At 40.2% G+C, this 72,089-nt stretch overlaps 1 protein-coding gene across 5 annotated transcripts; it reads left to right on the plus strand.

The window, feature by feature from the left end:
- The first annotated feature begins 27,466 nt into the window (after nt 1-27,466).
- On the plus strand, nt 27,467-57,026 carry LOC131253114 (uncharacterized). Of its 5 annotated transcripts, XM_058253942.1 has the most exons (6): nt 27,467-27,980; nt 28,092-29,804; nt 29,898-32,569; nt 41,482-41,926; nt 47,027-47,247; nt 56,782-57,026. In XM_058253942.1, exons 2-3 carry the CDS (start codon nt 28,181-28,183, stop codon nt 32,516-32,518), a joined length of 4,245 nt encoding a protein of 1,414 aa, XP_058109925.1. In that variant the 5' UTR covers nt 27,467-27,980; nt 28,092-28,180; the 3' UTR covers nt 32,519-32,569; nt 41,482-41,926; nt 47,027-47,247; nt 56,782-57,026. The 5 variants fall into 5 exon arrangements, with proteins under 5 accessions (XP_058109925.1, XP_058109927.1, XP_058109926.1 ...); XM_058253944.1 differs by lacking the exon at nt 47,027-47,247; XM_058253943.1 differs by lacking the exon at nt 41,482-41,926.
- Nucleotides 57,027-72,089: the final 15,063 nt, after the last annotated feature.

Below are 72,089 nucleotides of genomic sequence, written 5' to 3' on the forward strand. Positions count from 1 at the left end.
TGGATTGAATTGATCCGGTTTGGATTGAGCCTAGTTGGAGTGATCGAGCTCGGGTTCGGATCAAGTCTGACTCAAGAGATTTTGATTCTATGAGAGCTCTCTTCCTAGCGATAATATAGATGGTTCAAAAGATAAGGTGATGACTTTTCCCCTTAAGCTTTCCATTTCCAAATTAGTTCAAGTAATAGTTTTTATTGGAACTACAAATGCAAACTCATAGTATGTGATTTCTCATATTAGTTATAAATTCTTAAGACATAACTTACGTCCGATTTATAGTTGATAGATGTGAACCATGATTGCATGCGATAGTTATTTACATGATAGCTGCCATTTAAAACTCAATTGATAGTTCATACCATAACCTATTCTAACTATTATAAATCAAATGCTTTACATATGTCTGTCATGTTATAATTTCCCATGAATTATTATAAGTCACTTACGGATTTCTATTCACTACACTTACTAGTGGGCAACTCCCTCTTATGTACGTGAACTCATACTTAGGATGTAATAAGATGGAGTGTGGTAAGGAATGGACCCTCGATTTGGAGGTTATATGGGACATGGAACATTAATGTAGAAGTTACCATCCATAGGTCATACGGCTTGAGTGGCTTAGAAATGACCTCTTTAACCGCTCTGATTTTACTTTGTCTGACCTCTTCGCCATCTCGATTTAATGTAACAAGTACCCTTTTACCACTGCGATTTAACTTTTGTCACATGTTTTGATGTTTGCCCTGCGTGGCTTCAATGGCCTATACCCATGCAATGGTAATCCCCACTTATTGAATTTGATTGGCTACTAGTCGATGGGCATCGATTAAACATCTTAAGATGGGAAAACCTCATGAGCCAGGGATGGTGGAATGGGACACTATGCCCGAGCTGTCAGCCTACGCTGAGTGAGGAGTCTCCCATAGTGACCCTTGAGTTACTTAAATTGGCTGATTGTAATTGGAATAATAATGGTTTGGCTAGTGATGCATTCATAGCATACTGGCAATGACGGGTGGCTAATTCTGGATATTGTAACACGTGCCCTTAGGCTTAGTGGGGTACCATTTCGCTAGCTCACAGACCATCGACTATCGACCTACGTACGTGATGTATGATGGCTTGGTCATTATACTGTACGTGATGTACACACGTAATGTTCTATGCTGGTGACCAGTCTTGTGCATGGGTGACGAGCCCAAGTCCAACTGGATGAGCATCCCCAGGTCGATGTACATTCACGCATTTATGCATTTAAATAAAACTACATCATGTATTATTTTGAATGACTTGTTGTTTTTAAGTATGCTTAGCTAAGGCGGCGATGGGTAATCTTAGGGCGTGTTTGGGCAGTGGGATTAGAAGGGATTAGGTGGGATGGGATTCATCTGGTCCTGTGCCAATTCCACTTCATGTTTGGGAAGAATGGAAAAGCTTGGAATTAGATCAGATGGAATTGCATTGGGTCCTGTGCCAATTTCACTCAATGTTAGCAAGTTGTGTAGGTCCCACCATGATGTGTGGGCTATATCCACACCGTCCACCCATTTTTCGAGATTATTTTATAGCATGGGCCAAAAAATCAGGTAAATCTAAAGCTCAAGTGGACCCCACCATAGAGAGCAACGAGGATTGAATACTTACCATTGAAAACTTCTCTGGGGCCACATAAGTTTTAGATCTACCTCATTTTTAGGTCCATGCCATAAAATGAGGCTACAAAACAATTGAACGATTTAGATATAACACATGTGTGTTATTCTTAGTAATTTCAAATGATGGTGGGTATATCCATTCAATGTACCACCATATTACTAACAAAGCATGCCATTAATCTTATCCCATGGTAACAGGGGACAATCCCTGCCATGGGTAATAATTATGTTTTTTGAATCCCATCCCACCTAATCCCTTCTGATCCCACCGCCCAAACACGCCCTTAAGGGGAATTCACACTGAGTTGGCCACTCATTCATTGAATATATAACCGTATAAGAAATGCAGATGGCCTAAAAGATACTCATGTCCAGATTGATAAAGAGCATGGTACAACTAATAGGGATGTATGGCTGTATCTGCCAGGAGAAGCTGCGCGATCTTGCGGCTCAAGTTTATATGCATTTTATTATTTCTCATGTGTGAATTATGTAATTCTTGTATTTGTCAATATCGAGGCATTGGTTTGTATAAGTCATTATGGGTAGCTGCTCGTATATTCTGAATGTAAGTGCGAATTTTCCTTTATGTTTCATTTGTCCATCTTCCACTAAACTACTAACTCTGAAAGAAAAAGAAAAAAAACATGAATTTGACATCTTTAAAGTTAACACTCAGATTTTTGGAGAATGAGTCATATACTCGGGTTCTGAAAACTCGGGGCATTATAGTTGGTATCAGATCATAGTTTGGACAAATCAGGCCTTGGGGAAATGATCTCATACAAACCTTAAATGTCTCAAGTTAGATTGTTTGAAATTAGAAATTTGAACTTAGGTGAATCTCCCTTAAACTTAGAAGAATGATTAAGAATGTAGAAACTCAAACTTAGGTCCCCTTAGAAAATATTAGAATAGTCATTCAAGGAAAAAAAATCCCTTTGAATTAATGAAAATTTTGAAACATATATACTCCAAACTCTATGCACCCTTAATATTTTTAGGTTAGACCTTTAAAACTTTAATCTTATGTAGAAATCCCTTACAATTAGGAGGATGTGAGGATACAGAGACTCAAAATATTAGGCTCCTTAGAAATTTGTTTGGATAACCATGGGACTTAGAAATGAACATAGGTTCCTTTGAAAATTTCTGGGTCAGCCATTTGAATTTAGAAGTTAAACTTAGGTACCATGAGAGGACAAATTCTCACTATAAAGTACACAAGACCAAACAAGAACATTCCTTAAACTTAGCTCTCAATGAACGAGTTTAAGAAAGTACAGAATTTCTTAATTAGAGTAAAACGTATGTACGCATCGTAGGAAATTCCTTACCCACTATAATGTATGTTAGATCGATCGTGAATGCTCTCTAAACTCAAAGAACAATACTAGGAATTATAATTTAAATTTTCGAATATATCCCCTTACTTAGAAATAATATTTCCCACAAATCTTAGCACGTAAAATTAATTAAAAGTGAAGTTATAGAATTTTGGTAAATTTACAACCCTAGATTGAGTGTATCAGGATTATATTGGGATCCTGGATGAATTTAGTAAAATTTAAAGCTTAGATTTCATGTTAAAATCTTAGTCCTGAAATCTTGGGTAGTGCACTAGATAATTAGAGTGCACAGTGAGAGCGTAATGGGCCACAAAGACTTATTATTTACGAGAATATAAGATTACATGATATTTCCCAAGAGTCTAGAATAATCGGGAGCATGGGTTGATGGAACCATATTTAAGCGCAGTTGTGCTGTTTGATCCAAATTGCATATCCTAACAAATTCTAATGATCTCAATGCCCTGATCAGGCAGAAGATCGAGATTTACAAGGATTAGGAAATGATACAATAAGTCTTTTGTTCTGCATAGGCATAGGATCAATGTATCGTGCTCAAACTAACTACAACCATCTATTCGTGTTAGCTTGAATGCCGAAAATAGAAAAATTCTATCGTACTTTAGACAACAAGGAACTATAAAAAAATAAATCATAATAATAATAATAATATTATTATTATTAAAGAGAATGACGTAAAATTTTTAGTTGTCACCTAAATAGGCTTGCAACCTTAGGAAGTATTATAGGGAATTGTGATGTCATTAGGCATTGAAATAAATTCCAAATTTTGGTAGATACTAGAAAGATTTCAAATCTTTAAGGAAAATGCATATACACTGTCCAATTTGTTAGAATATAGGTATGAGAGTTTTACAAAATTAACTACAGCCTGTTTAAATCTAAGTTGTGATAGCGCGCTTGCACAGATGTGATGTAGGATATACCATTTGAATAATGTTAATAATTGAGATGTACGTTATTGAAATCTCAAGGGTGAGATTTTCTTTAAGGGGGTAGATTGTAACACCCCGTACTTTTCAGTACTCAGGTGTTACCATGAAAATCTAAATTAGTTTACACATGTGTGGAAACACACGTGACTTAGCTTACACGTCACCATCCAGCGACCCTCAATCTATCCATCTTAACCATTTAATTTTGACTATGACAACAAGACCTTTAATAGTTGAGTTCAATCTACCTTGGATCCCTAATGACCTTTCAACCATTTGATTTTGGACTATGAAAACTCACAACACAAATGTGAGATCGATTTGTCCATTTAACTACCACAACATGATTAAATTAACCCTGTACTTAAAGAAATAAATAAATAAAAATCCTATTTTTAGAATCTTGATCATGATGATATTTTAGAATACACCTATTTATTACAATTAAATCATATAAAGTAAATTTAGGGATCAAAGTCACAAGATCCACCATTCATCAGGTTACAACGTCCCATTGGATTATCCATCCTTTAGAAACACAAACTGGATCATCTACCCCCATATTTGACTACCAGATCACACCTAAAAGCTTCTTAGGGTCCCTAGGACTATTAATAACTAAAGATGAGTCAATTCAACTGTTGAATTAATTGAACCATTAGGACATCGAGAGTTGATAAGTGGACGTTCACTCGGCGTGACTCACTTAACTGTTAGAATTAGTCGAAGAATGAGGTACATAACTCGAAGTGGTCGACACACCTGGAGAAATACTTCTGATTAGAGGTAGGCCGTGCAATTTTAATTTAAAATAATAATAATAATAATAACTATTGAAATTTATTCTAATAATAACATCTAATATTTTAAATTCATAGAATAGGTGGTCCCGATCATCTGAATAAATTCTTGGGAACCTTTTCTACCGTTAAAAATCATATTAGAATCAACCCAACAACGAGATCAATATGAAACAACAAAATAAGATAAATTTTACTACGTATGGCCCACCTAAGCTTTGGATCTGCTGCCTTGATGGGGACCCCCAAATTGAATGGATGGAGTGGATTTCATCCAGAATCATTGTGGACCCCACTATTGGTTGTGTGTGTACCATAGTGAGTGTGCACCTATGGTGCACTAGACCACAGGCATGGTTAAATCGGGTTTGACTCGATGCCTCCCGCCCAAAAGAGGAAACTCTCCTCTTTTCTTTTTCTCTTTCCTACGCTGCAACAGCATTAGCAGACAACATCCATTGTCCTCGATTGATGGCCCATCTGCACCATCGATTCGGGAAATCTAGATCGTTCATCACGATCGGATGACGATCCCGAGTGAACCCTGGGTGGTTTCACCTATTGGCATGCACTCATATGCACACAAACACTAGCGCAAGTAGGAGGTGCACTCAGATGGTTTCTAAAAATAGAAACACTGTTTTCGCCTTAGCTGGAAATCCGCATACACACGTCCCCTTCAATCTCAGCCGTCCAACTATTGGAAAATCTCAGCCCTCCATCTAAGCAACGCAGTTTAGGGCTTTCGAGCAAAACCACGACCGATTTCGGCCCAACCCACCGTTTTGGAGGTGGTTTCTACCAGACCAAATCTGGAACACTCGTTGTCAATCCGAAGGCCTAGGAAAGGTAGGTTTTCCTATAAAAACGGAGAGAAAATGCCTCTCCACCTGTCTTTTACAAAAACTCTAGAAAACCATCTGCCACCTTTAATGTCCGAACCCACCACCTAAACCGACTCCAAGCTTCTTTCCTCCCATCCTCCGAGCTTCCCTGGGCTTACCCACACCATCCACAACAATCGTATCAAAAGATGCAATGGGTGTGAATCCGCCATTGCCACCACTTCATCTTCCGCGATGAAACCAAACCCAGCTACAGCCCTTTTGCTGGTTGTTTTTGGGTATGCTTGGGATGAAAGGAATGGAGGAGAAGCATGGAAAAAGAAAGAGGAGTAGAAGAAAGAAAAGAGAAACTAGAGAGGAAGATGAAGATGAAGGTGTGTTCACTGGGCTGTGCTAAAGGCGGGTCATGGCCATGTGAACTCGCCGAGTTTCTGAGCCTTATTAGAGCAGGAGGATCTGCCGGATCCCCAAAGAAGCAAGGTAGAAGAAAAAAATGGATAAGAGGATAAGGGGGTAGGTTGCTACCTTAACTCACCATCTGCTCACGCCCATTGGGTCGTGTCTAAGCTTCTGAGCTGACTCAGTTTGACCATTGAGTTGCAAACTCGTTAGTGAGTCATGATCACTAAGAGTCTAGAAGTTGCTGGACTTTTGAGAGAGAGAGAGAGAGAGAGAGAGAGAGAGAGAGAGAGAGAAGAAGAAGAAGAAGAAGAAGAAGAAGAAGAGCAAGAGTGAGAGAAATATTAGAGAAGAAGGAGGAGGATGGTGGCAACCATAAGGATATGAGTTGACTCGACAAATTTTTGCCAGGTTGTCGAGTTCTGGTGAACATAGTCGAATCTAGTTATATCAACTTGGTGGTGGGGTTTGACTCCTCACTTGAACCGCGTTGTTTCAGTCGAGTTGCATCTTAGCAAGTTAAAACTGAGTTGAATGACTCAATTGGGTAGGTGAGTTGACCCAACTTACTATGATGCTTATTTGAGTTCAATTAGAAGTTATTTCTATTAAAAGGGCATGAAAAATCTTAAAATTTCCATGTGCAAGATCTATATAAGATTGACTATGATGGTTCAAATTTGAGTTCAAATCAGGTTGGTTAAGGAATTCGAATTCCTCAAATCACCTTGATAGTGACCATCTGCTAGGCTTAGTATGGTGTATTTGGGGATTGAATTGGATTGAATCGATCCGGTTTGGATTGAGCCTAGTTGGAGTGATCGGGCTCGGGTTCGGATCAAGTCCAACTCAAGAGAATTTGATTTTATGAGCGCTCTCTTCCTAGCGATAATATAGACGGTTCAAAAGATAAGGTGATGACTTTTCCCCTTAAGCTTTCCATTTCCAAATTAGTTCAAGTAATAGTTTTTATTGGAACTACAAATGTAAACTCATAGTATGCGATTTCTTACATTAGTTATAAATTCTTAAGACATGACTTACGTCCAATTTATAATTAATAGTTGTGAAACATGATTGCATGTGATAGTTACTTACATGATAACTCCCATTTAAAACTCAATTGATAGTTCATACCATGACCTATTGTAACTATTATAAATCAAATGCTTTACATATGTCTGTCATGTCATAATTTCACATGAATTATTGTAAGTTACGTATGGATCTCTATTCACTACACTTAGTAATGGGCAATTCCCTCTTGTGTATGTGAACCTATACTTAGGATGTAACAAGATGGAGTGGGGTAAGGAATGGACCCTCGATTTGGAGGTTATATGGGACCCCTTTGCATCTCGATTTAATGTTCTGAGTATCCTTTTACCACTGTGATTTAACATCTATCTCATGTTTTGATGTTTACCCTGCGTGGCTTCGATGGCCTATACCCATGCGAAGGTAATCCCCACTTATTGAATTTGATTGACCACTGGTCGATGGGCATCCATTAAACATCCTAAGATGGGGAAACATCATGACCCAGAGATGGTGGAATGTGACACTATGCCCGAGCTATCAACCTACGCTGGGTGATGAGCCTCCTGTAGTGACCCTTGAGTTATTTAAATTGGCTAATTGTAATTGGAATAATAATGGTTTGGCTAATCATGCATTCATAGCATGCTGACGATGACAGGTGGCTAATTCTGGATGTTGTAGCACGTGTCCTTAGGATTAGTGGGGTATCGTTTCGCTAGCTCCTCGACCATCGACTATCGACCTATGTACATGATGTTGATGGCTTGGTCATTATGTTGTACGTGATGTACGCATATGATGTGCTATGCTGGTGACCAGTCTTATGCATGGGTGACGAGCCCAAGTCCGACTAGATGAGCATCCCCAGGTCGATATGCATTCACGCATCCATGCATTTAAATAAGACTGCATCATGTATTATTTTGAATGACTTGTTTTTTTAACTATGCTTAGCTAAGGCGGCGATGTGTAATCTTGAGGGAAATTCACACTGAGTTGGTCACTTATTCATTGAATATATAATCATACAAGAAATACAGGTGGCTTAATAGATACTCATGCCCAGAGTGATAAAGAGCAAGGTACAACTAATAAGGATGTATGGCTGTATCTGCCAGGAGAAGTTGCGCGATCTTGCGGCTCAAGTTTATATGCATTTTATTGTTTATCATGTGTGAATTATGTAATTCTTGTATTTGTTAATATTGAGACATTAGTTTGTATAAGTCATTATGGGCAGCCGCTCGTATATTCTGAATGTAAGTGTGAATTTTCCTTTATGTTTCATTTGTCCATCTTCCACTGAACTACTAACTCTGAAAGAAAAAGAAAAGAAAAGAAAAAACATGAATTTGACTATCTTTAAAGGTTAACTCTCAGGTTTTTGGAGAACGAGTCATATACTCGGGTTCCAAAAACTCGGGGCGTTACAGAGGTCGCCACCATCTAGCCACAAAAACGAGAGACAGAAGGAGCTTATCTTCCCATCCATAGATGTACCATGCTCCGATGAAGGCATCCCACACCATAATATTGAGGTTAAGACTATGAATTGCATTCCTCTTACATGCCCTATTGGATCAAACTACATCTTCACCCATGTCGATTGCTAAATATTTTATTATGAGTTCGAATATCAAGACTCAACCCGAAACGTTAAGGTTCGAGAGAAGGTAAGCAAGATAGGAATAAGATGTCAGCCCTCTACGAGTGGAAAATCAATGCACAAAGGTACTAAAAGAGGACGAGGTCATCAGAAGAAGGGCAATCCATTCACCTGCACATCAATCCAATCCATTAATACAGAGGACTCAGATAATGGGCAAGAAGTGATGTTGATTGATTGGGCAACAATTCAAGTCCCATCGAGCTAGATGAGCCCAAAGGGTTGCAATGCATTAGGGATGGGCCACAAGAAATTACATCTAACACTGACTTAAAGCTCAATCTAAGATTCATCATGATGTTTGGGCACAATGATGGGGGCCCACCAACTAATTCCTCTGGCCCTCATTCCTAAGGGGAAGGAGTGTATGGCAGTAGCTGGTTTGTAGTCCCCATAGCAGCGCAATAAAAGCCAATGTAAGTAATGCATGGCTCCTGAAGTTGGATCAGGCAACTCCTAATTTGCATCATTATCTCGCTCGGGTTCCCTTATAGCAAAAAAAAAAAACTCTAAAAAATTAGAATTTTCAAAAATCCAAAACACAAAATATTTCAAAACTCTAAAAAATTTAAATATTTGCAAAATTCTAAAAATTAAAAATTTTCAAAACCCAAAAAATCCAGAAATACTTTTTAAAAATCCAAAGCAATAAAGTCTTAACTCTATCTGTTAAATAACTTAAGTATTAAGTCAACTTATGTCATTTCGATCCAAAGTTGGACTTTGAACTCAAGGGTTAGGACAAAGTCGATGATGAGGAAGATCATGAATTAACTCTCAAACTAAAAGATCTCCTCAGAAAGTTCAAAACCAAAAGACAATTACATCCCAAAATTTTAAAAATTGTAAGTTTAGGATCTTCTGAAACTCTTAAGGAAGTGTGCATTGTGAATCCTTATCCCCAAAAAATAAGTAAAGAATGATTAAACTCTTAAAGCCATATTGCTCAATTTTGCATTCTATGAAGACTCATCTGGATTAATTGAAAATTTGTCAACAAAGCTTAAAATGAAGCCTATCAAGCAGAAGCTGCGAAGACCACGTTTAATGTTAGAAAATACTTTAAGTGTCAAGAGTGCACATATTGGATACGTGTAAGTGCTTTAAAACTCTATAACCCGGCAAGGTCCCAGACATCCTCTATATAGGATATTGACATCAGAGGGAAAGTCAGTCCGACAGCATTTAATGATGATGGGTTTGCACTCGTGACGATAAATTACTTCGCAAAAAAGTGAATGGAGGCAGCATCCCGCATCTCACATGATGACACTCGTGAAGAACAATATTATCAACTGCTATAGGGATCCCACATGTCGTCGTCATTGACAATAAGATGCCCCTTGTGAATCCAAAGATGGACAAGCTCCTCGAGAAAATTAGAAGACATGGGATCCCTTTCATATGCACCTTGGGTCAATCAGACATCCATACACAGAACTACAGGTGAAACTCTTTAAAAGATAACTTACGAAATAGAAGTAATCCTACAAGTTCAAGTTGAAATCTCATGAAGAGTGAAGTATAGGAAAGAAAATTCATATTGGGTTTACAACAAGTACCACCTTACTTATCAAACTCAAGGGGCAAGTTCAGAGCTCACATGAGATGACCCAATGATCAGAAGAGTTCTTTTGGGAGGCAACCTCTGACTCACCAACCCGGGGCAAGGATTTTCCAAAGCCCATAAACATCGATAACATGAAGATATTTTATGAGTAAGCTTATCTAATCTTGTCAAGATTCACAATAGTAAAGCTGAAGTCAATTGACCAAAGTTGATCATCCTAAGAATCACTCTCTCCCGTCCCTTAATAAGTACTTCAAAAAGAAGGGTTAAAGGATTTTTTTTTTTTAAAGAAGAAACGAGGACAAAATAAGAGCGTGCAGTCTGAGATAGCAAAAAAGAAAAGGAGAAAAAGAAATGAGGACAAAATAAGAGCATCCAGTCTAAGATAGCCAATAAAAGGAAGAGAAAAAAAATCCGAAAAAGAGAAAACATTCAAAAAAAAAAAAAAGCCTATCCTCACTCACATCCCCTCAGGATGATTTCAGCTCAAGTCAACAGCTTTGCTATCATGACTCAAGATAAGGAAGGAAGAGCTACAGTCAGCCAGCAAGGATTGAAGTTTGATCCATCCTTCATTGTAGAAATCAAAGAACAGAAAATATAAAAGAAAAGTGTGCCTAAGAAAAATGGGCAATGTAAAAACCTGAAAGGGCACCTCGAGTAAAAATAACGGGCATTCAACGGACTTGGTGACAACCTAAAAGGGCACTAAGGGTAAAAACAAGATTACTGCCAAGGAGGAGGCAAGATTAAACACTTGTGACATGGTGAAAGTCCAGAAGAACACGAGAAAAAATGATAGGCAAGCTGGACGTGGTGAAAACCTAAGAGGGTGTTGTAGGCAACAATGGCTAAAGGAAAAAAGAAAAAAAAAATGTATATGAAAGATCTAAGTAATGAGAATATTTAATAGATGCAAAGATGGTTAGAATGAGTTAAGAATTCTTTTAAGCTCTTCCCAAATCCTAGGGAGCATGATACCATTGCATACTATCTTAAGGGGATCAGGACCCTTAGTGAATGATTAGAAAAGTAGGTATGGCATTCGATCAAGTCAAATATTCTAATTCCTACATCTACGAGCATAACAAGTCCAAATAACACATATATAGACAGCACAAGGCGCAAATTTTTTATTTTTTTATTTTTTTAAAACTTTCTTTTCATCTCATCAAATATTTTCTTTACATGTATATGTCTCTCATTTGCTTACAAAAACAAAAACAAAATACAATGCTTTCTACCATTTATGCACCATATAAAAAGCGCATTGGATGGCCTAATAAATCCAAAAACCAAGTAATAAACTCTCAATCCTCATCGGAATCCCCAAAAGGTAAGCATATCTCCCCATGATCTGATACTTCAATCCTCTCACTAAAGTACTCTCTCTCCTCATAGGTATTGAAGCTCATCAGCCACAAAACAATTTCACTTGTTGGCAGAAGCCAATGTGTGAAAATGAGCAGTTAGCACGCCATGACCCATAAAATACTATGTTAATAATGAGAACACTAGAAGCCAAACACAACAATGTAAGTTATCCTTTCCCAATATAAACAAACATCGATCGTGACTGTCGATTCACGATCCGATAGATTGGATCATTTTCAAAAATCTCAAAAACATTCTAAATAAAAACCAGCATCAATCAGGACCGTCGATTCATGATCCGATGGACTAGATAATTAAAAAAAAATACATCCCAATAAAAAACTAGCATCCATCATGATCGTTGATTCAAAATCCAATGGATTGGATCATTTTTTAAAAATCTCAATATATTCCCGATAAAAACCATCATCAACCGCGATCATTGATTTGCAATCCAATGGACTAGATCATTTTTAAAAATTTTAAAATATAATTCTAATAAAAAATTAACATCGATCATGACCGTCGATTCGTGATCCGATGGACCGGATCATTATAGAAAATCTTACTATATTTCCAATAAAAATTGGCATTAATTGCGATAGTCAACTTGTAACCCGATGGACTAAATCATCTTTCGAAAATACAAAAAACAAAATCCCCAAAGAGTTATATAGCGGGACGAATGATCCAATCGATCATAGATTGGAATGTTGATCGCAAGTGTGCAGGACGACAAATCTGATCGATCATAGATCGAAATATTGACCTCAAGTGTGCAAAACGATGGATCCGATCGATGATAGATCGGAATCTTGACTGCAAGTGTGGGGTACAATGGTCTGGATTGATCGTAAATCAAAATCCTAACTGCCATCTATGGACAGTTCTGTACCATCCATAATAAAAGTCGGGGTTGATCACAACTAACATTCTAGATTAGCCCAAAAATAATCAAGTCTGATTACCTTATGAACAATGGACTGATCAATCGAATCAGATTCTTGATCACAATTGGCAATCATATTTCAAAATCATCTTATAAAATTATTTCAAAATCATCTTGCAATAACTTCCCCCCCCCCCCCCCCCAAGTATCACTCCCCAAAGTGGGGCAACTTTAAAATTATAAAATATTATTACAAAATATTTTCAAAATAAAGCGTCAAACTTTCGAGGCAATAAGAGATCTTCCTTATCTTCGGGTGGGAGTCAGCACAAAATCAAATAAGATCCGATGTCTCACGGTTTTCCCAAAAATTATCAAATACGAATACACATCAAAATATAAATGGACTAAAGTCTAGTGTCAATTCCATCGTATTAAATATTAATGATAGGAAAAGACAATAGGCCAAGACTGGTTAGAAGAAATCATCCAAACAACGAAAAAGATAAATTGTAACCTAATGTCAAGACTAGAAGATTGCATAGAAAAAGGTCACCCGAACATACATAAGTATAGATGCGTGCGGAACTTGATCGAGTCCAAGTCGGCATAGTGAGTTCCCCGTAAGGCCATAGAAAGAACAGGGTATGTAACCACTTTGACGATAAAGCAAAATAAGTACTCAAAGGGTGATCTGGGAAGCAACGAACATTCTAGTTTAGGTCAGTACCCTTGTAAAGCTGCAGAAAGCGCAAAGGCTCTATTGTACTTTTTCGATGTTAGTACCGATTGAGAGTGAAATAGTTGCAATTGACAGTCCACGCAGGAACAATCACAACATTTTCCTTAAACCCTCATGACATATGCAAGTTATTTATTTTTGAGAAACCAGTTATACAAACACAAAGGTATATAATGAATCTAGACTGCAATTCATGATTGACCAGCAAAGGTGGGGTGTCTACTCTAATATTTATTGCACACAACCTTTACCAAAGAGGGGCATCTGTAAACACTTCACCTCAGCTGATAAGTTGATTGAGTTTGAACAAATGGATGGTAAACCAAAACCCTAATCCTAAACCCTAACCCTAAGAACCTTAATCTTAAACCATAAACTTAGCCCAGTCAACCTAATTAGCCTAATCCTCAATCTTAGGAACCTGAAACCCTAGAGCATTGAGTAAGCTCGATGAGTCAACTCACTGAATCACCTCACCCAGTCTAACAACCCAGTTAACTCACCTAGTTAAGCCCAAATCAAAACTCAAAATTAAGCCTAATTGGAGTACCATGCAAAACCTCAATACATCATCCTTCACAACATAGCCTCCACACACTCGGGGGAGGTTGCTTGCCAAAGCAAGGAGTCCAAGTGGGGACCAATGGCAGCCAGCTTGCCACCAACCACATGGCAGTCCCCCTCTTCATGATGGTATCCCTCAATCATGTGGAATCCCTCTTTTCTAGACCTTACGTGTGCAGTTGATATATATTTACTCTGGCGTCCATCTCCTTATCCAAAATTACCCTTTTATACCTCATCCAACCCATGCGATAATGTCATATGACATTATTTAATCCTAACCCTTCAACCGCCTCTTGCCCCTGGGATTACCAGGAATTACCAGAAAACCAAGTTTGGAGGCTATAAATAGCCCACTTCCCTTCTCATTTCAAGCATATAATAGATTCAGAAGATCTTAAAATTCCTTTAGCCTTACCTATCTAATTATCCCTCCACCAAAGAGAGTGAGAGTGAGAGGGAGAGAGAATTTAACCCCAGTCTAGCCTAACCTAGCCAGAGTCCAAGTCTCTTGAGCCACATAAGTTCTAATCTGAGCCACTCAATCTAGCCTTGTGATACCACCATCTATCTAGCCATTCAAGCTTCAACCACATCAAAGCATTAGACTTGTCCAACACTTATTCCCTTCTCAACTCTCTTACTCCTCATATACATCAACACTGCATTGAATTACATCATTTTCTCGCATTCAACTGGTAGATCATATGCTCTATGATTTGCCAATATAATCAAAGTTGGCCCACCAAAAACTTTAGCTAGTTATCCGTTGTTTTATCATATACATCGCATTCCATAGCTTTCTCGTATCTAACTAATGTGTGTATGCTCTGTGACTTGCCGATATAATCAAAACTGTCCCACCAAAAACCTTAACAATTTAGTTGTCATTTTATTATAAGCACCAATATAGCATCGAGCATCACATACATTATATTTCTATATATTTTGCATCCTGCACTTGGTCGGTTTGAACATATGCTCTACGGCTTACCGATATAATCAAATCATGCTCATTAGAAATTCAGACCGATTACTCATATACATCATCATTACATTACATTACATTACATCTTTTGCATGTGAGAAGTAATCATTTCTTCAAAAATTAGTTAGATCTTGTGAGGTAAAGACCATAATATGTACGGGTAGAGTGGGTGCCTAACACCTTCCCCCTCTGTGACCACGGTCCCTTACATAGGATCTTTGGAACGCAAACTCAAGAGTCATCTTAGGATTAATGATCCCTGGGTTCTCAATCCTAAGCATTTCTACATGGTCTAACCAACTGTAGATTCGAAGTAATTGGTTAATGGGGACTTTGGTCAAATATAACACCCTCTTATCCCTAAACAAAAGCCCTTGAGAGAGGTAACTCATTGAAAAGCGAGCCGATTCTCCACCCTAGGAAAATCTCCAGTGTTCATTGGAAGTTCGGCCTTTCGAAGGAAATTTGTATCATGGGGTGAATGATTTGATACTCCAACACTATACCAAACAGTACCTCCACCTAGAACAAGGATTTTTTCTTTAATTTATTCTGATAGCCTTGTAGTATGACTTAGTCATGGCGGTTGCCCGTCTTGTCCAAACTTGAGTTTTTGTAGCCCTTAAGACACTTTTCCATCTTTCTAAAGATAAAAATGCTCCTCTACCTGTAACGCCCTGAAATTTCACGGCTAGAGTTTATACTCATGCCCAAGAAAATCGGGTTTTAATAATGTATAAACTAAATGCTTTAACATCGCACCTTTGTTTTAAAATCGCATTCGGATACATTCGTGAAGATACTCATTCACGAGAATAAATTCAACTGTATTGATTATTTCATCAGAGTAAAGAAATTCAATAAATAATCAAATGTCTTCTCAATGAGAGCTTATTACATTAATCGAGTTCACGGCAGAAGTATAAAACTAAATAAATAAACTATCTTCGTATTCTTTCGGTATAGTGTTTTATAGGGAGATGGTCTTCTAAGTCTTCATTCTGTACATCACCCACATCATCTGTACGGTTGGGAGAGGGTCAATGGCCTACTCATAGTGATGGTTATCATTTAAGATTAACAGTAATTCAAGAGATTCATAAAAGTAATGTAAAGGTTCTCATACGTCTCGTACTCCACAACTACAAGAGGTATCAATATGCATAAACAATCTACATGAGATGCATGCCTAGAAAAGTATATGCGGTTTATCACACTTAGCAATCACCATAATGTGGAATACGATTATAGTTATCTAACTCACCTTGCATCCCGTACTACAGAGATTCGCTGGCGTGTCCCACGTTTAACATGGATTTATGCGATTATCCCAAGACGAACACAACACATGACTGGGTGAATCACTCAACTCAGATTGGAGCAACTAATTGCGACATCCAACCCCCAAAAGAAAAGACCGGATTGGAGTGACTAAATACAACATCTAACCCCCAAAAGAAAAAAATTGATGTAACACGTATAACAATTTACATACACCAATTTGTGCACCATCACCCATGAAACATAGAATTACATGTCGCCCCATGGCCACAACCGAAAACGCATTACGTCCATAATACTTATTCGATTGCTAGAAGAGGGATACCCAATATAGTACTTACACCAAAAAGGGAAATCCATCGAATCATGGGATTTCAGGAATATCAAGATACAAGCTTAAGCCTTAAAGATAAATAACACAAGGCCAATATAATAAGGAGAAGAGAGGCAATGGCCAACTCAGTAGAGATAAAAGTGGCAATGGCCAACGTAATAAAGAGGAGAGTAATAATGGTCAACTCATTAAAAGAAGAGTAGCATGGCTCACTCAACAAATAGACGAGTGACAATGGCCAACTCAAATATAAGGAGAGTGGTAATAACCAACTCAATAAATTGATAAAGGCAAGGGCAAGGCTTGTATCCATCGGCCCATATAAATTTATAAAGATCATTCGTAATCAACATTACACTATAATCCCAAAGGACAAATAATTGATGATAAAACATATAATTGCAAGAAAGATTTATAATAACATGAAAGCATGTAAAAAGTAAAATAAATATAACAACTTAAATTATTGTGAGCTTAAGGGATAAAACCCTCACCTCAAATGTGGTTTCTTTGTCAAATGTAAGTACATGTTGAGGAATTGAATCCCAGATATAAGCTGGAAAAGAAGGAGAAAGAGAACGTGAGAGTGAGGAAGACTACATGTTGAGGAATTGAATCCTAGATTTAAGCTGGAAAAGAAGGAGAAAGAGAATGTGAGAAGGAGGAAGACTCGGCATGCTCCTTCTCTCTCTTCCTTTCTTCCTTTCTTCCTTTCTCCCTTTTTTCTTCCTTTCCTCTCTTTTCTTTTCCTTTCTCTTCTTTCTTTTTCTTTCTTTCTTTCTCTTTTCTTACTGGGCTTTCTCTTCCTATTATTGTCCGGGCGTTTTATAACTGCAAGAGTTTTTAGATTGGTCTACAAAGGCTCCTTATGCAACACCTATCGAACAACGTAAAGAACGGACGCAACTCGGTTCTTTCTGCGCAGTTGGAACGTGAAACAACTTGCTTGCTGTTTCTGTCTACCAGTATCTTCGAATCTCTTCATAGATCCAATCGGCCTGGGGTTATCTCTCGATGGGATCCACAGGTGTGGGCTGTGGCCACGTTCTTAGTTGTAAGAATGCTCCCTCGGCTGATCAGCGGTGGTGCTGTAATAGGTCCCTAATTTTTATTTTTATTTTGTTGTAGCGTTGTTTGGAGAAGTCGGGGGATATCAATCACTTTGGAATCTTTCTTTCCTATCTGCAAATGTGGGCACAGTTGGAAATCATCTCTCGTGGTTTTGAACGGCTCAGATCGGATCTAGGTGGTTGTCTTTGGATGCCTTACGTGAAAGAATTTGAAACCGTATCGATTTCCTTGGCGTCGCTTGCGAAAGGAGTGCGAAAGGGAACCAGTTTCGGACTTTGCTTGGAATGAACTATTCTTGGGTCGGTTTTGTCCTATGAAGCAGTGCACGATTCAGATCTTTTGAGGAGTTTGCGATAATGGCCACCATCACGTCAACAACGGACAGTTTCCGTTTTTGGAAACCATTGCATGCAGTCAGCTGCACCATCGATTGTGTGCACGTATGGGGTCTGTAACTTAGGATTTTTTTCCTCGGTTATGGTTGAACCACACGTGCTTGTGCGATGGATGGTTTAGATCATTCCAAAAGATGATTATGGTGGCCCACAATCATCCGCGCGGATGGTCGTTCGCTGGTTGTGGAAGGGAGAAGAATTTCCTTCTTTTTTTGAGATTCATTGGGTCAAACTTGGTTTGACCGGATGCTAGGTGTGGTATGATGCGGTGCACACCTACTAGTGCACTCGCAGGTCGTTATGTGGGGTCCACTATGATGCTTCTGGGAAATCTACACCGACCATTCATTTTTCAATTTAATTTAAGAGGTTGAACCCAAGCTTGAAGCATATCCAAAGATCAGGTGGGCCATACTACATGAAATAGTGGTTATTATGATTTCTACCGTTGAAACCTTTCTAGGCCCTATAGTGATGTTTATTTGTCATCCAACCTGTTCATAAGATCATATAGACACAGATGAAGGGAAATATCCTACTCCAACTACATCTAACCTTTGACGGGCGCCAAAATCAACGGTTAAGGGGATGATCTGTCGATCGGGTCACTTATACAATGATCTAAGGACTGAAATTTGACATGTACAACTAATTTATGATACATAGGTATGGTGTAAAATTTTACATTAAACGGATCGTGGGAACCATGTGATCTAGAATTCAATGGTTTAGGTTAATGACATTTTCATAATTATTGATGATATGAGAGTTTTGTGAAATCTAATAGTTCTAGCTAGTTTTATGCACCTTTCTAAACAATTCTTACAAACAAACTTTCATTTAAATCATTACGGATAATTGGTTATTTGCTAATTCACTTAAGGAAAGGTGCATACGTTAAATCACTTGATGGATGTTCTTGTCTTAAAATCAACGATCAGATGGCTTGATCTATGAATGGATATCATTCCCAACGGTTAGGTTTGTGTCAGGGCAAGGATGTAAGGTTAGGATAGTTGGATTGGTATCATACACACGTATATATTACGTTGAATCTTATGGTAATGTTCGAGAACTTTCGGTGCTCGAGTATCGAAAAGTTCGGGGCGTTACACTACCATACTTTCTTCTCGTGTGGCGAGCTATCGTCTTGGAAGGAGAAAGGTTTCTTGAAGAAGGGCGTGAGCCCCATCAAAAATAAGGATTTGGCCCACCCCTTGGCCAATCAGATCCGTTTATTTTAATTGGACAACTGTGTATCTACGAAAGGATTTTTCTAATTTTCTATTTGAAGCTCTCTATGGCTCACAACTACATTAATGTTATGTTCTAATTCAGAATTATTTTCTCCTATGTGGCCCAGTTGTGATTAGTTTTGTCCTCAACTTAGGTCAATTACATGAAATTAAAACTCCTTACATGTGGACATGATTGATTTGCTTTAAGACAATCCAATGAGCCCCACATAAGATGTGGATGGGTTCAAAACATGGGCCCTTACTATACGAGGGTCATTTCATCGTTTCCTTCTTCCTTATTTTTTTATGGGAGGGGAGAAGGGTGTGAAAGGGAGGATGGTGTTCCTTCTTCCTTTCTTAGTTCCCTTTATAGTTGTTTTTTTTTTTTTTCATTTTTGTTTTTTATTTTTGGTATGGATGGTAAGAGTTTGTGAAAGAGAGGAGGGTGTGGTGGTTCTCTTTATAGTTGTTTTTGACTTTCTTTGTGAGGTATGAGTGGTGGGAGTTTATGAAATGGAGGAGGGTGTAGAAGAATGCTGTAATAGATGATTTTTATAATAGAAAATTGTTATAAATGATTAATTTTGTAATGGAAGAGTGTTGTAATGTATGAATTTTTTAATGGAAGAATGATATAATGGATGACTGTCATAATGGATAAATATTATAATGGAAGAATGTTGAGATGGAAGTATGTTACAATGGATGAATGTTGTATGATGGATCATTGATATTTATTATAGATCACCAATATTTAGTATGGATAACTAATATTCACTATGGACAATTGATATTTAGTATGGAACACCTTCCTCCCTTTCATACCCTCCTCCCATCCCATGAAAAAAATAAGGAAAAATAAAATGCCTAAATGACACTCATGCGACAAGGGCCCCACATTTAAAACAGATTCATATCTTATGTGGGCCCTATTTGGTTGTCTTGAAGTAAATTCATCCCGTTTACATGTAAGGAGTTTTGATTTCATGTCGTCAGCCCGTGTTTAAGGGCAAAACTCATTACATATATACTATACCGGAGGAAACAATTCAAAATTAATGCACAACGTTAGGGGGCGTTTTGCGCATGGTATTAGATGAGATTAGGTGGGATAAAATTGTATTAATGGGCCTGCGCAAATTCCACCTAGCATTTGGGGAGTACGAGAAAGGTTGGGTGGAATTGAATTTGGTCCCATGCGGATTTTGAAATCCACTACACATGTGGGCCCCACATTGGTGCATGCATTTATCCATGTCGTCCATCCATATACACCGTTTACACGTGACATTCTGGTTATATATGTGTACAAGTGAACGACATCCATTGTGAATTTAGTCCATTGATTACAATTCCATGGTCCACCAAATAAGATTTTGCTTAATCTAGTGTTTTCCCTTTGCTAGAAATTTATCCCAAACATGGGATTGGATGGCTAAAATATCATTTTATTTCCATACATGCAATCATTGTGCAATAATAATGTTAATCCCATCTAATACAATTTAGTATCCTTTTATTCCATGGACCAAACACGCCCATAGGCTCACAGTTGTTTGATTAAAATGAACGGATTAAATCAGCCAATGGGGGGCTAAATCCTTATTTTTGGTGGGGCCATACTTCTTCTTCAAGAAACTTTTCTCCTTCCATGACAACAACTCACTATACAAGGAGCAGTTACGACTAAGATGTATTTTAAACCAAAAAAATAAATAAATGAAAAAGTAACCTTAAGGTTAAAAAATACTCAAGTTTGAAAAAGACGGCTGCCACTACTCACATTACCAGGCTATTGGAACAAAAAACCCAAGGGGAGTTAATTATACTCGAACAACATATGACGCTTAATACGATAGCACTCCCAAATCACATACTTCCATAAATTAACTCAAATTGAACAGGCTAAATGGTAGAACCATCTATCCCTGGATAATATAGATCGATGTTAACCCATGATTCGTAGACACTATTTAATGACAAAGGATCTTTGGATACTGTTCATTTCAACCGTCTAGTAAATTTCTACCAATCGGGTATTCATATAATCAAATAAACGTGATTTTTGGTTCATGATACATCTAAGCTTAGGAACCGTGATTTTAACGGTTTATATTGACTTATTAGTGTTGGGGAAAAATATATAAGTTTGAAAGTCAGCTTATGGAATGGACCAACCCTTCTACAACGACCCGGACCCATTGTAGTCCGAGCCTGATACGACCCTCAAGTGCAAGAGCGAGTCGACCGACGAAAAGGGTAACGCTAACACGAGCACCCTAAAAAGCCTAAAAGGGGCCCCAAAGACTGACCTAAATCATGGGTCGACCAAAGGTCGGTTAGAGATCGACTATAGCTCGGCCAAAGATCAGCCACAAAACGATCATAGCTCGGTTGCAAGCCGATCACAAGTCAACTATAGATCGGTCATAGGGCGATCACAGACCGACCATAGCCCGGTCACAGATCGGCCATAGATCGGTCAAGATTGGATATAAGATGATCATATATCGGTCATAGCCCGGTCACAGATCCGTCATAATACAGAACAATTTCCTCAGTAGGATCAAGGTATCTTGAAAGATCTCAAAGCTTGAGTTACAAGGAGGGCTGAGCCATCTAAAATGGCTCCCGACCCAGATCCGACCCAAAACCGAGCCAACATCCGAAGAGTCTTTACGAATCCCAAAGATCTCTCTTAAGATCTCGGGGGGATAAGATCGGATCCTAATGTTCTTAGGATCCTAAAATCTTGGAAAGATCCTGTATTATATCAAATCTCCAACGTAATCGGAGAGAGTCCTCCTACGATGGATCTCTCCCTTCCCTATAAATACAGGATACGCTTCACCAAGGAGGTACGTTCACATTCACAAAAACCCTAGTCATCACATTGGTCTCTTTTCTAGAGATCCTTCTTAGATCACAAGCCTGACTTACGCATCGGATAGTCCGCTGAACGAACCAGGCCTCCTTTGTCTCTCATCTCTACTCGTGCAAGTTCAAGGGAAAAACGCATAGAAGGTCTGTCGAAAAATTGCATCAACAATTTGTATTCCACATATACAATTTCTTTGTTACTTCAAAATGCCTACGTATCATCCATCAACCTCAACAAAGCATCAAAGTTTTTCTAAGAAAAAAAGCCTAAAACATGTGCGTTTGGGTCAGTTTTTCCCATAGGGTATATGGGGACGCGGATTGCATCCTACCCCCGCTCGGACAGTAATCCGTCTGGGTAGGGCTCTGTGGGGCCTAAAGCGAAGTAAGTGTTTTATCCACGCCATTAATCTATTTTATTAGATCATTTTAAGGTATAAGACAAAAAATGAAGCAAATCCACAGCTCCTTAGGACCACATAAAAGAAAGCTGCAGTGATAATGACTCTCACTATTGAAACCTTTCTAAGGGCCACCATGATTTTTTTTTTTACCATCCAACCTATTAATAATGTCATGAAGACATGGATGAAGTGAAAACATAAATATCAGCTTCATCCGAAACTTCTCTAGCTCCCAAGAAGTTTTTAATGGTGTAGTTAAATCCCCACTTTGTCGTCCACCTAAGCGGTGTACCTATCTCATTTTTTGTACCACATATTAAATTTATCTGAGAAAAATTATGAACGGCATGGATAAAATAATTACAACACTTTGGGCCCCACAAGCCCCGCCCGGACGGGGTAGGACGCAATCTGAGTCCGGTATACGGGAGGTGGAAACGGATTGGCTACTCCCCCAGCCACCAGCCAACTGGTCGGTGCTCTGTCGGCCTGATAATGTTATGCTGTCCATTTATTTCTCTAGATCATTTTATGACACAAAAACAAAAAAGAGGTCTATCCCAATCTCATGAGGACCACGTTACAGGAAACATTGTTGAATGAACGTCGACCATTAAAAACTTTTCGGGGCTATAAAAGTTTTGGATCAAGTTGATCTTTGTTTTTTTTTTTTTTCCCTTCATCTGGGTCTGTATGACCTGATCAACATATTGGATGTCAAATAAAAAGTATAATAGGCCTTAGGAGAATTTTAATGGTGGATATTCAATCACAATTGTTTTCCTGTGGTGTGGTACACCTGAGATTTATGTCCCTCTCATTTTTGGATCAAGCCCTAAAATGATATTTAAAAATGGATGAACGGAATGAATGAAACAAATACATCATGGTGGGGCCCACAGAGCACCGACCATCAGCCACCGGGCTGATGGCAGGCCGAGTAGCCAATCCGTTTCCGTGGTAGGGACGTAGGATGCTGGTAAATACCACAGCCCCATGCTTACACATGGCATATATATCACATCTGAACTGTTCAGATAATTCGACCTGGAAATTACATTTGAAGTACGATTCCAACTGGTCGATCGCCGGACATCCGATGTATTATAAAGAAAGGTAGTAAACGGTCGAAATTCAACAAGCCACGACTAAAGGAAGATAGCACCATCGAACATATAGAATTTCAGGGATTTGAACAATCTATATTGGTTCTAATTATTTGAACGGTTCAGATTTACTGTGGTTGCCACGTATTTCGTAAGGATGGGCCTCAGCACCGCAATTGTGGCGCAAGGGCCAGCACTCTCGTCATTCTACAAAAGCAGGAATCAGGTGCGAGTTGAGATTTACGAAACTCATAGATCCTTTCTTCCCAGCTTCATAGTACTTCTTACCGGAGGTGAGCTGAACCCCTACATGCAAGGTACCACAACATGGGGTACATCACAATATTTTTCGGACAATACTCCACCTGCAAAGACAATCGGTACCATTAAAAACTATTTTAACCATTATGAATATTACTTTTGAAAGAAAAATGATAATTTTGATTATCAGGTGGGTCACAAAATTAGAATGAATGTAAGACAGATTGTCTGCGTAAGAATACAGTTGTGGCCCATTTAGTTAGTTGATGAAAATTATTTTCCAGAAATATGTTCAAAACAATGGGATTTCCGTTTTCATGGTAACGATGCCCTACAAATGCATTTTGATGGCAGTAAAACAAGTTGTGGTGTCGTTGCGGTACGGGATCAGTTTCCATTAAAGATTGAAATTACAAAAATATCCCTACTTTGCCATAGATTACCGAAACTGTCTTAGACTTCCTAAGTAACGGAAACAACTCGCCGAGGCCCATTTTGTCATTCCATGCGTGGGGTTAGAGCGGTACACGAGCAGAATTAGCTCGGTAGCTCGCTCAACTGGACTTGAAAAAGCTTGACTCAACTCAAATTGAAGCTGAGTTCAAACCAAGTCGAGCCGATTTTTGGAGCTCGAACTAGCGGTACACAAGCAGAATTAGCTCGGTAGCTCGCTCAACTCGACTTGAAAAAGCTCGACTCAACTCAAATCAAAGTTGAGTTCAAACCAAGTCGAGTTGATTTTTGGAGCTCGAAACAAGTTCGAGCCGAGTTCAATCTTGCCCCAGCTCGACTGGACTCGACTCAACTCGAATATTGCTCGAACTCGGCTCGACTTGGTACAAGGTATATATATCCTTATAAAAAAAAAAAACCTTCATCCTATCCGTTTTCAAAAAACATCCTGCCAGCGCCTGCACAAACCCTAGATCCTAGCCCTCTCTTCCTCCCTCTCTTTCAGTTCGGCGAAGCTCCTTCCTCTCTCTACTCTCTACCTCATCCTCCCTTATCCGCATGGCCGCACCGATGCATAGTCGTCCGATCTCCCTACTTTCTCTCTCCTCCCTTACTTGCACGACCCTCTATACTAGTTTCTCTCCCTCCTCCTCCCTTGCCCCACTGCCACACGGCTGCCCCTATCACTGTAGCTCGCCAACGATGACAAACTCGGCTAAAAAACTTTGCTCGAACTCGATTAAGCTGAGCACAAACTACTATTCCAAGCTCGAAAGCTGAGCCGAGCCAAGCCGAGCCGAGCACGAGTGGAGGCTTGAGCAATTCGAGCCAAGCACGATCTAAACAAAGCTTAGCTCGGCTCAACTCGTGTACACCTCTACGTGGGTGCCCGGTCAAGTCATTTTAGAACATGAACGAACAACGTAGGATGGAGAAAGATTCAATGGACCTGCACTATGAAGTTCCGGGATCTCATCCACCGTAAAGATGGCCTACATATCTATTAATCCAGACTATCCAACTCGTGGGGTCCACGATTGATGCAGCAAAGCCCCAAAGTCACGTGAATCCAGTGATCCTAAGCCCATGCAGTTGGTGTAGTTCTAGTGGACGGTAAGATTTTGATTCGGAGTTAGACTACGTGCTCCATCGCCATCGGCCCACATTTTGGACTGCCTTGATTGCCATGCATTCATTCATGTATGCGCTGGATGAGACAGCGCCATTAAACGACCATGATCTATCATCATGTCTAGTTCATCAATCAGATGCCATGGATTGCCTTGAACGCCCATCACAGTAGTACCCACCGGATCAACGGGCAAGATTCATCAACCATGAAACCGGATATAGGTTCGCCTGCGCACGGTCCAAAACTCATTGTCAGATCATCCTCTCATACACGGCGATCCGTACGTACCAATTTCGAGGAGCAATGTGTACAGAGAGCAGCTCGTAAACCGCAATATATCGAATTATCTTTTTTTAAAAAGTTAGCTTGTTAATATATCGAATTATCTTAACCATTCAATCAGTGGGTATATAATGGATGGTTAAAAATTAACGTCGGGACTCCCTGTTCAAATTAAATGGTTGATATCATCTGCTTGATATTCTGGTCTGGCTGTTAGAAATTTGTACGGTATGGATTGCATAAGACTACGCCATGTGCACGGTGTATTAGTAACCACCATTTTGGAACGGGGAGTTATTTGATACTCTGGCTTACGACCCTTGATAAGCAGGCACTTGAAAATGGTACAAGTAGGATATATTAACCCAAATCAATCAGACTAAATTATGGAACCCAACCTCTGATTCGTGGACACTTTTTTGTTGATTTAAAATCATTGATGTTTTTGATTTTAGCTGTCCAGTAATTGTCCACTAATCTGATATCATATAATCTAATAATTCTATTTTTTGGTTCACGATACATCTAAAGCTTATAAACATAATTTATACGGTTTGGTTTAAAATTTCTTATACGCGACATGCGATTGCTTAGTAATTTGGAAGTGTCGGTGTATCATCCATCGCAGTTTGCGAGAGTATCAAGGCTATAATATTCTTTGGGAGCGGATTGCGTCTTAACCCCGCGAGGACGGACTCGGTCCTTACGGGGCTCTGTGGGGTCCAACGTTATGTATATATTCTATCCACACCGTACATCCATTTTAAAAGAAAATTTTAACTTTTAAACCAAAAAAGGAGACAGATTCAAAGTTCAAATAGGCCACACCATAGGAAGAAGTGGTGATAAAAACACCACCGTTGAAACCTTACCAGGGTCCACCGTGATGTTAATTTTCCATCAAAACTGCTCATAAGGTAGAATAGACAGGGATGAAGATAAAACAAAAATATCAGCTCGATCAAAAACTTCTGTGGCCCACAGGAAATTTTCAACAATAGGCGTTCAATCCTTACTGTTTTCTTTGGTGCGGTCCAATTGAGTTTCGATCTCATCGTTTTTTGGGTTCGCCATTTAAAATGATCCGGAAAATAGATAAAACGCGTGGATCAACCACATACATTACGGTGGGACCCACAGGACTCCTGCCAGGACCGAGTCCGTCCTGCAAGCGTAAGACGCAATCCGCGTCCCTATTCTTTCTAAGATGGCGGTGAACATTCAGGACTCGGATTCGGGCGTGGCCGCTCAGCGCCGGGGTCGGTACTGGTCGGCGCTCCGTGGACCCTAGAATGATGTTTGTGTTTTATCCAGGTCGTTCATCCATTTATTCATCTCATTTTACAATATGATCCCATAAACGAGGCAACTCCATATCCATAGACCATGCTACAGGAAACATCAGTGATATCATTAAAAACTTTTTGGGACAAAAGTTTTGAACCAGGCTGATATTTGCAACTTCCCTTCGTTTAGCTCTGTGTGATCTTATCAACAGTTTCGATGACAACTACACATTACCTTGGGGCTTAAGAAGTTTTTAACGGTAGACAATCAATCACAGATGTTTCCTATGGTGTTGTCCATCTAGGATTTGAGTCTCCCTCATTTTTGGGCTCATGTTTTAAAATGAGCTGAAAAAATTGGATGGACGGCATGGATAAAACACATGCATAATGGTGGGCCCCACAGCACTGACCAGTACCAACCTCGGTGCAGCAGGGCTCACTACCGAATCCCGAGTCCGAACATTCACATGACTCAGGACCAGCTACCTACTTAAAACAAGTTTAGCTGGGTGGCGTGGGTTAGAGTCCGTCAGATCTAACGGCCGGGAATTGCCGACCCCGGCCGAGCTCTGACCCACATGGCCCATCCCTGCAACGGTCTCGTTTTGGGTGCTGAGTCGCCGTCTACGTCCAACCCCAACCCCCTCCTCTCTCTCTCTCTCTCTCTCTCTCTCTCTGCGGCTTCTCTACCCTTTTCGTCTTTCTCGCTCTCTGTCCTCTCTCTCTCTTTCTCTCTCTCCCATCGTTTTAACACCAAACCCTCGCTTATCGTTCCCCTCTTTCCATCGACGTCTCAGATTCGTCCGCGTCACCATCTTCTTCTCCCCACCTCCTCTTCCCCTTCCTATTTAACCCCCCTCATTCTCTCTTTCCTCTCTCTTGTCTCCTTCTAGGGTTTCGAGAATCCCCAAAAAAGTCAGGCCAGAGAACCGCAAATTCGACTGTCCCGATGCTTGTTGGCCGTTGATCGTCGCTCCCCGATTGAAGATCCACTGCCGGTTCCTTCAAATAAGGTAAGATTTCTCCCTGTTGTTTCAGATCAGTTGGAAGTTAGGTTCTTGACTTCTTTCGATAAAACTCCCGTTTGAGTGATTTTCTTTTCCTTTTTTGCTTTTGGTTTCTAGGGTTTCATTGGGTTTTGCTCGTGCAAAGATAGGAAATTCCACTTTTTTGAGGGAATTTTCATTCCCGATCCCTCGTTGGTTTCAATTTCATGGCGATTGTAAAGAACTACAGTGATTTTTCTCCGGGTAGCGGAGACACTATCTACAGTGACGATGATGACGAGCTTCAGACTCGAAGCTCTGCATCGGATTCCGGTGGTGCTGATGATGATGATGACGATGATGATGTGGACTCAGGGATGGGATCTGATGAATGTGATTTATCGGAATTGGGCCAAATTGGGGAAGAGTTTTGTCGAGTAGGTGACCAGAGTTGTTCGGTTCCGTATGAGCTCTATGATCTTCCGGATTTGGGTGGTGTCCTTTCTTTGGACACGTGGAATGACTGCTTGACTGAGGACGAGCGTTTCCGTCTCGCAGAGTTCCTCCCTGATATGGACCGGGAGACATTTGTCCATACATTAAAAGACCTCTTCTCAGGTGGTAACTTCCATTTTGGTAGTCCCCTTGTTGACCTCTTCAGTCAGCTGAAAGGTGGGTTCTGTGAACCGAGAGTTGCATGTTATCAACAGGGTTTGAATTACTTCGAGAAGCGTACACACTACCATGCCTTGTTTAGGTACCAGAATTCAATGGTAGGGAGTCTGATTCAGATGAGGGATGCGTGGGAGAACTGTGCAGGATATGGAATTGAGGAAAGGATTCGGATTTTGAACTTGGTGAGAAGTAGGAGGAGCTTGATGTATGAGAAGGATGGAGGGTTGGGATCTGAGATGGAAACATCAGCAAGAGAGGAATCAGGTGATGGGTTCTGGACTAAAAGGAGTAAGATCAGTAAGGTTGGTGCGAAGATGGGTCATAAAGCTGTGTATACGGTGAAGTCGCCCTTGGATTTTGCATCTCGAGGAAGGCAGATGGTGGTGGAGCCAACAAAGTATGGAAAACCAAACCCCAAAGGGATTTTGAAGGTTGCTACACAAAAGGCTTCTTCTAAGGAGCATGCTGAAGTGTCAGGTCGCCTTCCTTTTGTTAATCATGGTTTGGAGCCAAAATCTACACCTTTTTCAGCGTTAGCTCCTCCGCGACGGGACCGAGTTGTGGGGTATGATTTGGGAAACGTCCACCAGAGTAGGAATCTGCTTAAAGATGATGAAGATGATGGGGAGGAAGAATATGCATACAGTATGGGTTTCCAGAGCAATCGGAACATGGTAAGAGATAATTTAGTGGCTAGGGTTAAATCGTCGAAGGTGGGAAAGAAACATGAATTTGAGAAGTATGATACAGAAGTGCGAATGGGGCTTCACAAAGAAGACACTGAAGGTTACCTTGGCTTGCCTTCTTCTGGGAAAAATGAGAATCTGCATTCTCGTGGAAGGAACATGAATGTTAAACAGCTCACGGATATGGGACTGTGGACGGGGAAACCAATTACTGACAGAACTTCTTATGATTATCATTCCCGAGATGCTCGGAAGAAGGCCAAGTATCCTGAGAAACTCCAGCGATCCTTGGTTGAAGATCGGAGGAACCTTGCGAAAGACCAAGCCGATCCTCTCTTATTGAAAGGAACTCGTGCTGACTGGTCAGCTCGAAGTCAAACCATTCAGCAGATCAAAACACAAGATGCCTTCGCTGTGGATCAGTCAGTTAAATTTGATGACTGGAATGTTAGAAGCAAGAAATGGAAGACACGGGAGGATTTTCCAGCTGGTAAGAACATTGTGTCACCCTCTTCAAAAGTTAATACTTCTAAAACCTTTTCAACCCAGATGGATGACTCATACTTCATATCTGATTATGCAGGTAAAACATTGCAGGAGCATATTAGAAGGAAATCTGCACAGAACGGAGGAATGAACAGGGAAGATCTTAGTAGCAGGAGTATGTATTCCCAGAGTGAGGAAACAGAGTCAGATTCATCTGAGCACCTAGATGAAGATGAAGATATTGATCCATCAATGAGGAAGTTGGGCTATCCGAGTGGCGTCTTTCAGGGTGGCCGATCTTCTTTGTTCAGAGCAGTTGATGATCCTAAAAAAGTCAATAAGCTGGTGAGGAAAGATGAGGAACATGGTGGTCAGATTCTTGATGGTGTCAAACGTTCATCCATAAAGATGGGTGATCTTCGCGAGCGGAGGAATATGCCTGAGATAGAAAGATACTCTTCAAAGGTAAAACAGAAAGGAAGGAAAAGTGAGTGCATCAACTTGCATGAGTATGGTGCTGAGAATTTGGAGGGGAAGACTTTGTCTGCATCATCTAAGTTAGTGGATGATCGCAAACAAATCTATATGTCTAGCAAGAATGGCCAAATCCAAGGCCGAACCCAAGGTGTTCCTGTTGAAAGGTCTCAGCTGCCATCATTGAAGACCTACTCTGTAGAGAAAAAGAGGAAACTGAATGCTGAACAGAGGTATTCTGTGCCACTTTCAAACAATATACACAAGTATGGCAGTAAGGTTTTGGAGGAAGATAACTTGCATGCAGTGCCCAAGTTAACAGATGACCAGCCACGGAATAACAATAGAGCAGGGAAGAAAGGTCAAAATGCTGAAGGTCATGTTACTGAGCCTGATTTTCAGCCATTATTGGGATGCAGCTCGGTTGCACGGAAGCGGAAGGGTAAGGCTGATTTGACGTATTTAGACGGGCCAGACAATTCTAATGATATGCAATCTAGTTCGCCGCAGCCAATTGACGAACCCAATATTACAAAGAAACGGGGTAAAAAGAAAGTGGAGGCTGAAAGCAGTCCTTTGCCTATGGCAACTTCTGATGCAATTATTTCAGAAAGGGGTACTACAGATTTAGAGCCAGAAACAAAGCCGCCAAAGAAGCCATTTACTTTGATAACACCTTCAATTCATACTGGCTTTTCATTCTCTATTGTACATCTTCTTTCAGCTGTTCGAATCGCAATGATTACTTTGCATGCAGAAGATACCTCAGAGGTTGGCAAGCATCTTGGAAACAATGATGGAAGACAGAAACCTAAGAATGAAGAGCAGAACAAAAAGCTTGAAGGGGTCAATGGGGTACGGCCTTCCCATGACAATTTGGATGTAAATTATTCAGAGCACACAGGACAAAAGAATTTGCCTTCCCTCACTGTTCAAGAGATTGTTAACCGTGTGAGATCAAACCCTGGTGATCCTTGCATTCTTGAAACACAGGAGCCACTTCAAGATTTGGTCAGAGGAGTGCTGAAGATATTTTCATCCAAGACAGCACCTTTGGGAGCAAAAGGTTGGAAGGCACTCGTCCTGTATGAGAAGTCCACTAAAAGTTGGTCCTGGGTTGGTCCGGTTTCATCTAACTCATCTGATCGTGATACGATTGAAGAGGTGACATCTGCTGAGGCTTGGGGTGTTCCTCACAAGATGCTTGTGAAGTTGGTCGATGCATTTGCTAATTGGCTGAAGAGTGGTCAAGAGACCCTTCAGCAAATAGGAAGCCTTCCACCACCACCCATGTCGTTGATGTTGCCTGACTTGGATGAGAAGGAAAGGTTTAAGGACCTACGAGCTCAGAAGAGTCTCACCACTATCAGCCCAAGCTCTGATGAAGTCAGGGCATATTTTCGCCGGGAGGAACTTTTAAGATATTCGGTTCCAGACAGGGCCTTTTCTTACACTGCTGCTGATGGTAGAAAATCTATAGTTGCTCCATTGAGAAGGTGTGGTGGCAAGCCATCGTCGAAACCTCGAGAGCACTTTATGCTTAAGACTGATCGACCGCCACATGTCACGATCCTTTGTCTTGTTAGGGATGCAGCTGCGAGGTTGCCTGGAAGTATTGGCACCCGAGCAGATGTCTGTACCCTTATAAGAGACTCACAGTATATTGTGGAAGATGTTACTGATGCCCAGGTTAACCAAATTGTCAGTGGGGCTCTTGACCGTTTGCATTATGAGCGTGATCCTTGTGTATTATTTGATGGGGAGAGGAAATTGTGGGTTTATTTGCACAGAGATAGAGAAGAAGAAGATTTTGAGGATGATGGAACCTCTTCTACGAAGAAATGGAAAAGGCAAAGGAAGGATACTACTGAGCAGTCTGATCTGGGAGCTGGAAATGATGTGGGCTTTCAAGGTACTGGAGATCAGGTTGCAGGTGGTTCCACTGCTGGATATGATTTCAGTTCTGATCTAAATATTGAGGCATCATCCATCTATGCAGGGGAGAAAACAGAACTTGTATATAATGATTTGAGGCCAAATATGGAGGAGAGCATCGAGCCATTCATTGATTCAGCACAGGGTAGCATGCATCAAGGTCATCCAATGGGTTGGGAGGTTCTTGATTTGAATGCTTTGCGGGAAAACAAAATGCTGTGTCAGGAGAATTCTACAAACGAAGATTTTGATGATGATACATTCGGCAAGGAAAGGCCAGGTGGGCTTTTAAGTGCAAGCTTAATGTGAAGTGAGGATGATCTACGACTGGGATCCATCATGTTTTTAGGATTGGTCCAGGTACCCTTCTAGATCATGTATCTTTTGACTTTCTGAACTTTCTTGCATTCATAAGTTTGCTGCTGCAAGGGTACAGATCATGTGGTCCAAATGCATGGGTTTGTTATTGCTAAATATTTTATGAGGTTCAATGCTTTAACTGTCCCTATATTTATTCTACTATTCGTACAAGACTCTTAACTGGAGATGGAGCAATATGATTTGTATTATTTTTCTTTGGCAGTTGTGAATGGTCTGATAATTATTTACTAATGCAGTAATCTCCTGCATCCTGGTGTAATATAGTCTCGATCATTGTTTGATATATCGGCATCACGTTACGTATCGCGTCCTTGGAGTACATATACATATCGGTTATCGCACGGGATATATCTTCTGTATCGGGTAATTTGCACTTTTTAGAAAACATGAGGAAGCATTGCGAAAATGGTTGAATTTTTCAATGAAACTTCAGTGATTGTTCAAAAAGACCTTAATACACACTTTTAAATCATAATATCTCAAAAAAGAAGTGCACATAATAAGTTTCCTTTGTATAGGGTCCTAAGCTATGCGTTGTTTGACTGAACTAATGCAACTATATTCAAATTGATGCACAACATTTAGAGTGTATGTGATGATCATTTCATCAAACACTCTTACATACTTCGAAATTAGTCTCAATTGGCAGCTGGTTTAAGGGAAATTTCAGGAAAAAAATATTTTAATAATTTCTAATTAAAAAATGATTTTTATTTTTCAGAAATTTACAAGGACTTAACAAATCAGTAGATCAGCCCTCATACATTCTTGATTTCATGTTTGGAGTGCAACATTGCGAGCAATTTGGGAGAAATTGGAAAAATTTCGAAATTTCCCCAAATCGAACCACCTACACTTAAATTTCGAAATTAGAGTGTATGTGATGATCATTTCATCAAATACTCATAAATACTTCTCAATTAGTCTCAATTGATAGCTGGTTAAAGGGAAATTTCAAAAAAAAAAAAAAAAGAAAAAAAAAACATGGAGAACATGAAAAACCAATGGATATCGAAATCAAAGCTCCAACTCCATGATTTTTCATGCAAAACATGAAGAACCAATGGATTTATAACATTTTGACACTGTTTTAACATAATTTCAACAAAAAAATGGAACGAAATTGAAAATGCTCAGCGGATCGAACATGTGGAATATATCAGCACTACCTTTGCCTTTTGTATTGCACGAGTGGGATACAAGATATATCGTGGGATATATCGGCCGGTAGCGCCAATATTTAAAACATTGGTCTCAATTAGTAATGTTCCTTGAGTTATATGTTACCAACTGTTACTTGATGTTCAAAAGGAAAATGATACTGTAGCCCATGGGTCATGTGGTATCATAATAGGGTAGACTACCCATCAATGAGGGGCAAGTGGCGTATAAAGTCACTTTATAATTATTATTTTTTCTTCTTGAAAGTGCTTTTTGATATCAGATGCTTTTTTGTGATTGGCAATGCATCCTATTATGGTACAACATGACTTACCGTATCATTTCTCATTTAAAAATCTATGAAGATATATGAAGATATAAACTAATCTAGATTCCTTGATTGAAGATTATAAGATCTAGAACTGGTCATCATGCGGTATGTTCTCCTCCAAATCACTGATGGTGAAATTGTGCGGTAATGGGGGGTCCTTGGCATCCTTGTGCTTTCCTACGGAAGGTTTTCATACTGCCTAGAGTGCAGGCTTTCATGTGGGTCACTGCTGCAAACAAAATTCTCACCATGGACAAAGAGGAATATGGCAATCCCAAATATGCATATTATGTATGGTAATGCGGAAGTTTGACAAATCACCTTTTTTAACATTTGCCCAGTAGCATAATTGGTTTGGAGGTATTTTTGGCACCCGGTCAGAATTCAATGGGTGATTAACAAATCCATGTTCACGATCATCATTGGTCAGAAGACTGCTTCCTTTTTCTAAACATAACAACCTCATTTGCAAGCTAATCCCTTTTGCAATCCTTTGGGATTTGGAGAGAAATAAACGCTGGAATCTTTGAAAGGCAAAGGATTGTTTGTGGAGTCTATCTCAAGATGTAAATTTTTTTTGCCAAAAAAATATGAAAAAATATGGATTAAATCCAGAATATTCTAAGCATTCCAAATATGCATTCATTTATAAATTGGAACATGTTTATGGTGGTGTAACGGTCCACTCTTTGGTGAGAAGTTGTATCGGACTGTCTGATGAATTTATGAACCAGATAACCTGAATTTGATCATATATTTAATTTTCTAACTATCTACTATCAATGATAGATATATTAGAATGAATGTAAAATGAAAATATCTTACATCAGGTGTTTGCAATTATTTTTGAGGAATTTCTCGAACATACCTGTGGTCCTGTGCAGTGTGGTGCACCATGCACGTGACTGTGATAGTGTAATTCCTGTCTATGACCTGTCATCCATCCTCAAGTCAAGAATATTAAAAAAAATAATTAGTAGTGTCTGATATACTCCCCTGCAACTTGATTAAGGATTACTTGATTGGTTGTCAGGGGAGCTATTTTAAATACAAGTTCGGCAGTGTCAAGTGTGTGCATGGCTTCTTGCAATAATACTGTTGTGAGCTGTCTGCTGCAACAAATACTTACCTTAACACAAATATATACTCACAAGTCACAATCACAAGTCACCACCAAAATGAAAATCTGCTTTTTTGTGGTTGCTCGACCTCCACATCATCGTTATCATCACCATCAGGCTGAGGCTGTCCAATAGGTGTAGGTGCTGCATATCCATAATATCCAGTGCCAAAAGGAAATACTAGATCAACGAAACTAGAGGATGACTGATCCTGACTAGGCAACGATTCTGACCTGGAGTAAGGATATCTACCAGTGCCCGTCGAATAGCCATACTGGTGCCCATACTCAGGCTGTTGAGAATCTTGAGATTGAGAGTGCGTCTGTTGTGATGAGTAACTTGGATTTGGATCTGGATATCTATAATCATATGAATATTGATCGGGAGGGCTACTTCAACATGAATGTGATGGAACAGGCTCAGTATAACCATCATAATAACTAAGACCATGAGCCTGCTGATGTTCCGGACCTCCCGGACCCGGTGCACCACTAGATGTACCCACCTCCTGCTGGCTATATCGTGACTCGCTACACTTATAAGTCCAACCTCGTGTACCACCTCGTCGATGTTCATAGACATCGTGATCTGTAGACGGCTATATAGGGCGTTGAGCAACACCAGAAGTGCCAGCACCAGGGGAGGGGGGTCATCGTCATCATCCGACACGGTCACGCTACCACTGCTCGTACTCTTTTGTTGATCTTGAGCCGTATCCGGACGTGGCATAAACGCTGCCCCTCTTACTGGGTCCAACACATCTGCACGACTCTCTTGTTGCGCTCTGCGTATTTCTGGGTCATCAATTTCCAATTCTTCACTATCCTCTTCAATTTGTTTTTTCCTTGTTTCCAACCAAGGTAGAAGTGGGTCATCCTCATCATAAATATTATCCAAGTTTATTGGACAGTAGTCTCCGTCATCAGCAGCTGTAATGCTCCTATGATGTCGTCGCATTCTTAGTTTTATATTGTAGTGCATGAAGACAAGTCTATCTAATGTTCTAGTCTGCAATCTATTCCTATTCTTTGAATGAATGAGCGCAAAACAACTCCAATTCCTTTCGCAGCTAGAGGAAGATGTTGTCTGGCTCAAAACTTTTACTGCAATTTTTTGGAGAGCCTTCGTACTCTCTCCGAAATTAATCCACCATTCGGCCGGTTGCAATCTAGATACTGCATGCTGTGCAAGAGCATCTCCAAAGCTACCAAGGCGATTTTCAAATGTATCTAATTCATTTAATGCCTTTATTTGCAGATCTAAGTCGCTCTAATCTCTTTATCACATTTTTAGCCCGACACGAACTTCATCATCCGCAACAAATGATTGGGCATATCTATACCTAGGATTTAGGTAGTAACTTGCATGAAGATCGTGATGGAGTTGGTTTGTCCATCTCTTGTCGATCATCTTCCAATAAGTCTGCCAACTTCTACAATCACGTTGAATTGCAAGCTTTACCTTATCCATGGCATCATATATGAAGCCCATGGTAGGTGCTTCATCGGATTCAACAAGACGGAGTACCCTCATTAGTGGCTCCATCACCTTTAGGATCGCCTTGACCTTCTTCCAATATTTGTTGTCCCGTATGGTGTTCACAACTTCGACCGGTATTCCTGATGTCTTCTTCCCATGTTTTGTGTTGAGCCATTCTCGGGAAGCGAACATCTCACTCAACTCTTCCCTATGCTGGAATAAACTCTCTAATGCTATAAAGTTTGTTGCGAATCTAGTCGCCGCAGGCCTCAACAACTCTCGTCCTTTCGTAAACTTTCTCATTATTGCAACTACTTGATTATGGTTGTAAATAAACGTCGTCACTTCCCTTGCCCTTTCGACCATTTCCTTAACATTCTTCTTCTTCCCAATATCTTCCAATATAAGATCAATACAATGGGCAGCACATGGTGACCCAAAAAGATGTTTTCTCTTATCCATCAACATATGTCCTGCAAGCTTATATGTTGCTTCATTATCTGTCACAATCTGCACTATATTCTCCTCTCCAATCTCGTCCACAACTTTATCCATTAGTCCATTAATATAAGTAGAATTTTTTGTTGCCTCTGAGGCATCAATTGACTTGTGGTATATAGTTCCTAAGTGGCAATACACCATGAAGTTGATCATGCTGCGTCTGGTTGGGCCAGTCCAACCATCACACATGATCGTGCATCCTCTGGCTTGCCATACAAGTTTAAAGGTAGCCACGTATGCTTTCACATCCGCATACTCTGCATCTATCCGTTTCCCCCTAATCTCCTTAGCTGTGGGAGCTTTTATTCCTTCACCTACTTCTGCTGCTGCATCAATTACCACCTGCCAATATGGAGAATTGGCTGCGTTAGGAGGTATGTTGGCATGTATAAATAACTTTGCTGCTGCTCTACCTAATTTCTCAACGGAAGTTCTACTCCACATTTGTTTTATCTTCTTTTGTTTAGTTGATTCTTTCCTAAACAGGATTGGATCAATAGAGGGTCTCCTAGGCTCATTTACTTCTTCATCCAAACGTATAGGGGCATCATGTGAAGATGTCTGTCGTCGGCTCCCAAACATACGTCGTAACCCACCAAACCTACCCCCCACACCCCCACTTGCAGAAGCAGTTGCACTTCCAGTTGCACTCCCACTCCCACTCCCACTGCCCCCCCTGTATCACGCACTGACCCATGCGTGCCAAACATGCGGCGACGTTCTTCCTCTTCACGAGCTAGACGCAAGCTCTCTCTCCTAGCTATAGTAAATTCTCGATCTGAATCTTCGTCAGAATCAATAATATCTTCATCACGAATGCCCATATATTCAGGACCAAACACTTCCTGTCGAGCTGCATCCAAAATATCATCTTTCTTCTTTTGTACAGCAGCACGTTTACCCTTCGACTCATCCAGACTAGCTTGCATTAAAAGCATTATCTCTTTCGGTACTCTACTACATGGTGCAGCTTGACCCTTTTGATGTGCCAAATGTTGTTTGAGACGGGTAATTCCACCAGTCACTAGTCTATCACAATACTTGCACTTCATTTGGTGCCTAGTACTACCAACCCTCTCACAATGTTGCCATCCAATATCCTCACTTACTTGTTGTAGGCCAGACCTAGACATTTCTTTAGGTTTAGGTAGATACTAGATAATTAGATATGAGTATGAGTATATGACCTATGTTAATAAAGATGTTTTATGTTCTAACTAAACCCTAAGAAGCTCGAAGGCAAAACCTGTCCAATATAAGCAAATAAAAACATAAAGTTACTAATTCGAAAATAGAAAAAAATTATAAAATGACACCCCAAATCTGTAAAATGCACATTAACATATTCTACCATGATTAACACATCATATGGCATGATTAAATCAGTAATACAACCATTAAAAGTTGATTTTTCGAATTTTAAAAAAAGGGGCAAAATTCATGCGTAAATAGAAAAAATATTTAAAAAATATAAAATGGGACCCCAAATCTGTAAAATGCACATTAACATGTTCTACTATGATTAACACATCATATGGAGTGATTAAAACAGCAAAACAATCATTAAAAATTGATTTTTCGAATTTTAAAAAAAAGGGGCAAAATTCATGCGTAAATAGAAAAAATAATTTAAAAATATAAAATGGGACCCCAAATCTGTAAAATGCACATTAACATGTTCTACTATGATTAACACATCATATGGAGTGATTAAAACAGCAAAACAATCATTAAAAATTGATTTTTCAAATTTTAAAAAAAAGGGGCAAAATTCATGCGTAAATAGAAAAAAATATTTTAAAAATATAAAATGGGACCCCAAATCTGTAAAATGCACATTAACATGTTCTACTATGATTAACACATCATATGGAGTGATTAAAACAGCAAAACAATCATTAAAAATTGATTTTTTGAATTTAAAAAAAAAGGGGCAAAATTCATGCGTAAATAGAAAAAAATATTTAAAAAATATAAAATGGGTCCCCAAATCTGTAAAATGCACATTAACATGTTCTACTATGATTAACACATCATATGGAGTGATTAAAACAGCAAAACAATCATTAAAAATTGATTTTTTGAAGTTTTAAAAAAAGGGGCAAAATTCATGCGTAAATAGAAAAAAATATTAAAAAAATATTAAATGGCACCCCAAATCTGTAAAATGCATATTAACATGTTCTACTATGATTAACACATCATATGAGATAATTAAAACAGCAAAACATATTAAAAAAAGTATAAATACCTATTTTTGACAAATTTATGAAAAATGGCCCACCAAGCTTTGATTCAACAAAATCCGCCAATATAATGTGTTTTTTCCTCAAATATCCAGCCAAGGTTGGTCGAAATTAGCAGTAGAAGGAGTGAGAAGGAGTTTGGAAGCAAGAAGTTTCGAAAAAACATAAAAAACGGACCTTAAAATGCAAAAAAAAAAGGCCGTTTTTCGACCGTTACGGCGCTGACCGTTACGGGTGACCGTTACGCCCGTATCGGCCGTTACGCCCGTATCGGCCGATACGGGTACAAAAATTGGAATCGGCCGTTTCGGCCCCGAATCGGGTAACGGTGCGTACCGTTACTGCTTCCTTTTTCTAAACATAACAACCTCATTTGCAAGCTAATCCCTTTTGCAATCCTTTGGGATTTGGAGAGAAATAAATGCTGGAATCTTTGAAAGGCAAAGGATTGTTTGTGGAGTCTATCTCAAGATCAACTCTCTTTGGCTTAGGAATGGGCGTTGCTTCTGCCTGAATTTGTTGGAGTCTCTCTCTCTCTCTCTCTCTCTCTCTCTCTCTCTCTCTCTCTATCGCCATGCTTAATCGGGAGTGGGATTCTGTTGTTTTTGGCTGATGTAGCCTTTGGGGATTGCTCATGTGCAGTTTGTTGGCTGTTTCTTTTTTGCTTTTGTTTTCTTTCATCCTTTGCTGCCCCTGTTTGGGTTGGGTGACGAGAGGTCACTTGCTGCCTGTGTTTTTGTGGTTTGTGCCTTTTGCTTTTTGGCTTTTTAATGAGTATGTCATCTTCTCCAAAAAAAAAAAAAAAAGAAAAAAGAAGAAAAGAAGAAAAGAAATCGAAGAAACGAAAAGAAAATCTCTAAAAAAATTAGCAAGGGCTTATCAAGTACTACATGGAATGCATATATGAGATCCAGACCATTCATCTGTTGGATAATACCATTGATGGGATGTAACCCAAAATTTACTCTAGTTTGTTAGTCCTAGCTATCGGTTGCGTGATTTTGGAGGATAATGTTTTGCAGTTACATAAAAAGTCCTATCAACAATCAACATCAGTGGGCAAGAAACCACCAATTGGCGGATAAATCATATGTGATGGAGATGGGCCGAAGTCCAAGCTCAAAAATCATGCCTATAAATTTTCTGTAGGCTCAATCAAGGTATATTCCATAACAGTAACACCTAACGGTGACTATAAAGGCCACTACCGTTGCTGTTACGATACAGGCTATAATAGTCCTCATGGCCTTAAATAAAAAAAAAAAATTGTTTTCGGCCCCATATCAGGTCGTTACGGGTCATTTTTCTGTAACAGCAGTTATGGCGGTCACGGCCCCATAATGTGTAACGGTTACCATCGTCATTGTTACAGCTGTTATGCAACCGTTTCTGGAAACCTTGGCCCTAAGTCCGTAGGAACTTATAAGATATTTAAGCCATTAATGAGTGTGTTGGCTTTAGAAAGGTGAAATTCATGGGAACTTATGAAGGAGGTTTTCCAACAACAAAATGGCATTGGAAATCGGATATTGCATAGGAAGATGAATTGATTATATCAGAAATATATGGTAGATTTCCTGGACTGACTATTATTTGTCTGTAGCTTCTTTAGCAAGTTTTTTCTTCTATAAGAAGCCTTGTACTAGTTCTCTTTTGAGCATGAATGAATAAAAATAAAAAATTTGAGCACTTGCTTCCTTGGTGACTCCAACAACCCCTTTCAGAGGCGTGATGTCTCTAATTGCTTAGTGTGACTCCAATCTTGAATTAGAGTTCTAAGGTGAGATGATGAGGAACTTTATTCAAGCAGTATGAGTTAGCCGATGATCCTTTTTTATTACTTGTCTTTTCTTTAACTTTCTGATCTATCGGCCACCTCATAAATCCCTCTTCACTCTTGTTCAACCAGTTCTAAGCCTTATCTAACACAATACGCAACATTTCATTTACCCCCTTATTATGTTTGCATTAATTTTTGGTATACCAAAGCAAACTTTTCATCCCTTCGCGAGGCTTGGGACTATGCTGACTCATAATGGTAGATGTCAACAGGGATGAGTTGAATATGCAATTGATGTGACAGATTGCTGAATTGTTGCAACTAGTTGAGAGGGTCTCTACTCAGCTAGACAATTCTCATGCTCCAAAAAATCCAGCAATACTGGATGGAGTTGAATGTGATGATTGATGATGAAGAGCTGAAATATGTGCGAGGAAAAGAGGAAGCTTCCCATGTTTTATGAAGAAATCGATGATGATCGCCATGAAGGATTAAATGAATGCTGGGCTTTTGTTGTTAGGCCTCTCTATTATTAGCAGCCTGAAAAGAAGACGAGGATTGACAATGCACCAACATCTTTCATACATGTATCATGCCTTGGACATTTATGTACTGTTATTGTCGACATGGTAGTAGTATGAACATGCGCCGCAAGAGCTTGTGGACAAGCTTGGGCTTAAGGCGGAGAAGCATCCATGACCACACCAACTTGCATGGGTAAATAACTGTTCCATTATGATAAATCATTGCTGCTTGGTAACTTTTAGCTAAAGATTGTGAAGATTCTGTTTGGTTTGACATTTCCTATGAAAGTTACCCATATTTTGCTTAGTAGACCATTGTTGCTTGATAGAAAGTGCAATATGAAGGACATTCCAATATCTACTTGTTCTCTACAATGCTGTTAAAGACTGATTCCTGTGAAGGAAATTCCATCCTTGAGATAATTGAAACCAAAACAACCCCTAAGATGCTCACCATGCATAAATTTGAAGAAGAAAGTCCAAAGAAGGGAATGATCCTTTGGTGACATGTGAAGTAAAAACTGAAAGAGTCTAAGAAAGGACACGCACCTACTTGAACAAGTGAAGAAGCTGAAGGATATGATGTGCATATTAATAAGATTCATGACAAGGTTTTGAAGGAAGATAATTCCCAATATGGAAAATTACAAAGAATGCTCATGAGCAATTTGCTCAGTTCCGGGAAGGTGACATGGTAATGGTTCGATTAAAGCATGACAGATATCAAGCTTTCAACTTGACAGGGGATTTGAGCCTGTAGCTCAGTGGTAGACATCTTGTGTTTCAATATTGAGGTCTCAGGTTTGAGCATTGCTTACATACCAAAAAAGATTAAAAAACAACAACTATCTACTTGACGGAGTTGGGTTCTTTCAAGGCGGGGTTGTTGAAGGAGAAGGGTCCAAGCCCAAGCCCAAGCCCAAAAAATAGCCCCAAGCTTAAGCCATCAGCCAAGTCCACACCCATTAACTTGCATGCAGTTTGAGGTGGCTAGGGGCTCTTAAGATATTTAAGTCATTAGAAAAGGTGTTAGCTTGAGAAACTGAAGTTCATGGGAACTTTTGAAGGAGGTTTTCCAACAACAAAGTGGCATTGGAATTTAAGATAGTTGCATTGGAAGATGAATTAATTATTTTGGAAGTATAAAGTAGATTTCTTAGATTTTGCCTATTAATTGTTTGTAGGTTCTTTAACAGCTTCTCTTCTATAAATATCCATGTATTAGTTCTCTTATGAGCATGAATGCATGAAAGCGAAATTTCCAGCACTTGCTTCCTTGGTGGTGTGACTCCAACCCTTTTTAGAGGTGTGATCTCTACTTGATTGGAGTGACTCCAGTCTTGGATTAGAGGTTTAAGGTGTGACTTTGAGGACCCTAGTTCAATTTGGGTGACTCATGATGCAGGACATGAAATTCAAGTATGATGTGCAAGATTTTCAGGCTTTAGATCACACTAGTTCAGAAACAATTACACAAAATTCAACATCCCACACAAAAGTTCAAATACTCAATTAAGGGGAATCTTATGCGGATCCAAGGCTACACATGCTAGAGTCGGATCAATCAAAATTATAGACCAAACAAGAATCAAAGGAAGGTAAATTCATCCACACATGTACAGAAATAATTATCCCAATCCAAGGGATTCAGAAATTTCAATTCGGGGAACCATAATGATGGCGACATCACGCGTACACGCGCACGCATGCGGCCCCCAACGCACGTACGCACGGAGAAGGATGGCTGCACCGTCGATCTGGCTCGATGACGACGTCCAGGGAGGGCCTCCTGGTTAGAAGACGGAGTTTTTGTTTAAAAGAGTGGGCCCGATAGTTAAGTAAAGCCCATCATGGGATCTCATGATCGTCGCCCACTAGTCGGATTAAGTTCATATTTTAGGTTTTGCTTATTTATGTTATTTAGAACATCATGAACGCTTTAGATTTATTTGATTAGTTTTTATTATTTTTTTTTACTTCATCGCCAAGTAATAGGTTGTGCACAAGGCGCGAGTTGTGGGGTATATGGTTTTCTTATAAATAGACACCCCTTGTAGTTCTTTTGATTCATTGAAGAAATAAAAATTCATGTGTGTTTTTTCTACTCTCCGAGTTTTGAGTTGTGGAAAAATTCAAGTGGGTGCGAAGCCCTCCCTTTTCAAAGGGCTAACGACCGTGGTGCGAAGCCATGCCTATCTCAATCCGTCCCTATCTTCTTCCATCCATATCTCTCAACTTCTACAATCATTCTTGCTTTGAATCCACCAGTTTTGCAGCCGTTCTTATCCCTATAGCCAGTTTCCAGAATCTGACCTTGCAGGAGGGGGGAAACTTCGGCTGAGCACTGCGCACAGACCGTACGTCGGATCACCACGAAACTTGGAGGTTTTGAAGACCTCCCCTGGCCAACCAGGGCCAAGGAGACTGTTTGGGGAATCGGGCCCCGCTCGCACGTGCGCCAGGCCCTGCCGCTGTCCGCACGCATGAACTTTCATTGGTTCAGGTTTTCCTTCTTATTTTCTCTCGTTTTATACCTATTTTCATAAACCCTAACCCTAGATTGCATTATCCTTAATTTATTTGTCATTTTTTTACCTTAGGGTTCCTTGAATTGAAATTGGTGAATCCCTTGGATTAGGGACTGGTTACTGTGCACGTGTGGATGATTTCTATTTCCCTTTGAGCATCGTTTGGTCCATAATTTTACTAATCCAGTCATAACCTGTGTAGGCCTGGACCCGCACAGATTCCCCCTGCTTGAATGTTTGAACTTTTGTGTGGGATGTGGAATTTTTATGTTATTGTTTCTGAATTAGTATGATCTAAGACTAAAATCTTGCATATCATATTTAAATTTCATGTCCTGCATTACTTAAGGTTGAAGAAAGGGCATGAAATTGGGAATTTAAGTAATTTAGGGTTATGTTTAGGGATTTTGGATGAAAGAGGAGTGAAAGATAGGAGAGAGACGAATAAGAGAAGTACCACACGTGTGGACGACAGTAATGGCCCAGACGCACGTGCGTGTTATCTCGGCCGCATGTGTGTGGGGCCCACTATTCAGAAAAAGGCCACCTTGGCCTTGGTCAGCTAGGGATGGACTCCAAAACCCCCAAATCTCTGCTCGATCCAATGCATGATTTGTGTGTGGTGCTCTGTCGAAGTTTCAGCTCTCCTGCAAGGCCAGATTCTAGAAATCTTCTGTAGATGGAAAAACGCCTGCAAATATTGATGGATTTGCAGATGGAATGCTTGTAGGAGGAGAAATATGGTTGGAAGAAGGTGGGGGCGAATCGGGATAAGTGTGGCTTCGCACCATGGTAGTCAGCCCTTCGAGGAATGGAGGGTTTCGCACCCAATTAAATCTCCACAACTCAAAAATTTAGAGTAGAAAAACGCAGCAATTTTATTAATCTTCATTCAGAAAAAAAGACTACAAGGGGTGCGTATTTATAATAAAACCCTATACCCCAAAACTCGCGCCATGTGCGCAGCCTATTGCTTGGAGAGCCTATTGCTTGGAGACGAAGTAATACAAAATAACAACTAATCAAAGCAATCTAAACCATTCATGATATTTCTAATAACAATAATAAGAAAAACCCAAAGTACTAGATTATTTACAATAGTGGGCCACGATCATGAGAACCCATGGTGGGATTCACATGGCGATCGGGTCCACTCCGAGGAACCAAAACGCAGTCCTGTAACTAGGAGGTCCTCCCTGGACGTCGTCATCGATCCAAATCGATGGTGGGGTCCTCCTCCTCCTTGCGTATGTGCATAGGAGGGCTTGCGTGTGCGCGTGATGTCCCCATCAACTCAGCTCCAGCCCATTTTCCTTTTCTTCTTTTTTGTCATGTAAATCCCTCTTCACACTTGTTCGACTAGCTCTAGACCTCATCTAACCTAAAACCTAAAATTTCAACTACCTCTTAATTTGTCATGTATCAAAATTTGTGATTTTTGTTGTATGGCCTATCCAGTTACTAGCCAACAAACGTACAATCCGAAGATCATATATTGTTGATGTGTGCCTAGATTGAGTGTTTGATTACTATCTTAGATATTAGCATTTATCACTGGTTCCTTCCCAATCAATATAACATAGTAATGTAGGGGCATTTTCACACTGGGCTCGAGTGGGGTGGCTTGTGGGATGCAGGGGCACACTCGGGGTGGGCGGCCATGAGAGGCGGGTGACTCGTGTGAGGCGGAACCCATGTGATGTGGGGCCCACGAGGGAGGTTCGGCTGAGGACCTAACCCATGGGATGTGGGGCCTGATCTATGAGATAAAGGGATTGATTTGCCACACTCTATCAGTTCGAGCTTTTAGAGTAAGTGGTTAGCTGTCACATGTCAAAGTGTTATCAGAACAGGAGGTCTCGTGTTCGAGACTCCTCACCAGGAGTGATTAATGCAAGTGCATTTTCACACTGGGCTCAAGTGGGGTGGCCTGCAGGTGGCTCGTGTGAGTCGGGTCCCACCCATGTGAGGCGGGTTGCTCGTGTGAGTCGGGCCCCACCCATGTGAGGTGGGTTGCTCGTGTGAGGCGGATCCCATGTGATGTGGGGCCTAAGCTATGAGATAAATGGATTGATTCGCCATGATCTATCAGTTCGAGCTTTTAGAGCAAGTGGTTAGTTGTCCTGTGTCACATAGTATACTTATACGAACCAAAATTGATGTTTTCACAAGTATGGGGAGTTTCTAAGGCTTCAAAAAGTTTTAGAATATGAGTTTTCCAAAAGTAATATATATTTTTAGAAAATCGTCCTCTTGGGTAGTATTTTTTTTTCAATGCTTACCACTGTGTTCCTCAACCTGGTTCACTGTTTCACACAATTCTCTTGTTCTCTGCTGGTCGAGGTCAGTTTTTTTGCCACTATTTTATCATTGCACTTCTTGTTTCCTTTTTACACCATCCCTGAACACTTGCATCATAGATGAGAATATACACAAACTATGCATATTTCCTGCACTTTACGTGCTGTTAGGCTTTCGAAAATGGAATCTGGTCCTTGTCATTTGATATGATCTGACTTCAGCCCTTTGAGTGGTGCTCTGCTGTTAGCACCAAATATTGAGGCATTAAGTGTTGATAATGAAGATGGTCTCTCTACTGCAAAATAACAGAAGATTAGGAAATTAAATGCAAATGAGAAACAAAAACTCTTCTTTCAATTTAACAGTCTTTTGTTTGTCACTATCTCCTAGGTTCTAATAATGACAAAACTTTGATATATAGTTACTGATTTTTCTGGTTCATGTATGTATATATGTATGTAAAGGGACTACAAAAAGAGAAAAATCTTCAAAAGAAGTGGAAAACAGCCAGATTTGATGAAGCGTGTATGTATGTATGTATGTGTTTGTATGTACATATGTACGCATGTAAAGGGATTACTAAAGGAGAAAAATCTTCAAAAGATGCGGAAACAGTCAACTATCAGGGTTATGTAAAGGGACTACAAAAAGAGAAAAATCTTCAAAAGATGCCGAAAACAGTCAGGTAACAGAGTTGATGAAGCTAAAGTTATTTGCGAGCTACTCCCTAGAAGATGTGGTTACCCAGACCATGAACAACATTTGCCCATGTGTAGGAGTGTTGGAAAACCATCTATTGGAGTGAAACACTTCTGCCCTTGCAAAACACCGCCTTCCTGTGGCTGAGAAATGATGCTTACCTTGCCTCAGTTATGTCAATTGGCCCAACTGACATATGAGATGCACCTGCCAAACAATGTTCACCAGGAATTATATCTCTTACACCAATAGAATGTGGATTGCTTTGTTGATTGTTAGGCAATCCCAAGTGTAGGACTGCGCTGTGGTAATAACTCGGTGAGACCAAGATCGTTCCACAGGGAATTGGTGAGAACACAATGAAATCTAACGGTTTTCTGGGTGTTTAATCCTGCAGGGAATTAATAAAAAAGGGTTTGAAACAGTAATTAAAAACTACTAAGGATCCAAGATTCCCCAATTAATGAATTCTGAATTCAATTCCTCTTCTTGAGTTGATAACTCAACTAGAATTGGATTCTAATCCGTTCTAATTAGAAGATAGAGCAATAAAATCAATTAAAAACATCCAACATAGATTATAATTAAGATATATTGATCTCTCATGAAGATCTAGGCAATCAATCGCAGGGAATCAAATTCATCTATCGTAGAAGAGGATCGGCGAACGGAAATTGCGGTGGACCAATTGATTGATCGGTGTGCTGTAAGTGCCATCTAATCTCTACGTTCCACTTTTTTTCTTCAAATACTCAAAAATTTCAAACCTAAAGATGATTTTGGAGAAGAATCTGCTGAAGATTAGGGATTTGGAGAGACTTTCTTTCGAAAATTTAGGGTTTTGGGGTTTCCCTTCTGAAACCCTCTTCCGTTTCAAAAACGACCTCACGATGGGTTTTTACGGGCGCGGATTGGCTACTCTGACAGGTTGAGTAGCGAGACTGCTACTGAAGTGACGTCACCAAGTTTTGTGGGCCCCACCATGATGTATGTTTTGTATCCACGCCGTCCATCCATCTGGAGAGATCATTTTAGCATAAGATCCAGAGAATGAGTCACATCCAAAGCTCCAGTGGACCCCACCACAGAAAACAATGGGGAGAGTGACACCACCATTAAAAACTTCTAAAGGCCACAAAAGTTTTCGATCAAGCTGATATTTGTGTTTTCCTTTCTTTAATGTCTTTGTTAACTTTTGAACAGGTTGGATTTCGATAAAACATCATGGTGGGCCTTAGGAAGGTTTCAACGGTGTACATCAATCTTCCCATTGTTTTCTGTGGTGGGGTCCACTAAAGCTTTGGATCTGCCTATCTCCAAATGAATGGACGTTGTGGATACAACATGTACATCATAGTGGGGTCCACAGAACTTGGTGACGTGTAGCGAGTCTTGCTACTCAACCTGTCAGTATCTAATCTGCGTCCGGTTTTTATGGGGAAATTAGATTGCGTACTGAGTTACTCAGTACGTTCTTATCGTTCCGAGTAAACTCTGTTAGGTCCACCGTGAATGTATCTGGTCTATCCACACCGTCCATCCGTTTTTCCATCTTATTTGAAGGGTTGAGACCAAAATTTAAGCATACCTAAAGATCAAGTGGACCATACCATTAGAATCAGTTGGAATAATAACTTCGACCATTGTTTCATGGGCCCACAGTGATGTTTATTTTTCATCCAACCTGTTCACAAGATCACACAGACATGGATGAAGGGAAAACACAAATACAAGCTTGATCCAAAACTTCTGTGGCCCCCAAGAAATTTTCAACGGTAGATGTTCAATTCACACTGTTTCCCATTGTGTTCCACTTGAGGTTTGGATATACTTCATTTTTAGGCTCAAGCCCAAAAATTATCTATTAAAATGGATGGACGGAGTGGATAAAATACATAAATCACAGTGGACCCCATAGAGTTTACTCAATATGCTTAGCCTACTGAGTTACTCGATACACAATCCGCTTCCTTTTAGCGTGGTGTGCGGGTGTGAATGTCAGTGGCGTGTGAACGTCACCAAGTTTTGTGGACCCCACCCCACCATGATGTATGTGTTATATCCACATGGTCCATCCAATTAGCGAGATCATTTTAGGTAGTGAACCCAAAAATGAGGCAGATCCAAAGCTAGGGTGGACCACACCGCCAAGGTGGTGGGGACAATGATTCCTACCGTTGAAACCTTCCTAGGTGCTATGGCCCATAGTGGTGTTTATTTGTCATCTAAGTTGTTCATAAGATCACACGGAGATGGATGAAGGTAAAATACAAAAATGACATGGATCCAAAACTTTTGTTGCCCCTAATGATTTTTCAATGGTAGGCATGTTCAATTCACATTGTTTCCTGTGCTGTGGTCCATTTGAGCATTGGATATGCTTCATCTTTGGGATCAAGCCTTAAAATTATCTTGTAAAATGGATGGATGGGGTGGATAAAATACATAAATCACAATGGGCCCCACATAGTTGAATCAGTACGATAAGCGTACTGATTTATACGGTGTGCACGTGTCACTTGTTTGTATCCGTGGATTGATGGGTCGATGTTATGTGGGGCCATCATAATGATAAATATTTTAATAATGTCGTCCATTTATTTTGATAGATAATTTTAATGCATGAGTCCAAAATGAGACAGATTTGCATGACTGCATCTCAGGTGGACTACACTAAGGGAAACAGTGGTGATTAAATGCCCACCATTAAAAACTTCATAGGGCCATTGTAATGTTTTTTTTTTTTTTTTTTGCCATCCAACCTCTTAATTAGGTCACACAGATCTTGATGAAGCGAAAACAAGGTTTAGATTATGTTAGAATTTGCCACATGTACTGTTTTCAAATGCTAGGTATCAAGTGTCATACGCAGCCAGAGTATCAAATACCACACTGATTGGATAATCTAATCCATCCTTGATTTGGCATCTTTGAGTTCGTTTACTTTTACATGTCTTAATTACTGTATGCTAGCTGCATTTGTATTATATAAACTCATTTTGGTTACTATTTGAGTGATTTCTTATGACAACGCATGCCTTTTGGCCCCCATTAAATGGAAACTTCTAATTTAATGCATTCTTTTTGCAATTTTTTCATTCCTGAATATGTAAATATGTATTTAGGCATGTCCTGAAGTTTCACTAAAAAATACCATCATTTTTTCCATGTTTCCCCCTTTTTCCCTGCATTTCCGGTTATCAGCAATATTATTGGCAATAACGATATTATATCTTTATCTCCGGCCAGCGAAACTTGTAGCGATACCGACAACTCGAACACTGCTAGGAACCCCTATTTATAGGATTAACAAGCTAAAATTCGCACCGCCTTAGAATCTTCTTGAATTTACGCAATTATGACGCCGATCGATCCATCGACCGACGACCGATAGTTCCAAATAACGTTCAGTAACTGAATTTCAAAACTTGGATATCAGGTTTGATCGATCGACCCGATTTGTTGATTGATTGATGAGAGCAAAATATGTCTAGCAAGCTTTTCATTTAAATCCGAATTTCCATCGATCGATCGGACTCTACTGTTGATTGATCGAAACATGCACAAAGTGTCCAGAGAGTTTTCTTTGAAAACTGAATTTCCTCTGATCGATTGAACTCCATCGATCGATCGATGATACCAAAAATTGTCTAGAGAGTTCAGGCATTAAATCACCGTTGCCTAGCATATTCCTCGATCAATTGAGATCGATCGATTGAAATCTCTTGTCGATCAATTGATATATGCTGAATTCTTCTGTTCTTCACTCTCTTTGCTCTTCAGTCTCTTTTCCATCTTCTAGTACTTCTTTTCCTTTAATCTTTTGGTCTTCAGGTCTTCAACTTCACATTCCAGTTATTCAATTCTTTTCATGCATTCTCTTGAGCCTTAATTAACCATTTTGAGCAAATATTCCACTTTAAGTCCAAAATCACCTCGCATGTAGAAAACACATCTAATTAAGATGAATTAAGCCTCGAAACTTATTTTCTACTCCTTGTCATGCTGCTCTTCCTCCTACTAATGACTGACTCTAGTAGCTAAGTCTCAATGAGGTAGCGTTGGTATGGGCTTTAGTGGCTTAGCTACTGCAGAAGCTGATGAAGCAACCCCCTACTGCATAGAGGTAGGGAACTGTTCCTAATTCTGTAGGCAACTGATGATGTCTATTGCTGCCATCTCTGTCTTCCAACTGGCCGGAACAAAATAAAGGGAAGCTAATGAATAAGGATTGTGTGTTATTACCGTTTATTAAATAAATGCTTCAATAAAGCAAGTCCGTAATATTTTTGTTGACAGCACCAATGATGACCACGAAGTGCGCATATCCATTAGTCAGCCAGTGACCCAGGCATATGAATGGAAGTGTTGTGCATAATATAGTGAGGGTGCTTAAACACACGAATCTCTTAGAAAAGCGGCATGTGTTACAGCCAAGGTATTCCGTAATGGTAATGGTGGCCGTTACGGCCTAAAAAACATGTTTTGGCCCTGCAACAGACCATTACAGGTCACTATGGGTAAATTTTTTACAGCCTTGTAACATGTAACGGTTACCACCATTACCGTTACATAATGGTTGTTTTGGAATACCTTGGTTACACCTTTTCTTAGGTAATTTTATAAGTTGGGGAAGAAGGTGCTGCATGTGTCTGGGTGTTTAGACACATCACCTCTTTAAAGGAGGGTATGCTAGTGCAACTATTTTTATATATTTTATGTACTGTACTAAATATGCGATAAATGTTAAATATGAAATTATGTATATATATATTTTTTGGAACACATGTTAGTAAGCTGAATATGACTATTTACTGTTTAATAGCAGACTAAATCGTTGGTTGACACCAATAACTTGTATAATAAGATACTGACTTATTTTATGCAGTAATCAGTAGTAATATCATCATCGCCATTGCTATCTTCTTGGCTTCTCCCAGCAACTTGGGTTGGCTTTTAGTAATATAATAGTCAAATTAAACATTTTAATGTTTTCTATTCGGTATGGTGGGGAGACGATGTCTTGGAAGTATCAGTACACAATGTTTGTTTGACATACCTGAGAAAATCGTTTTTCTTCCTCTTTTTCAAGTACAATACTCGGAAGATAAAAGAAAAAAAATCTTTAGAAAAAGCATACCTGAGAAAGTTCTTATTAGAGTAAGAGTTTGGTTGACTTTATTGTATTACTAAACAGTTATAAGTCATTGACTTTAGGTCTACTTGTTGACTTTCTTTTTTTCTTCTTTTGAAAATTACTAAAACGCTCTTGAAAGATACAGTCGACTGTTACAGTGGCCCTATTTCCAAACCCCTAAATTCAAGATGAGTATTTATAGACTATAGCAACCCTAATTCTAACTAGAGCTGGGCAGGGGACTACTCGACTTGCCTAACTTAACTCGTCCGACTCGTTTAGACTCGACTCGACCTGAACCAAATGGGTGAGTCGGTCCGAACCGAGTAGGTTTCTCCCAATCCGAACTCAAACCGAGTCGAGTTCGAGTTACCCAGTAACTTGACCCGAAACTTGATCCAGTCAAACTCGACTCTGTCCTAAATCGACTCGACTCGGATTCGGGTATATATATATATATATATATCAAATTAAAAACCCCGACCCGATCCCAAACTCTCTTCCTCCCTCATCCTCCTCTTCCAATCCTGACAACCACCCACCTCCATCACCACCCTTCTCTCTCTCTCTCTCTCTCTCTCTCTCTCTCTCTCTCTCTCCACTCCCACCTTCCCTCATCTCGCAATCCGAATCGGTGCCAACTCGAACCGACTCGGTACTTTTTACTGGGTCAGACTCGATCTGGATCAGTCCACGCCAGACTCAGATTCAGATCGGTTTAGGCATGCTGGACTCGGTATCAAGTCGAGTCGAGTTCGGGTCCGGCCTATTTCAAAACTGGATCGAGTCAGGTCAGCCCTAACTTGGTCCAACTCGACTCGATGCCCAGCTCTAATTCTAACCATAGTGACAAATCTCTCTCTAGAGAATTTCTCAGGATTCGGGAGTTTTAAAAATTTTGAGGATTTTCTTGGGATATTATCAGGAAATCTCTCTAAGAATTAAAAAAAAAAGTATTAGAAATTAATAAATAATTTAAAAAATTTATTATATAATTGTATAATGAATTAGTTTTAATTTAAATCATTTTTACATTAATTTGGGGATAATTTCGTGGATAATTCAAGCCTGCTGATATTTTGAAAATATCATGTTAATATTATGTAGCTACTTCTTCAAATATCATATATTTTCAAGATCTTGGAAATATTACTGATTCTAAGGGCTTGTTTGGATACCACTGAATAAATAGCTTTTAAAAAAAAAAACTGATGTAAGTTAATTTTATATATATATAAAGTTAGTTTGGTTAATCAACTTAAATAAGTAGCTTATTAAATAAAGTAACTTATTTTCTTAAGTTATTTTTTATTGCTTATGAAAAGTAACTTAAACCACAATCATGGTGAGGAGTGCGCTCTAATGATTATGAATGGATGTGCCATGTTGGGAAATCTACCCCTTATGGTTTTTAGAAATCCACCCTGTCAACTATTTTATTAATCTTATTTTAGGAGGTGGGTCCCAATATGATGTAGATCCAATACTCAAGTGTGCCACACTACTTGCAACAGTAGTATTGAATGTGTACGGTTGAAACTACACCCATTGGTGTGTGGCCCACCATGATGTTTCTAAGAATCCAACCTGTGCACCAGTTTTTCCAGCTGATTTTAATCAGGGGGCCCAAATATTATAAAGATCCAAAACTCAAATAGATTAGGCAGCTTAAAACAGTGTTATTGAATCCCCACCATCCGGAGGAGCTAAAAAAACTATAGTGTCCCACCATGATGTTTTTGAGAAATCCACCGTCCACCATTTTTGTCAGCTCATTTTAGGCTATGGGCCCAAATATGAGATAGGTCCAACACTCAAGTGGGCCACACTTCTTGAAACAATGGTATTGAACCTCCACTATTGAAATAGTCACGAGGCCTACACTGATTTATTGAAATATCCACCCGTCCACTGGTTTTTTCATATTATCTTATGGGTGTGGGAATGACCTTATGACCAGTTTGGATGGCATATAATCAGCAGTGGGTCCTGAGAAGGTTTCAACGCTGGTTGTCCAGTCTCCATTGTTTCCTTTAATATGGCCCACTTAAGCTTTGGATCTGCCTCTTTTTTGGGCCCACCTCCTAACATGATGTGGTAAAATGGATGGATTGGGTGAATTTCTAAGAAATGCGACGGTGGACCTAGGCACGTGGAGTTGAGTTCACCCACCAATCCGCCTTTAACAAGAGGAGCGTAGCATAAGGTTAGTCCGAGTAACGAACGTGTTCAGACTAGGCTTGATCGTGGACCCACCTTGATGTATGTGTTGTATATCCATGCCTTCCATCCATATTGCCAGTTCATTTTAGGAGATGGTCCAAAAAATGAAGTAGATCCAAATGTTAGGTGGACCACACCATAAGAAACATGATGAATGAACTCCCACCATTAAAAATTCTTGGGGGCCACAAAAGTTTTGGATCAAGTTGGTATCCGTGCTTTCCTTCATCTTGCTCCATGTGACCTTAGCAATAGGTTGGATGGCAAATAAACATTACGGTGGGCCCTTGGAGGTTTTTAATGGTTAGTGTGCAATCACCACTGTTTCCTGTTGTGTGGTCCACTTGAGATTTGGATCTGGTTCGTTATTGGGCCAATATTGTAAAATGAGCTGGCAAAACGAATGGATGGAGTGGATATCTAACACACATTAAAGTGGGCCCCACGGTTACGGCATTACTAGGTTGGGTGTTTCAACACGGCAAAGTGAGAGTGTTTTAAAAACATACTTACCAAACATGCTTATTTGCTGATTAAGTAAAAACCAATATAAGCTACTTGAGGCATAAGTAGCTTATGTAAAGTAACTTACCATCCAAACGGGCCCTAAACAAGCTAGGAAACTGAACACATACTAAAGAATACCTTAAAATAGGGAGTAAACAAAACTGCCATTAAAATCTCCTCAATTTGTGAAAATCATCTGTAAAAGTCAAGGCCCTGTTTGGTAGATCCAATGTTTCAAATAGCGCCTGCAGCGTAGCGGTAGCATACGCTACGTAGTGTAGCGTGGCTGTAGCGCTACGTAGCGTCCCAAATAGCATAAATCCCCTGTAGCATACGTTACAGGGGTCGTAGCGTATGCTACAACTACGTAGCGCGTAGCGTCTGTCGCGAAAGCTACAATGTATTTTTTTACTATTTTATTATTTTATTATTTTTTTCATGTTTTCTTTGTTTCTAATGTTGAGGAATGTGACACTTGTATTATACTTGATACTTCTAACCTATGGGATTTTAATTTCTTTTCATAATTGTGACTTGTTGTTTCAATTAGACATTATTAATTAAAGTGATTTGCTTAGAAAGTTGATGATGTGATAATTATTTGATTTGGCTTATATATGTGGATTGGCTTTTGATAAATGATAACTAATAACTTTTTTGAACATGCTTATAATTGATCAAATGAATCATCTTTTAGCATTTTTATATTTTTTTCCTTTTTTTTTTTCACTATTTATTATATTTGTCCTATTTTTAAATTTAAAAATAGAAGTATCGTGTAGCTTACGCTACACGCTACGTATTTACACTACACGCTATAGAGGGCTGAGCGCTACGCATCACGCTACCGCTATTTAAAACATTGGGTAGATCCTAAAAAAGAGTTCATCACTTTTTTGTTAGCAGTAATTTATGTATTAGACATCTTGATCTCTAATACATAGCGAGTTCATGTTAACAGTAATTTTGTATTAGAGATCAATATCTCTTATCCATAATTACTGCTAACTAAAATTAGAACTCATTTTTAGGCATCTGCCTAACAGGGCCTAAGAAAACGCCCTTAAATATGTCAAAATTACTGAATTTGGTGAAATTATCTACATTGAAATGTAGATACGCTAAAGTAGATGTCGAAGACTGGGTGAAAGTGGGATTCCTGAGTGTCAGTTTGTTATTGTTGAATAGGAATTGCACCAAAGACTAACAATGGCGCATTATAGATATAAACTTGAATGATAGAACAGTGGAGGTTAGGATGGACCATGTACAAGAAATTCCATGGACTTGAAGATCCTAATCCAACCAACTTTCACCTTGAGTTGAATGAGGACCATTGCGATAGTTCTCTTCTTTACATCTATTTTCAGTTGACAAATTGTAATGTTAGGAAAGTTTTATCAAGGATGTTTTTTGACACATTATCCATCAAAAGTTGGGTCCAGCAGACCTATCGCCTTGGATTGTTTTATCCACTTGTACAAACCAGAAACTTGAGTGTACTCTTCATTTAGCCTTGTCTTGGCACCTTTTCCAAATGTTCCCAACAGAACTTTGAAGCTGAATTTATGCGCTTCTTTGCTGTCATCTTTTTCTTCTTTTGTTTCAAATATAAAAACTGGCATAAAAATGACCGATTTAATATTTTTGCAGGGTTGGAACTTGAGAGGCCACAAACTTACATTCCACAGTCATCTCGAGCTTCATGTCTATGTTGAATGGTGTGGCATTTTACATGTACATCTGTTTTTTTTTTTTTTTTTTTGCTGCAGAACTGTAAAATAGCAAGCCTGAATTGTCGAGGCTCTTTAAGTTTTTCATTTTCTTCTACAGCCTGGTTATATATATCATCAGCTTCTGCATTCCTTAATAATATTATCTTCCGAGGATATATCTTATATCGTTGCAAGATCGTCGCCTTTTATTTTTTCATGGGACAGATGAGAATATTTCCATAAGGTACCACAATGGCGACCCTTTCTTTCTTTAACATGTGTCTGAGAGAAGATTTTCACTTCAGAAGGTTGCATTGATTTTGATTTGTTGAGTTACTTTCTTCTCAAAAAAGAAAAAAAAAGGTACTTTGGATGAAAGTTATAAATGGGAGTGATGCATCACTTGTGGTACATATCAGATTGATTTCAGGTAATTAATGGGTCTCGATGCTTGTGTAAGAGGTAAGAACCCACTCCTTAGTAATTGTTTTTCTTTTCTTTTCTTTATCTTTCTTTCTTTCTTTATTATTATTATTTTTAAGTTAACCATGGGAAGCTTCTGGTGTTAACATCAGGATCATTTATTTTCCTTGGGAGATCTGCACTTGAAGGGGTTGGGTACTTGAACCAACAAAGCGAGGTACTCTTTTCCTTCTAAAGTGAACTGTGGGAAGTTGCAACCAACAAAGTGAACTATGGGACGCTTCTAGGGTTAACATCAGGATCATTTATTTGCTTTGGGAGGTTTGCACTTGGAAGGGGTTGGCAACTTGCAACCAGCGAAGTGAGGTACTCTTTTCCTTCTCCCTGCAGAGCCTTGCAAAAGGCTGCTTCTCCATCTCACCTGCGTGCTCTACGTCTTTATGGCTGTCAACATGTACATAGTTCCATGGATACCTGAAGTATCTAACCCAAATGAGCAGGAGGATCCGAGGATCCCTCAAGTATCTAATCCAAATGGGTTTGTGGATCCAGAGATGCATGAGCGTATCAATCTGATTTAGTTGGATGTCGGACCAGATTTTGAGCACAATTACTTATCAGGTCAGTTTTTTTTTTTTTTTTCACAGATGCATTTTGTTTATATGGGTCCGAATGCGAACTTGGATCCAAACCTTAGTATGCATCTGATTCTGGATCTAAACTTAACAGGGCTGGGCAATGAGCTGGGCCTGGACCAGGTGAACTCAATATTTTGAATATCCCCAGCCCAACGAGTTCAAAATCCATACCTGTACCAGCCACGGGCCCTCCTCTTGCCAGTCCTAATTCCGAACCCTAATACATCCTTCAAACTGAACCCAATAGGACCCAACCCACACCTCATTATGGCACCGGTATCTGGATCTGATTATCGGGAGACTTTCATTATCGATAATGAGACCAAGTTTACCAATAAGCAAAGCAAGAGGTACACCAGTGACTACCATTGCTATAGGCAGCATAGCATGTGGTTGACCTCAATCCCTCTCTCGTAGTCCAAGTTAGGATACAGGTGCACCGTTTTCAAACCCAAATGCGACATATTGATAGCCTTCTGCACATCCTAACATGGAACATGCCTTGACCATTCATCAGGCCAGCTCCACTTTGCACCCCTAGCCCAAAATAATGCCTGTCAAGCACATGGCTTCGACTACCCATGCATGTACAGCCAGTCAAATAAATGGATCAACAATCTGTACCATTTTTGGGTTGGTGCCCACCTGATTTTTTGGCTGGGGGCTGAACGGTGGAATCCAATTGATGAGTGGTCCAAATATCTCATGTGCAACCTAACTCACTAGGCGGGGGCTACAGTGAACGTGTCCTGGGCAAGTTCTAAAACACTCCCTCTGTTGGGCTATATGAGTACTGGGGATATGGACGGTAGTCCTTTTCCTACTGCCCATTTCAATCATGTAAGACTTGAATCCTTCATAGAAATCGCCTAACTCCTACCTTTTGATGGTGCTTTTTGGCAATGTTCAAAGCGTTTGTAATGTTATGGGAAATATTTGGGAAACTTTAGGAAAATGGTATAATATTTTTGTGAAAAGAAAAGAACACTAGTGCAAACTTAAATTTTAAAACATAAAACCAAAAAGAAAAAAGAAAAATAATGCATAATGGCTTGCCATTCTTTAGGGCACAAAGCTCTGTTTTTAGCATTCAAGTGATGTAATTATATCCAAAATCAATTCATGTCATTCGAACGTCACACGGTAAGCAATAAAACAACTAAAGGAGCAAATGGTCTCAAATGCACGTCCTTATCCAACCGTGGAGATTGATTGTTATGTTTGACAAAATACATTACTTAGCTTGGGGCATGGTGAAATATTGTTCCTAAGAATTTCTTGGCATGGGTATTTTTCGGGAGACTATCAAAATTTGAGGTTTTCTTTGGGAGGAAACATCTCACTAAAAATAAAAAAATAAAAACATTTATTATAAATTAACAAATAATTTTAAAATTTCAAATGTATAATAATTAATGAATTATTTAAAAGAGAGTTTTACAAAATGCTACCTAATTAAAACAGTATTTACATCAAATCCGACCCGAACACGATCCTCCCGATAGATTCAAAGCCGAGTTGGATGGACCCGATAATCAGCTATCCTTAGGAAGGAAGACTGCTTGAAGAGTGACTCGAGGCATGCAGACTCTGATCCAGGTTGGCACGGTACACCATAATTGGGGACACTTTATACAAGAAAGGATTTTCCCTACCATACTTCTGGTGCCTCCGACCAGTGGAGGCCGGATTTGTTCTTAGAGAGACATGAGGGGATTTGTAGCAACAACTCCAGCAGTTGCGCCCTGGCCCACAAAGTCATCCGACAGGGGTACTTTTGGCCAACCATTCCGAAAGACACAAAATAGTACGCCTAGAGGTGCGATAAATGCCAGAGGTTTGTGGCATTACCTCATCAACCACCCAAACAACTGACTCCCATGATCGAACCATGACCTTTCGCCTAATGGGGAATTGACATCATTAGCCCCCTGCCAACCGAGAAAGGTCAAACTAAATTCGCAGTCGTCGCGGTCGACTACTTCACTAAGTGGGCCGGGGCCGAGCTTTTAGCCAAGATCATTGAGTAGAAAATTACTGACTTCGTCTGGAAAAATATCATTTGCCGATATAGGATCCTGCACACGATCATCTCAGACAACGGGAAACAGTTCGACAACGACCGATTCCAAGGTATTTGTCAAAACTTTGGAATTTGAAACGTCTACTTATCACCTCGGCACCCCCAAGCTAACGGTCAGGTTGAGGCGGTCAACAAGATCATCAAGAACCATCTCCAAACCAATTTTGAGAAAGCTAAAGAGGCCTGGGCCAAGGAGCTCCACCATGTCATCTGGGCATACCGAACCACCGCCTGAACAACTACACGAGAATTCCTTTCTCCCTGGCCTTCGGGGCCAAAGTTGTTGCCTCGGTCGAGATTGGGCCCCCCATTGCTCGGGTTTGTTTTTATGAAGAAGCTCAGAATGTCCAGCAGATCGCCCTGGACCTCGACCTACTTGAAGAAAGGAGAGGACAAGCCCAATTCAAATTTGCAGCTCGACAACAGCAGGTCGCCCGATTCTACAACTCTAGAGTGAAGATGAAAAGGTTCCGAGCCAGAGACTTGGTCCTTCGACGGACCTTCTAGAACACCAAAGAGCTTGGTTAAGGAACCCTAGGGCCAAACTGAGAAGGATCCTACAAAGTGTCAGGCACGAACCAACTCGGAACCTATCGACGCGAAGATATAGAAGGTCGACCTTTGTCGCATTCATGGAATGCCGAACACCTGAGGGTCTATTACCCGTGAAAGTCTACTTAGATTTTATATCCTAGATTAGAATCTACATGTCCACTTGGAATTTATAGTAATTGATTCGTAAGGTTGGAACCTTCATGTTTTTGTTCGAAATCTGCAATAAAACCTTGAGGCTAGGGTATTTACTTTCTACTCGTTATCTACAATGGTTTGACCTACATGGCCTACTGAGGACTTCCTTTAAAATAAGGAAAAACCATCCTCCTACCAATCATTCGACCCTTAAAGAAGAGGTCGGACCATTCACTAGTTCTGCTACATGGCCTATCGAGGACTTCCCTTAGTGCAAGGGAGGAACGGTTGTCACTAGTCGCTCGACCCTTAAAGAAGAGGCTAGGCCACTAATAAAATAATGTCGCTAAGACTACCCGATCTACAATAAGGGCCCCCTCTTTAGTGCGAGGAAAAACGATCCTCCTAAAGCGAAATACTCGACCCTCCATGAGAGAGTCAGAGCAACTTGTCCATTTACTCTGTGAAAACAAGAAGGGCCTGAGTACGAGCCTCGACGCCGTCTAAAGGGTCGACCTGTTAACTAAAGATAAACCGATCTGACAAGTCTACTTAGAAAATTCAAGCATAATAATCATTGCAACAAAAGGCTCTTTTCATTCACAAAAATGAGGGGGTACATATAAAAAAGAAAAACTTTTTACAGAGAGGATCAAGGCTTCTCTGAGGTCTGTTGCGTAGCTTCCAGAGGGGTTAACTCTTCAGCGAGGCTACCCTTGAAAGAAGTCAGGTCGAGCTTGGGATACGACTCCCTAATATTCTTAAGGCACATGTCGTACCCGAGGCTGAAGAGTGCATCCCTGTCATTCTCAAACTCCTTGGAGGCCTTAAACTCCTCCACGGTCGTTGTCCGCAGCCACCGGAATAGTCGCCTGGGCCTCCCTCATCTTCACACCGAAGGCGTGCCTCAACTCACTTAGGTCGGATTTCCACTGGGCACCCTTCTCCAGAGCTTCTTTAAGAAGTGACTTCAACGCTTCTAGCTCAGTTTTTGTCCCCTCCACCCGGGCCTTTAGAGCAGCATTCTTGGAGCAGAGTTGCTCAGATTCAATGCTCTTCTGCAATAAAGCCGCTTCCGCCTCCTAGCACTTCATCTGGCTGCGTAATATCTCACAACGAACACTCAGAAGAGAAGGGGTGAACTGAAAATAAATCAACGTTAGAAGACACGTAAAATCACTAAATAGCAAAAGACGACCATTACGAAACAGACGACCTACCCTATAGAAGAGTGCCGCTAACTTACTCACAACAGCATCCGGAGGCATTTCCATCACTCTGGTGAACTCAACATCTGGAATGTGCTGAGTTATCAAGGGCAGGAGGCCCTCTGTTGAGGCACGGGCTGATTTGAGAGGTCCCCGAAACTCACCACCTCGTCTACCAGCCGGATACCCATTTAAGGCGAGAGGGAGCGAGTGTTGAGGGTCAAATATTGCATATCAGACCCTGTTATTTCCTGAATTTTCAAACATGATACTGTTTAACGGCCCGATTTAAATTGTGCTTGTGTTGCAGGGCGTATTTACGAGCCTGGACTGGGAAAATGTACTAAAAGCATAGAATTTTCAGGCGGCCGTGGAGTGGACAGAGAGACAGAAAGTAGTATTTAAGTTTTTCTTTTATTTGTTTATTTCTATGTCTTCTTTTGATTATTTCCTTAAGGATGTTTAGCCTAATCATATCAAGCTAAAACCTCTTAGCTAGGGCTAAGAGGTGAAGCCTGTAGCGTGATGGGAAACTTTTGTTATGCCTTTTGTTTAGACTGAATTGATTTTTGACTTAATTCTATTATGGGAATATTTGTAGTTTTTAATGGCCTGTTGTGACTGACATTACAATGGGTTTGCAATGGCTTTGAGTATTTCTTTTACCTTACTTTGATTATGACGTCAGGAAGCCCTATTGTTCACCATCGTCTCATGGGCATGGTTGGATGACGGTATCCTTCCTAACCTTCATGCATTGTTGAGTGGTTAGTAATTAGTTTAATTCTGTTGGTTGCTTTGCCTTCTGGGCATGGTTTGATGATGGAATCCATTCTAATTCATATACCCTTCATCTCTTTGAAATTATGTCAGAGGAAGTTCAATTCAATTTTCATGATTTTTGAAGCAAGCATAAGATCTCCCTGATCTCTACAAGTGGATCCTCTGAATCCCTAATTTCTCATCTCTAATTTCTCTCAAGTTTTAGATTAATATATCACCATTATTCCCTCAAATTCATTCGAGTTAAATCTCATCTCATTCTAGTTCTAGCTCTATTAAGTTTCAGTTTACATACAGGTATCAGTCCCTTGGGATTCGACCTCGGTCTCACCGAGTTTATTACTACATCACAACCCTATACTTGGGGAGTGAACAAGTTTTTGGCGCCGTTGCCGGGGACTGACGGTTACGACTCTTTGAAATTAATTAGTTTTAGAATTAGTTTGAGATTAGGATTTTACTAACTTTAGTTTTAGATTTTTATTTCTATTTGATTTTTAGAACTAACTTGTTTCCTGTTTTGTAGGATTCTGACATAAACTTCTAAATTGGTAATCCTTTTCTAATTCCTCTACTTTTTCTATTTTTAGAATTAGGGTTTGAATTTTAGAAATTTTCTAATTCTAGTATTTTCCTATTTTTTTTTAAATTTTTTTTAGGAAATAGTTTATTTTTAGAAACTTTCCTCTTTTGTTTTTAGAAACTTGGTTAGTTATTTCCTTTTTTTAGAGATTCTTTCTAATTTTAGAAACTAACTCATCTTTCCTTTATTTTTAGAAATTTTCTAATTCTGGAACTTTCCTTTTTAGAAACTAACTTTCTATTTTTATTAACTTTCTAATTCTAACTCTTTTAGAATCTAACTTTGTTTCCTAATTTATTTTTAGAAATCTTCTACTTGTAGACTTTTTGTTTAAAAACTAACATTACTTTAGAATTTTTAGATTTAGAAACTAATTTCTGTTGTTTTCTTTTGCAGGATCTTAATATAAGAATCTCTAGTCTGGTAACATCTTTCTAACTTCTCCTCTTACTTTATGTATTGCTGTAAGATTTTTCTTTCTTCTAGGATTAGACTCAGAGTTAGGGTTCTACCATGGAAGCGTGGGCACGTGCATATGCCGAGATGGATAAGAGATATTGGGGGATGCCTGAGGGTTGTGGAATTCAACGTATACCTCAAGATTTTTCTCCATCGAGAACAGACATTGAGAACCGACTAGAACGTTATGTTCCATCGGTTAATAGGGCCGTATACGATCGTAATTATGGAAATGAGGATTATTATCAACCATCATATCCTCCCATGTATGATCAGTATGACTATTACCAGGGGAAACATCAAAATTTGAGAGATGAACCAACTATATGTTATAATGATTATCCTCTTGGATACCCTACCATTGATATCCAACCAGAAACAATCCAAGAGGATTCAGCTCAGCGTAGCCTGGCCTATCTCACGGAAATGAGAAAATCGTTGGAAGCGCTTAATTCGCGCCTTGATAAGATAGAGGAGGCTCAGTTATCTCAACCACAATTTATTCCAGAAATACAATGCGAGAAAAGTGATCCTAACTCGCTTTTGAAGAACTCTGAAATTACAAATGAGGAGTTGGATTCCATTAATGAGCATACGGTTCAATTTCTCGATGAGTTGATCTCGATGACTGTTCAAAGGAATGATCAAGATACGTGGGTATCTTTCAAATACAGTGATGATGACACACTTTCCTCACATGACACATAGGATCTCAATGATGAGGTAGAAGTTAGTTTTTTCAAACCTCAACCGAACTTAGGTGTAGAATGTGAGGAGAGCAACCCCATCCCAAGTGTGTACTGCATGGAATTAGACGATGATGCGTATTGGGATGATGATCATGAATGTACAGCCCAGAATCCCTTAGAATCAATCTCAAGTTTGGTCCAGGTCAATGATCAAGACATACACGAAGTGGTCGGTCATAATGAGCCACTCCCCTTACCTGACATGTCTGATTTTAAGGTGGAGGATGAGCCCCTTACAATCGACCCTTTTAACTCTTGTGAAACATGTTTGGACTACTCCTCTAAATTAAATGATGATGTGATTTGGGAGAAGGACAAGTTGCTCGCTACGACCTTGGAAATTGAAACCACTAAGTTGAGGCCACCATCTGAGCTGTACACATTTGACAATTCAACGCCTCGATCGAGTAGTTTCAATGAAAAAATGATCACATCGATGCTTCCCCTATTGATTTTCAATCTATCTGTGTAGGGCTGGAGCAAGAGAGCACACTTCCGTTTACCTTTAACGACAATGGATTCCTTGGGCAGATCATCACGAGCTTTAATGTGGAACATAAGTCACGCTCAACTGAATTTCCCAACTCTTTGGATGATTGTTTGGCACACTTTACAAATTCAAATGATCCCATGATAAGAGACATAGTGAATGCCTTACAAGACAACATCTCTGTAGTCATCACTGACCGAGAGAACCCTTACTCTGAAGCCCCTTATTCCACAGATCCTGAATGTTTACCATTAGGGGAGGAGGAGCTAAAAATTGAACTGAAGTTTGCTACTTTGGAATGTGTTGAGACTACACCACTTCCTGAAAATTTTTCTCAATTTGATCTACCTGTAGTCTCTGATTCACCATGGGATACTAACTTTGCAACTTTTTCTAACACAGGTGAATCATATATACTTTGGATACCTCAAGTGAATCAACAGCAAAATTTTAATGAGGTACATAAGTTTCTTTGGAAAGTCAAGCTCCATGGCATCCAAGCCTATTGCAAAAAGGGCTTTTGGATGATCCTGTTGAGAAACTTACTGAGAAACTTATCACGATACTGGCCGGAAGAAGAACCTTGCGACAAGATTGAGTAGTTTTTCCCTGCTTTCATAGGACACTGGTAGTTTGCTTTATGCTGTTTTAGGATAGACGGCTTTATGCTGTTAGGTTAGTTTGCTTGATACGTTGTTTTAGGATAGTTTGCTTTTGTTGGTTTCTCTCTTGTGCTAACCTGCTCTGATATCTTTAGGAAGTCTCTTGATTCGTTATCCAGGTACTATCTTCCCATCACTTTTTCATTTACTTTCGTTGTTTCATGTGCATTGCATGCTCATATCGTTTACATTGAGGACAATATAGATTTTAGGTTGGGGGTGGGAGATTAGGTTACCTAATCAGTATTTTCTTAGTTTTGAGCAAAAATTGTGAAATTTTTAAAATTTTTCTGGACTTTCTTGTGAATTCGAAGGGATTTTGACAGCCATCTAGGGCACTTGGAATTTCAAGATACATGATGTTGGAAATTTAAGACGCTTGGATTCAGTATCTGTTGGATTGCATAATTAAGTTTGAATTGTTAATCCAGAATTAGAAGTTGTAAACATTGATTGAGTTATGATCTCACATGTCACATCTCGCTTTCACATTAAGGTTTCAGTTTGATATTGAAAGATTTACTTGGTACTCACTAAGCATAAAAGGAACCGGCCTGAGAAAATTGAAAGGATTAGGTGAGTAATCTTCACCATAGGTTTGCTCCCTATAGGTGAAGGTTCAATTTCCCAAAGTAGCTGGCGGAAAGGGGAGGGCAATGGTCTTCATCATAGGTTTGCTCCCTATAGGTGAAGATTTGATTCCTCCCCTTTGCGGTATTTTAATGAAAAATATATATATATATATATATCAAAGGTCGATTAATGAAAAGATGATCCGTGAGGAAAGTTTTAGTTATTATGAATTATCTTAGTGTTTACCGATAATATCATGAAATTAAGAAGTGAACCTTAATGATAAGCCGAGATTACACGATACACCCATGGAACTCAATATTTAGAATCGTTCTAATTAATGGATTAATATTTGAGCTTGATTATGAAGTTTACCATGAGCTTGATTTCAGGAGAAAGTAATGCTAACATTCATGAATCTTAGAATTCGAGTATCTAAATTATTTTTCATAAATCTCTTGAGTTTGTAGAAATTGTCTTGTAATTCTCAATTTATTTTTCGCATACCTTGCTCGGGACTAGCAAGATGCTAGTTGGGGGTTGTGTTGAGGGTCAAATATTGCATATCAGACCCTGTTATTGCCTGGATTTTCAAACATGATACTGTTTAACGGCCCGATTTAAATCATGTTTGTGTTGCAGGGCGTATTTACGAGCCTGGACTGGGAAAATGTACTAAAAGCATGGAATTTTCAGGCGGCCGTGGAGTGGACAGAGAGACAGAAAGTAGTATTTTAAGTTTTTTTTATTTGTTTATTTCTGTCTTCTTTTGATTATTTCCTTGAAGATGTTTAGCCTAATCATGTCAGGCTAAAACCTCTTAGTTAGGGCTAAGAGTTGAAGCCTGTAGCGTGATGGGAAACTTTTGCTATGCCTTTTATTTAGACTGAATTGATTTTTGACTTAATTCTGTTATGGGAATATTTGCAGTTTTTAATGGCCTGTTGTGACTGACATTACAATGGGTTTGCAATGGCTTTGAGTATTTCTTTTACCTTACTTTGATTATGACGTCAGGAAGCCCTGTTGTTCACCATCGTCTCATGGGCATGGTTGGATGACGGTATCCTTCCTAACCTTCATGCATTGTTGAGTGATTGGTAATTAGTTTAATTCTGTTGGTTGCTTTGCCTCCTGGGCATGGTTTGATGATGGAATCCATTCTAATTCATATACCTTTCATCTCTTTGAAATTATGTCAGAGGAAGTTCAATTCAATTTTCATGATTTTTGAAGTAGGCATAAGATCTCCTTGATCTCTACAAGTGGATCCTCTGAATCCCTAGTTTCTCATCTCTAATTTCTCTCAAGTTTTAGATTAATATATCACCATTATTCCCTCAAATTCATTCGAGTTAAATCTCATTTCATTCTAGTTCTAGCTCTATTAAGTTTCAGTTTACGTACAGGTATCAGTCCCTTGGGATTCGACCTCGGTCTCACCGAGTTTATTACTACATCACAACCCTATACTTGGGGAGTGAACATCGAGCTTCACCGTTAGAAGCCGCCCGAACCTCGGAAGGCCGGGCCTCAGCAATAAGGGTCACTCTCGCAGTGACCCTGACCACCTATGAGACCGTTGGCGGACCCGAATGGGTAGTGGTAGGAGTAGCGGTGGGGACGCCGTCCGCGCCCTCCCGACTAGTGGAGGACGATGAGGCAGCAGTCCCCTTCTTCTTTGGGGCTGACTTTTACTTCTTCTGGGCTACCTCGGCCGTGGAAGGGGCCTTGCACTTTGAGTTCCTCTGGTCGAGCATTCTTATATGATGAAAAGAAGTGATCAGCAAGCGCGTAAGAACGAAATGATTCTTTAACCATTTGCTCAGGACAATACCTGTTATGGATAGAGTAAGACCTGATTTGAGAATCAGCTCAGGCAAGATTAACCGCCTTTAAGATCTCAGTTTGGCGTCTACCGACCTTGCCGTAGCTATCTGAGCAAGCTCCTCGCCCACTTCGATAGGGTACTTAGGCAAAGTTGCCAAAACGATCACGATAAGAGACAAGGAAGGCAAAATAAGTTAAGAAAAAAGTAGTTCGGATATACCGACCAACTTTGGCAAAGTAGGTTGGAACCCGAGATCGCAACCTGGTACCCGCTGGAGCCTCCCAGTTTCCCGACGCCCAAAACCACTTATTCTTCCGACACTTGTTTGAGGTTGGGGCGTCTGTAATTATTGCCTTGCCAATCCTTTGTCAGGCAGAAAAATAATACCAACCCTTATGATGGGGATTGGACTTCACTTGATACAGATGAAGAAATTCATCCACAGTCAGCTCAGGTTGGTTAAGCTCGTACTAGAGGATGAATGACCCTAGCGGCGCTCTCCATGCATTCAGGATTACCTGCTTGGGGGCCAACCCCAAACACAAGAGGACTCTCCTAACTATGTGTTGGAGACGGAGCCTTAGGCCGCACTGGAGGACAACCTAAAATATGGCCCTCTTCGGCCTGAGGCTCGTTTGGAAGCTTGCCAAGAATGGGAGCTCGGAGTACCACAGAGTCGGGAATGTGATACCCCGACTTGATCTGTACTAGGTTTGCCTCCGTCAGCGTCGACTCAGCTGACCCCTTCTCCTCCGCTTCTGACGAGGACCCATTAGCTTCCTTAGTCGCCGGAACAGCCCCTTCGGCATCCTTCGGTCTCTTGGTCGAGGACCGGGTAGCCATTCTCGGCTTGTGGGACATTCGAAAGTCCTTGTCACTCATCATCATTAACGGTGATGGTGGGTTCTACATGGGGCAAAGAACGTCTGGCCCACCATCATGCCAGGGCAATTTCCCCCGCTGGTTTGATGAACTCGACATCCCCCTTTATGAACAACGATTGGAATTCGGGACTTAGAAGAAAAAGAAACATGAAAAGGGGGAAAGGAAAGGATATGGAATGGAGCCTCACCAAAGAAGAGGAAGAAGACTGAATCTCTCCAGGAATCGTCTAAAGTTTGGGAAAAGCAGGGGATTTAGCACAAGGGCGATGGGGCAAATAACGCCAGACAGTGCTAGGGCGCCCCCTTTTGTAGCTAACCTGACTCTGCAGCATTAATGGTCGTACTCATTACGGCAGCACCTTAATAATTGAGCCTGGACATGTGGAACGCTTCCACTTGTTGGCTGACTTGACTCCCCAGGAAACGCCACGTGTCAGCACCCCATAAGTTAGAAGCTGAGCAGGCGTGCTGCTAGCACACGTGACCTCAAGTAGTGCGCATTATCTTGGACGCGTCGTACCATGATTGCAGATGCGCTCCGATTTTTGTGCACGTCGGCTTATTTGACATTAATGCTAGTAGATCTAACACCTCAGGCATAAGATAATTCGACATGACCTAGACCGATCTACTTCTCGAGCTCGCTATGCAAGCTCGAAAGTAGGGGGGCTTTCTATTATGGGAAAAATGGATCGACCAATAAGATGAGGTCGTGTCGGAACTCTGGCCCCGAACCGAGTAGGAAATGAGGTCGTACTCAACCTCTCGTCAGTCTTCAAGAGCAGGTTGAAAAACCCATTGATCTTCCTGATGCCAAAAGTAACCCAACTATGGCTCGCGAAAAGGAGCCAGGTCGGTATAACCACAGGTTGGCATGACCCCTCTTCTACTAGTTCCGACTTGGACCCGACAGTGTCTACCCGAGATCCCAGTTGAGGATCTAAGGAGGCGGCCGCAACACAGATCTATCCGAGATCTTATCTGAAGATCTCGGAAGATCCTCACGGCACACATGGGATAATAATCCTTTTATAATACACACCTACCAAATAAGGAGATGGTCTCTTACTCCATCCCCCTCTTACATATAAATAGGAGCATTCCTAATGGTGAAAGGTACACACAATCTATAAGACCCTACCTCAAGTGTGCATTTCGTTCCTCTAGGTCTTGCGGTCTTACCGGTTGAATCCCAACGACCCGCGACCTATGGGTAGCGTTTGCGGTCATCCTCAAGTCCGGTCTTGTAGACTCAACTCAGATCGACTCAAAACTTATGCCATTGCGACCGCATCGGCGCCACGGTTCCAACCTCGCATCTCATACATGAGTCCGACATGTGCATCTTGTGTTATTGACCTGATAATTTTTGGCCATTCATCATTGCATGGGGCCTACATGTTTTTCCATGGTGGGCCCCACCTAGGTGCCTTTTCCTAGGAAACCTACACCCCTAGTCTACCTAACCCTACCTAATCCTACCAAACCTAGCCTAGGTAGCTAGCTAGGGAGGCTATCATGAGCCTTGGATAGCACCCCTAAGAACTCATCATGACTTTTCCCTCTTTCTTAACAAGAGGAATGATTACATCCCTATACTCCCTTTTCTCCCTCTCATTTCTCATTCTCCCATCTCCCTAGCCATGGACGTCCCACCCTTCTTCCTCCATTTCAGCCCTCTCTTCCTCCTCTCCTCCACCATCTAACCATTAAAAACCCATCTCAAACCTTCAAACCTCTCCCCCTTGAAGTCTAGATCCTAGTTGTGGTGTTTTGGAGGCCATCTCTTCAAGGTGGGTGTTCTTCTTGGCTCCCTCTCTTTTTCTTCTTCTTCTTCCCTTTCTTCCTTCCTCTTTTGCTACATGCATGAAAGCATGTAGGGCCCACCAATCCATGGTGGAGGCCCTACATGGCTCTTAGAATAAGGCTAAGGGCCTAGATCATCCATGATTTTAACCATGGTGGGCTATTCTCCATAGACCCACCATGATGCCCCCTCTTTCTCATTTCTTGTATATCAAGAGCCATCTAGGCCTTGCATGCATGAGGGGAAGGGAATCCCCACCATCTAACATTTTATTTCCATGTAACTTGCCATGCATGTAACCCAAGGAAATGGTAATGGTGTGGATTGTGTGTGGGTGGTCCATTAGTAGCGGGGCCACCCACCTATGGCCAGTTCTTACTCATTTTCCCTCTCCTTCCTCTATAATTTTCTTCTATGTTTGCTGATGAGGTGAGGCCCACCAAGGTAGGTCAGCAACCTCTCAGGCCCCAAGCAAGGTGGACGTCCAAGCCCACTTGAATGGACGTCCAGGCCCAACCATGTATGCATGGTTTGGGTGACTTCTAAACCACCATTTTCATGGAGGTTTGAATAAACCCTAGGGCCTGGAATTTTGTTGACATGTCAAGGTGGACTCCACAAGTTGAATCAGGGATATGGGCCCTTTGATTATATTGCATGAGCCAAAATTTGGACAACACATGTTGCTGTCCAGAGTTTAGCCCAGTTGGAGTATGTGTTTTGGGTCGATGTTTAGGTCTATTTTCGAAACTTTTTCCCCAAATTTCTTTAGGAGTTTTGTAGTGTGTGGACCCCACTTTGATGTGGTATGGGGCCCACACCTTACCTCCCATGATTGAGGCCCATGGGTTGGGCCAAAGATAGCTAACTGCCCAGAATTTTCAGGACAGTTCAGCAATGCAGTATGGCAGAAATCACTATATTCACTTGACTTTCTGGAAGAAGTGGGCCACCCCAGTGGACCCCACTTATTGTCCAGATGTAGGGCCACCTTTTTCCCCAATTTTTCAAGGGTTTGGGTAGGTCCAGGCCCACTCCATGTGGTCCCAAACATAGGGACAACCAGAATTCAAGCAACAACCAGATTTCTGGATAGATTATGATTTTCTAATTTGTAAAAATACTTCCCATGATCAGAAATTCTAAAATTTATTCTGGAGGTGGCTTACCCTTGTTGGGACCCACCTACCAAGTTTCAGGCCAAACGGGCCACTGGAGATTTTATGTCGGGGGCTGGACTAGTCCACCTGGTTGGACTGGCCCACCTGGCTGGACGCCTATGGTAGGGACGTCCAGTAAGGCTGGCTGTCCACACCTCTTTTGTGGCCCACCATGATGTGTGTTTTATCCATGTAACCATCCATTTTTGAGGCCCACTTGTGT

The sequence above is a fragment of the Magnolia sinica genome, chromosome 8, assembly GCF_029962835.1.
Source record: "Magnolia sinica isolate HGM2019 chromosome 8, MsV1, whole genome shotgun sequence".
NCBI classification, from domain to species: Eukaryota; Viridiplantae; Streptophyta; class Magnoliopsida; order Magnoliales; family Magnoliaceae; genus Magnolia; species Magnolia sinica.

Coding starts and splice junctions, on each gene's coding strand:
- LOC131253114 (XM_058253942.1), top strand. CDS start 28,181: ATGGCGATTGTAAAGAACTACAGTGATTTTTCTCCGGGTAGCGGAGAC. Junction 29,805..29,897: donor ACGGGAGGATTTTCCAGCTG/GTAAGAACATTG, acceptor CTGATTATGCAG/GTAAAACATTGCAGGAGCAT.